This window comes from Somniosus microcephalus, chromosome 2 (assembly GCF_052327205.1).
Source record: "Somniosus microcephalus isolate GS21.2 chromosome 2, FLI_Smic_1.0, whole genome shotgun sequence".
NCBI lineage: Eukaryota > Metazoa > Chordata > Chondrichthyes > Squaliformes > Somniosidae > Somniosus > Somniosus microcephalus.
This window is the reverse complement of record NC_140988.1, coordinates 337,513,091-337,579,858: the sequence shown is the minus strand read 5'-3', so window position 1 is coordinate 337,579,858 and position 66,768 is coordinate 337,513,091. Positions and strand designations below refer to the sequence as shown.

General features: G+C 43.9%; 1 protein-coding gene across 1 annotated transcript; it reads right to left on the bottom strand.

Annotated features, from left to right (window-relative positions):
- Positions 1-6,190: 6,190 nt before the first annotated feature.
- On the bottom strand, positions 6,191-58,334 carry LOC147123629 (uncharacterized). Its single transcript, XM_085975412.1, has 9 exons — positions 57,592-58,334; positions 35,908-36,147; positions 34,032-34,167; positions 24,777-24,865; positions 22,686-22,746; positions 21,614-21,702; positions 17,455-17,567; positions 16,551-16,707; positions 6,191-8,493 (listed from the first exon to the last, which is right to left on the bottom strand). Exons 1-9 carry the CDS (start codon positions 57,644-57,646, stop codon positions 8,327-8,329), a joined length of 1,107 nt encoding a protein of 368 aa, XP_085831538.1. The 5' UTR covers positions 57,647-58,334; the 3' UTR covers positions 6,191-8,326.
- Positions 58,335-66,768: the final 8,434 nt, after the last annotated feature.

Sequence of the window (66,768 nt, the reverse complement as noted above, 5' to 3'; positions counted from 1 at the left end):
GGATGTCACTGAGCGGCTGCAGGACAGAGGAGGAAGGGGGGGGGGGGGGGGTGGAGAGAACAGCCAGAGGTCATGGTCCATATCGGTATCAACGACATAGGCAGAAAGAGGGATGAGGTCCTGCAGGCAGACTACAGGGAGCTAGGAGAGATATTAAAAAGCAGGACCTCAAAAAGGTAGTAATCTCCAGATTACTCCCAGTGCCACATGCTAGAGAGTGCAGGTATTGGAGGATAGAATGGATGAATGCATGGCTAGAGAGATGGTGCAGGAGGGAGGGCTTTAGATTCCTGAGGAATTGGGACCATTTCTGGGGAAGATGGGACCTGTACAAGCCAGACGGGTTACACCTCAGCAGAGCCGGGACCAATATTCTCGCGGGGAGGTTTGCTAGTGCTGTTGGGGAGTGTTTAAACTAGCTTGGCAGGGGGATGGGCACCAGCATATAGGAGTAGAAAAAGAGTGAGTGTGTTGGATAGTACTAGAAGTAGTACTGGAGGCAGAAGTAGTACCATATTAGATAGCAGACTAAAAGACTACAAAAAAAACTCAAAAGTGGGTTTAGAATGCATGTACATAAACGCACAAAGTGTGGTGAATAAGGTTGGTGAGCTACAAGCACAATTAGCAGTGGGGTAATAAGATGTGGCAATAATGGAAATGTGACTTAAAATGGTGAGGACTGGGCACTTAATATTCAAGGGTACAAGGGGTTCAGAAAAGATAGGGAAGGAAAAAAGGGAGGTGGGGTGGCAGTGCTGATTAAGGAAGACATTGTAGTGTTGGAAAGGGAGGATTTGCTGAGGGGACAAGGACAGAATCCATTTGGTTAGAGTTCAGGAGCAAAAAGGGTATGATCACGCTATTGGGGGTATTCTACAGGCCTCCAAATAGCGAGAGGGAGGTAGAGGAGCAAATCGGCAGGGAAATTGCAGATATGCAAGAGCTATAGAGTGGTGATATTGGGGGACTTTAATTACTCAAATATCGATTGGGATAATGCTAGGGTAGAGGGAAAGGAGGAGGAATTTCTGAAATATGTTCAGTAGAATTTCTTTGAACACTATGTTCTTGGCCCAACCAGGAAAGAGGCATTGCTGGATCTGGTGCATGAGGTGGGCCTGGTCGACCAAGTGTCTGTGGGAGAACACTTGGGTACAAGTGATCATCGTATCATAAGATTTAGATTAGCAATGGAGAGGAGCAAGGAACAATCTAGAGTGGAACTTCTAAACTGGAATAGGGCAGTTCAATGGGATGCAAAAGGATCTAGCCAGAGTAAAATGGAACCAAAGACCGACAGGAAAAACTGTAAACGGAACAATGGGTGATCTTTAAGGAGATGTTCCAAGTACAGGCTAGGTACATTCCAACAAGAGGGAAGGGTAAGGGAACCAAAGCTAGAGCTCCTTGGATGATGAGGGAGAGAGAAGATGATGAAACAAAGGAGGATGTATGATGAATATCAGGTGAATTTTCCAAGGGAGAACGAGAACCAGACCAAATACAATAAGTTGAGGGGAAGTGAAGATGAAAATAAGATTGGCAAAGAAAGAATACGAGAGTAGAATGGCAGTTAACATAAAAGGGAATATTGATGAAATGGATGTTGTCTACATGGATTTTCGGAAGGCATTTGACACATAGAAGGCTGGTTAACAAAATTGAGGCTCATGGAATAGATGGGTCATTGGCAGCTTGGATAAGGAATTGGCTTAAGGACAGAAAACAGCGAGTTGTGGTAAATGGCCGTTTTTCCAGACTAGAGGATGACAATAGTGTTCCAAGGGTCAGTGCTGGTTTTGAGATAGATATAGATTTAACCTGGATATTGGAAGAGTGTAGAATTTCTAAATTTACCGATGACACCAAACTTGGGGGTGTGGCAGTGCGGATGATATCAATCGACTAGCAGAATGGGCAGACGGAATTTAATAGAGAAGTGAGAGGTGATGCATTTTGGCAGAAGGAACAGGGAGAGGCAATATACACTTAATGGCACAGTTTGAAAGAGTGTGCAGGGACAGAGGGACCTGGGAGTTAATGTGCATAGGTCTTTGAAGGTGGTGGAACAGAGTGGTTAGCAAAGCATGTGGGATCTTGGGCTTCATAAGTAGAGGTATTGAGTACAAAAGTAGAGAAGTTATGCTGAACCTTTATAAAGCACTGGTTAAGCCACAACTGGAGTATTGTGTCCAATTCTGGTCACCACACTTTAGGAAGGATGTGAAGGCACGAGAAGGTACAGAGGAGATTTACCAGAATGATTCCGGGGATGGGGATCTTTACTACAAGGGCAGGTTGGAGAAGCTGTATTTGTTTTCATTAGAGCAAAGGAGGTTGCGGGGTGATTTGATAGAGGTGTACAAGATTATGACAGGTTTGGATAGGCTAGACAGGGAAAGGCTGTTCCAGTAGTTGATGGTACAAGGACTAGAGGACACAGATTTAAGGTTTTGGGCAAGAGATACAGGGGGTAAATGAGGAAAAACTTTATGCAGCGAGTGGCGAGAACCTGGAACTCGCTGCCGACAGAAGTGGTGGAAGCGAACACACAATGTTTTCATGGTGAGACTGGATAGGCACTTGAGGGAAATAAACTTGCAGGGCTACGGAGATAGAGCGGGGGAATGGGACTGACTGGATTGCTCTACAGGAGAGCCGGCACGGACGCGATGGGCCGAATAGCCTCCTGTGTTATGACTATGACAACATATGCGGTCACCTCAGGGTAACACTGGGGTTAAAAACACCAATACCACATTCACAGTAGTTATAGGGGAAAAATTATTCCACTCTAATCCAAAGTTCATTTGAGAGTGCATATTACAGTAACAAGTGGGCTTATGGCTATGTCTGGTTGTTATGGTAATGGAGTTTGTTGGGTTGCTGAATTGTTCACAGTTGGACAGAGTCCGGATAATTAACAAATGTGCATTCAGTCACAGACACACTAGTCTTCTTGGCTGTAACTCAATCTTTTTACATCCATTTCTTCCTCCCCATTCTAAAAGTACAGGTGGAATTCCCATCATCAGCAATTTTCTTACTGCATGTCAAACCACAGCTATCAGGGGGACTGTAGGGTCTTTCTGGATTGATGAATTAAGATGGGCCAAATCACCTTCCTTAACTGTAAGTATTAGTAATCTTGTAATTATCCAGTGTTTTTGAATGCTGTATTCAATTTAGCATCAATCACCACTTCTAGCAAAGCATTTCAAATTCCTATAAATATATGGAGAAAAAGTGCACAAAGGATGGGGAGAGACAGATATCACTAGAGTAAGAAATAGTGAGGTATTAGGTGGGGTCAGACTAAGGAGAATATATAAAGGTCTAAGACAGGTTTACAGTGCATGTGTGTAAATGCACAAAGCATGGTAAATAAGGTTGGTGAGCTGCAGGCGCAAATAGCCACATGGGAATATGTTGTGGCAATAATGGAGACCTGGCTCAGAAAGGGCAGGATTGGGTTTTAAACATTCCTGGATATAAGGTGTTAATGAAAGAGTGTGAAGGAAAGAAAGGAGGTGGGGTGGCAGTATTGGTTAAGGAGAATGTTACAGTGCTGGAGCGAGAGGATGTCCTGGAGGGGTCAACGACAGAATAGATTTGGTTAGTTAAAAAACAATATAGGAGGTGCTATTACACTACTAGGTGTATTCTTTAGGCCACCAACTAGTGGGAAAGATCTAGAGGAACAAATTTGCAGGGAAATTACAGAGAGGTGCAAGAACTATAGAGTAGTAATAATGGGGGACTTCAATTATCCTAATAGACTGGGATAGTAATAGTGTAAAGGGCAGAGAGGGAAGAATTTCTGAAGTGTGTTCAGGAGAACTTTCTTGATCAGTATGTTTCTGGCCCAACAAGGAAGGAGGCATTGCTGGATCTGGTTCTGGGGAATGATGTGGGTTAAGTGTCAGTAGGGGAACATTTAGGGAAGAGTGATCACAGTATCATATGGTTTAGACTAGCTCTGGAAAAAGGACAGGGAGCAATCTAGAGTAAAAATACTTAATTGGAGGGCGGCAAATTTCAGTGGGCTGAGAACGGATCTGGCCCGGGTAAATTGGAACTAAAGATTGGCAGGCACAACTGTAATCGAACAGTGGGCTGCCTGTAAAGAGATGGTTTGAGTACAGTCGAGGTACATTCCCACGAGGGGGGAAGATAGGGCAACTAAAGCCAAAGCTCCCTGGATGATATGAGAGATAGAGATAGAGATAGAGATGAAGCAGAAAAAGAGCGTGCATGACAGATGTCAGGTAGAGAATACAAGTGAGAATCAGGTGGACTAGAAAGTTGAGGGGAAGTGAAAAAGAGGCAGAGAGAATGAGAATAGATTGGCAGCTAACATAATTCAAAAGTCTTCTATAGTAATAATAATAATTTTTAAAAGGTAGTAAGGAGGGATGGGGCCAAAAAGGAGACCTAAGCATGGAGGGCATGGCTGAGGTACTAAATGAGTACTTTGCATCGGTCTTCAAGGAAGATGATGCTGGCAACGTCAGTGAAAGAGGAGGTAGTGGAGACACTGGATGAGATAAAAATTGATAGAGATGGTACTAGAAAGACTGTCTGTACTTAAAGTTGATAAGTCACCAGGACTGGATGGGATGCTGAGGGAGGTTAAGGAGGAAATCGCAGCAGTACTGGCCATAATATTCCAATCCTCCTTAGATACTGAGGTGGTGCCAGAGGACTGGAGAATTGCAAATGTTACACCTTTGTTCAAAAAAAGTGTAAAAAGATAAACCCAGCAACTATAGGCCAGTCAGTTTAACCTCAGTAGTGGAGAAGCTTTTAGAAATGATAATCTGGGACAAAGTTAACAGTCACTTGGACAAGTGTGGATTAAGGAAAGCCAGCACGGATTTGATAAAGGCACAGTGTTTAACTAACTTGGATCGAGTTTCTTGATGAGGTAACAGAGGGTTGATAAAGGGCAATGTGGTTGACATGTATATGGACTTCCAAAAGGCATTTGATAAAGTGCCACATCAGCTTGCTAGCAAAGTTGAAGCTGGAATAAAAGGGTCAGTGGCAGCATGGATACAAAATTGGCTAAGTGACAAGAAATAAGTGGTGAATGGTTGTTTTTTTGGACTAGAGGAAGATATAGTGGTGTTCCCCAGGGGTCAGTACTAGGACCACTGCTTTTCTTGATATATATTAATGACTTGGACTTGAGAGTATGGAGTACATTTTAAAATTTGCAGAGGACACAAAACTTGAAAGTACAGTGAGGACGATAGGCGATAGACTTCGAGACAGACAGGCTGGTGAAATGTTCAGACAAAATTTAATGCAGAAGAGTGAAACATTTTGGTAAGAACGATGAGGGGAGGCAATATAACCTAAAGGGTACAATCCTAAAGGGGTGCATGAACAGAGACACCTGGGGGTATATGCACACAAATCGTTGAAGGTGGCAGGGCAGGTTGAGAAAGTGGTTAAAAGAAAGCACACAGGATCCTGGGCTTCATAAATAGAGGCATAGAGGGTTTTTTCTTGAGGTGGGGGGGACAATATATTGTCTGCTAGCAGGAAGGAAAGTTGTGTTAGCAGTTTAATGGGAACGGGGTGAAGGGAGCAGGAGGTGGGTCTCATGGGCATGAGGTTGGAGAAGGAAAATTAGGTAGACTAGTTGTGTGCCAGATACACTCAAGTTTGCTCCTTTTTAAGTGCAATGGGTGCAAAGATGGAGTTCATACCAGGAGGAATTACCAGGATGCGAGACAGTTTTGCTGGAGACAATGGTAGAGGTGAGGAGTGGTTGAGCCAATTGATGGCTGCAGAACTACTGTGGGAAATGGAGGGCCAAAGGCTGGACAGTTGTAAGTGACTTGGGGGGTGTATTTTTCCAGCAGTGGATGCAGAAGGAAGTGGGATTGGAAGAGGGTAGGGTGATATGGATGCCAAGGGATACAAGGACATGATCACAGAAAAGGCCACCTTTGACCAAGACCATGGGAGTAGAGGCCACGTGAGATGGCATGATTATCAATATATGAGAGAGAGAGAGATTGAGATTTAGGGAAAAGAGGATTGCAGTTAAATCAAGAGGGAAGGGGGCAAGTGGAGCCAAGATGGAGGTTGAAATCAGTGTGCATAGCCATGAGGGGGCCTGGTTACTTCTCAAACGGCATCACACAGACACAAACCATACACTGAAACATCTCCGAATTGTTCTGTAAATATAAGTCTGGTTCTTTTAATAGTCATTTTATTTACACGGCATTTATTTTTAAAAATTCATTACGGTTCAAAACATTAAGCACTTTATCGCAGGATTCAAGGCACACCTTAGTGGAAAGAGTCAGCATCAGAGTCTGTACCATGTTTAAATATCAGAGTTAGAGAACCATCACTTCATTTTAATCTCAATTTTTAAAAAAATGTTTAAACTGAACACTTGATGTCACTGGAGGTATTGAGGATTTGATTGTGCAAGAGAGTTCAGTTTTTAAACACACCAATTCCCAACCTTTACTGCTATTAATATAGTATCGATTTCAGTTTCCTCATGCGGTTATAGTTAAATAATCTCAGTCACTTCTTCCCCAAAATGAGTGGATTCCAGATTACAAAATTATATTTTTATATAGTGCCTCATCAGGTCAACAGTAGTGAATTACTTGAGTATGCAGTGACTTACATGGACAATAAACAGGCACAGAAATTGTTTAACTATGTGAGTTTTGAAGAGTCCGATGTGGATGTTTGGGGACCAGGGGGGGTTTGGTGGTGTGTGTTGGGGGGGGGGGGGGGGGAAAAAGAGAGAGAAGATACTTTCCTTTTTAAAAAAAAAATTAAGCTCAATTAATTTTAGCCAGTGAAATACACACAATGCCCTCAAGTTATAAAAAAAATACAAACTTTGATTGAAAATAAAAATCACACACATACACGAGAGTTTATCTGTAACTAACTTCAAGTTTGAGCGCAACACTGTACCTGACCCCCCACTGTCCATCTCACTCCAGTACATCTCCACTTGGTGCTATTTTCTATTAGGCCCTGGCCAGTCTGCCTACAGCCCCAAAGATCCACAAAATAACTGGGAATCCACTAAAGCTGGAACAAGGTAAACTGGGCACTTCGCATTTCTAACTGCAGCCGACAGTGGCAAGCACGTTTGTTGTTGACTAGGCTAATTTCACATTTGAAAAACTGCAAATTAACTTTTCAGAAGGAAAATGGACATGGGGGTGAGGATGACAATACCTTGTCCACTCATCTATACAGTCTATTATTACATTAAATTTACAAAACTTCCTTTTCGTATACATCAGCCACAGTCTTAATACAAACTGGTTTACATTTAAACAATCCAACATAAAAAAGGTTCACGAAAAAATTTAAAATCCAGCTTACCAGAAAAGAGAATTATAGTTTGGACAGTGATGGTTCAAAAAAAAAGAAACCCATTGTAACATGGGAGCAAGTTTCTATACTTCATTCAGTTACTTAACTGCCCTGGAAGACATACCACAAGGCACTGTGCCAAACAAAGTTAAATAAGCAGCTCCCCATCCCACCTTCCAAAAGAAAAACAAAGTACCTTTCAACAGGTGCTGCTAGGAAAAATGCGGTTAAGGTGCATGCAATAGTTTGTCAGTAAATTGTTTCTAATCAAACAGAAAAATTCTATTACCAAAAATGACAATGCTTTTCTGTAAATATAAAAAGATTAGTGCAAAATACAAATCATTAACACTGTCCATCTTGATCTGTGTGTCTCATAACTCGATAGGCTCACAAACAAGTGAATTTTGTAGAGTTTTGGGTGCAATTTCTTCAGCAAATAAAAAAGGTGACGGTGACATTATGAGACAACCTGGTGGCACAAGGGATGAGCCACTTCCAACCAGAAATTCTATTTCGAGGACAACTGGTAACAGCTACGCAACTCCATGGAAGACCAGTGTGTTTCATCTAGTCCTCTAGATGGCATTGTCACAGAAGGATGCAACAACACAGACCACCTGGCTGATCACATTGACAGTGCCTCATCACCAGTGAACATTCTGGACCATGACAGACGACCAACTCAATTGTCCCTCTCTTCTGGAGGAAACGAGGCAGATGACAATGGGCAACAAAAGACACCATATAAAAAGTTGCTTGTGATCCAGAATGCATCGATGACTTGCAACGGATCAGAGGAGAGTGTGGTCCCACCAAGACCGACTCCCAAGTCAGAAGATACAGGACACATTTGGATGAGCATCATTTCTTTTTTTTTGTTGAAATTGTGCATCATGTACCAGTTGTCATGAGCCAATCCCTGGTGCCGAAAGGAATCATGGGGCCACAGTTACCATCCTGCATACACTGGTTCTCTGTCCCAGGAGATTCCGTAAGACAGCTGAGGCTCTTGGCCAGGGGATTGCTCTTTGCTCAGTAACGGGGATCGCACAGGGTCCGTTGGTCTGACTTCCTTTTTGCGACGTACAATTAGTACAGTGATCAGCAGCAAAATAACTGAAAAAGAATGTGAAATTGATCAGAGATGGGAATATACAAAAGAGCATAACTAGTAATAGACAAAAGCACAACTGTTTCACCTGGTCCTTTAATATATGAAAGAGATTACAAAGAAAAACATTATACTGGAAAGTTAAGAAAAACTTTGCTTGTCACTCAAATACCAGCTAACCGATTTGCTTCTTGCAAGAACATAAGAAATAGGAGCAGGAGTAGGCCATTCGGCCCCTCGAGCCTGCTCCACCATTCAATAAGATCATGGCTGATCTGCTACCTCATCTCCACTTTCCTGAACTATCCCCATTTCACTTGATTCCATACATATTCAAAAATCTATCGATCTCGGTCTTGAATATACTCAACAACTGAGCCTCCACAGCCCTCTGGGGTAGAGAATTCCAAAGATTCACCACCCTCTGAGTGAAGAAATTTCTCATCAGTCCTAAATGGCCAACCCCTTATTCTGAGACTGTGACCCCTGGTTCTAGATTCCCCAGCCAGGGAAAACATCCTCCCTGCATCTACCCGGTCAAGCCCTGTAAGAATTTTGTATGTTTCAATGAGATCACCTCTCATTCTTCTAAACTTGAGAATATGGGCCTGTAGCTACTGTAAAATACAATGGGCCAGAACTGCGGGTCCACACAGGAGAGTACGCGCTGGGTACTCACGCGTAGGCCCAACGAAAGTGCCAGTTTCGTGCATGCACGGGAAACTGGAACTTCCGTTCCCTTAAAAGGAAGGGGTTCACAGAGCGAATGTGTGTGCCCGGAACTTGTGTTTTTTTTTTGCAGGTTTTTCCGGGAGGGCAAGTCTCCAGCAGCTACGCTTTTTAAAAAGCATTTGCAAGGCCTGCTTTTAACGAGGCAAGTGGTGAATTAAGTAAAATAAACACTTTTTTCCCCCACAGGTTTATTATTTTTAAATACTTTAAAGAAAGGTAAGTTTATTTTTAGCCCTATTAGAAACGAATTAATTTTCAAAAATTTAAAAATTGTTAATGTAATTTAGTTATTTAAAATGTGATTAAAAATTGTTTTTTTTTGTTGTTGAAGTTTATGATGTTTTGGGGCAGAATTGTATTCATAGATTTGTCAAATCTATCAATACAGATTCACTGCTACCATTGGCTCTTCATGGCCCACGTGATCCCAGGGGACGCTTCGAACTAACTGCGCCCCTGGGATATGCAAACACTGCGCGCTGGCAGTTGGAGCAGACCCAGGATCAGAATCCCACGCGGGCCCACAGCACAACAGCCGGCGCGCTTGGCAAGTGCAGGTCGGAGGCTTGCACCCGCGGGAAGCCCCGACCCGAATTTCTGGGCCAATGTATCCATTCAATTTATTTTTTAACGATGGGGATTTTTTCTCTCCAAAAGAGTCACTGGACAATCCTCTCAAGGTGTTTAGGAAAGATTGAGTCAAGCAAAACTGGTACAAAGAGAGATCTTGGCACAAAAATTGACTGGAGACATGGAGAGAGGAATTTTAAAACTAAGCTTCTCCCTTTCCAATTCTATCTGCTCCTGATGTTGCTCACTTCAGCTAATGTATGCTTTCACCACTTTAAAAAAATTCATTCACAGGATGTAGGCACCGCTGGCAAGGCCAGGATTTATTTTCCATCCTGAATTGCCTTCAACTGAGTGGCTTGCTGTGGGTCTGGAGTCACATATAGGCCAGACCAGGTAAGGAGTAGGACAATAGTTCAATATTGCCAAATCTACAGTGCATTGACTGAGTCACAAACAGAGCTCTCAACAGCAATTCCAAGTCTAGCAACAAGAGACTTGAGGAACAATTTGCAGGATTGCTAATTGGTTGGGAGGCAGGAGACAGTAGGGATAAAGGGAATGTACTCCGATTGGCAGGATAATGTAAAGTGGTGTTCCCCAGGGATCCGTACTGGGGCCTCAGCTTTTCACCATATATATCAATGACTTGGATGAAGGAATAGAGCGTTATATATCCAAGTTTGCAGATGACACCAAGTTATGAAGTACAGCAAGTTGTCTATGTCCCTTTGTAACTTCTTGCTCCCATCTGCACAAACTAAGTGAGTGGGCAAAACTGTGACAGATGGAATTCAATATGGGGAAGTGGGAGGTCATCCACTTTGGATTGGAGAAAGACACATTGTAATATTTTCTTAATGGCGAGGGATTAGGAACTGTGGAGGAACAAAGGGATTTGGGTGGTCCAGATACACAAATCACTAAAAACTAGTGCACATGTACAAAAAAAGCTAATGGAATGCTGGCCTCTCTCTCAAGGGGGCTGGAATACAAAGGGGAGGAAGTGATGCTTCAGTTGTAGAGCCTTGCAGATTTTGGGCACCACAGGAAGGATATATTTGACCTTGGAGGGTACAATGCAGAATACCAGGGTTAAATGGAGGACAGGTTGCATAAACTTGGCTTGTATTCCCTGGAGTTTAAATGGTTGAGGGGTGATCTAATGGAGGTCTCAAACAAATAGCAATAGATACAGAGAAGCCATTTCCTCTGGTGGGGGAATCCAGAACAAGGGTCACAATCTTAAAATTAGAGCAGGGATTAGGGACATCAGTTATGTGGAAAGACTAGGGATTGTTCTCCTTAGGCCAGAGGAGATCAAGGGAAGATTTAATAGAAGTGTACAAAGTATGAAGGGGTTTGATAGAGTGAATAAGAGAATTGGATATATACACTAGTAAAAGGAAACATTTGCAGGGCTATGGGGAAAGAAAGACTGGGGGTGTGGGACCAATTGGATAGCTATTTCAAAGAGCCAACACAGGCACGATGGGTCAAATTTTTTATTCATTCTCCTCAAGGACAGTCAGCATGGATTTGTTAAGGGAAGGTAGTGTCTGACCAACTTGATTGAATTTTAAGGTGGTAACAAGGAGGGTTGATGAGGGTAGTGCGTTTGATGTAGTCTACATGGATTTTAGCAAGGCCTTTGACAAGGTCCCACATGGCAGACTGGTCAGAAAAGTAAAAGCCCATGGGATCCAAGGGAAAGTGGCAAGTTTGATCCAAAATTGGCTCAGTGGCAGGAAGCAAAATGTAATGGTCGACAGATGTTTGTGACTGAAGACGGTTTCCAGTGGGGTTCTGCAAGGATTTAGACTTCAATGAAGGGGGCATGATTAAGAAGTTTGCAGATGATACTTTCAATCACACAACCAATTTTTGTGAGGAAGAAAGCTGTAGACTGCAGGAAGGGATCAATAGACTGGTCAGGTGGGCAGGAAAGTGGCAAATGGAATTCAATCCAGAGAAGTGCGAGGTAATGCATTTGGGGAGGGCCAACAAGGCAAGGGAATACACAATAAATGTTAGGATACAGAGAAGTGTAGAGGGACCTTGGAGTGCATGTCTACAGATCCCTGAAGGTAGCAGGACAGGTAGCCAAGGCAGCATACTTCCCTTTATTAGCAGAGGCACAGAATACAAGAGCAGGGAGGTTATGCTAGAACTGTATAAAACACTAGTTAGGCCACAGCTAGAGTACTGCATATAGTTCTGGTCACCACATTACAGGAAGAGGTGATTGCACTAGAGATAATTTACAAGGAGGTTGCCAGGAAGAATTTTAGCTATGAGGAAAGATTGGATAGGCTGCGGTTGTTTTCTTTGGAACAGAAAAGGCTGCGGGTAGATTTAATTGAAGTGTACAAAATTGAGGGGCCTAGATAGATGTGATAGGAAGGACCCATTCCCTTTAGCAGAGAGGTCAATAACCTAGGGTGCATGGATTTAAAGTAATTGGTAGAAGGATTAGAGGGGAGTTGAGAACATTTTTCACCCAGAGGGTGGTGGGGGGTCTGGAACTCACTGCCTGAAAAGGTGGTAGAGGCAGGAACCCTAACCACATTTAAAAAGTATTTGGATATGCACTTGGAAGTGTTGTAACCTACAAGGCTATGGACCAAGATCTGGAAAGTGGGATCAGCCTGGATAGCCTTTTTCGGCCAGCACAGACACGATGGGCCGAATGGCTTCCTTCTGTGCCGTAAATTTCTATGATTCACGCAATGTGGGCGTCGCTGGCAAGGCCAGCATTTGCTGCCCATCCCCAATTGCCCTTGCGAAGGTGGTGGTGAGCCGCCTTCTTGAGCCGCTGCAGTCCATGTGAAGTTACTCCCACAGTGCTGTTAGGTAGAGAATTCCAGGATTTTGACCCAGTGACGAAGGAACGGCGATATATTTCCATAGACAGGATGGTGTGTTGACTTGGACAGGAATTGGAGGTGCTGGCGATACTGCGTGCCTGCTGCCCTACTCCTAGGTGGTAGAGGTGCTGTCAAAGAAGCCTTGGTGAGTTGCTGCAGTGCATCTTGTAGATGGCCTCCTTCTGTGCTGTAAGATTCTACTGAAATCTGAAACTTGCTTCCCCAAAAGGCTGTGGATGTTGGGTTAACTGAAATTTTCAACATCCAACAGATTTTTATTAGGCAAGGATATTAAGGGATATGGATCAAAAAGCAGATCAATGGAATTGAGGTACAGATCAACCATGATCCAATTGAATGGCAGAGCAGGCTAGAGGTGCTGAATGGTCTACTCCTGTTCTTATGTTGGTCAAACGTGGTCATCTTCCTACAGGATCACACTTGAAGCTTCTGGTGTAACTATCCCATCCAAGGAACAAGAATGCTGAGCCTATGTTAAACACCCAAGTCAGCACTTCATCAGCTCAACAACATTAAGCTTGAACCAGATAACCTAAACTTTGTCACTCTAGTTCACCAAGTCACATGCTGTGAAGCCCATGGAACACAATTAGAAACACTAACCACCTCTGCCAAACTAAATTGTGCAGTTAAGTCTCTTAACACACTGCCTCCCGCTGCCCCAAACTAAGTTACCAACAAAGTTATAGACCTATTCATCGAACATCTGTTGTGGGGTAAGTTACTAGAGTGTTAAGAACAGAGTGACTAAACACTTGGAAAAATATGAACTGATCAGAGAACCAGCATAGATTCACAACGGGCAAGTCAGAATCTTACAGCACAGGAAGTCATTCGGCCCACCACGCCGGCACTTTGAAAGAGCCTTCCAATCAGTCCCACTCCCCTGCTCTTTCCCTATAGCTCTGCAATTTTCTCCTTTTCATGTATTTAGTAACTTTCAAAAGGAAATTAGATATTGAATCCACTTCCACCACTCTTCCAGGCAGTGCATTCCAGATCATAACTTGCCATGTCTCACCTCTGACTCTTGCCAATTACCTTAAATCTGTCCCCTCTGGTTACTGACCCTTCTGCCAGTGAAACAGTTTCTACTTATTTACTCTATCCTTTAAGGATATATCCATGCTTCCCATCTACTCAATCAAAACCCTGCATACTTTGAATAGCTATGAAATATCCCCTTACTCTGCTCTAAGGCGAACAATTCCAGCGTCTAGTCATCTCAATCTAGTTGAATTTTGAGGTCATTGATGTGTCAGTCCGTCAGGTCAGTCAGTCAGTCAGTCAAATAAGGTTTCACACAAGAGACTTAAGAAAAATGGAAATGCAGCAGTGCAATGAGAAAGCCCACCACCTTAGGATGGGCAATAAATGCAGCCTCGTCAGGGTCACCAAATAATTAAAAAAAGGGAGGGGGCAGTTAGGGAAGCCTGGTGTTCTTGTAAACTAATTATCCCAGAAGCAAGAGCACAGGTCAAGGATATGCTTTCTGTAACATAGAAAAATAGGAGGAGTCGGCCCTTCGAGCCTGCTCCGCCATTCAATATCATGGCTGATCCTCTTAGCTCAATATACCATATTCCTGCTTTCTCCCCATACCCCTCGATGCCTTTTGTGTCTAGAAATCTGTCTCCTTCTTAAATATATTCAGTGACTTGGCCTCCACAGCCTTCTGTGGTAGAGAATTCCACAGGTTCACCACCCTCAGTGAAGAAATTTCACCTCATCAGTCCTAAATGTCCTACCACTTATCCGGAGACTGTGACCCCTCGTTCTAGACCCCCCCCCCCCAATCCTCCCTGCACCCTAGCCCGGTCAGAATTTTAGACATTTCAATGAGATCCCCTCTCATTCTCCTAAACTCTAGTCGACCCAATCTCTCCTCATACGGCAGTCCTGCCATCCTAGGAATCAGTCTGGTGAACCTTCGCTGCACTCCCTCTATGGCAAGTATATCCACTTAGGTACTCCAGGTGTGGTCTCACCAAGGCCCTGTATGACTGTAGTAAGACATCCTTGCTCCTGTACTCAAATCCTCTTGCAATGAAGGCCAACATACCATTTGCCTTCCTAACTGCTTGCTGCACCTGCATGTTTGCTTTCAGTGACTGGTGTACAAGAACACCCAGGTCCCTTTGTACATCAGCATTTCCCAATCTATCACCATTTAAATAAATACTCTACCTTTGTTTTTCCTACGGAAGTGGATAACTTCACATTTAGCCACGTTATACTGCATCTGCCAAGCATTTGCCCACTCACTCAACTTGTCTAAATCACCTTGAAGCCTTTTTGCATCCTCCTCACAACTCACAATCCCACCTAGATTTGTGTTGTCAACAAACTTGGAAATATTACATTTGGTTCCCTCATCCAAATCGATATATACAGGTAATTGTGAATAGCTGGGGCCCAAGCACGGATCCCTGCGGTACCCCACTAGTCACCGTCTGCCACCCCAAAAAAAGACCCATTTATTCCTACTGTTTCCGGTCGGTTAACCAATTTTCAATCCATGCCAGTATATTACCCCCAATCCCATGTGCTTTAAATTTTGAACACTAACCTCTTATGTGAGACTTTATCAAAAGGCCTTCTGAAAAGCCAAATACACCACATCCACTGGTTCTCTCATCTATTCTACCAGTTACATCCTCAATAAACTCATGTAGGCTTGTCAAACACAATTTCCCTTTCAGAAATCCATGTTGACTTTGTCTAATCCCACTGATATTTTCTAAATATCCTGTTATCACATCCTTTATAATAGACTCCAGAATTTTCCCTACTACTGATGTTAGGCTAACTGGTCTGTAGTTCCTGGTTTTCTCTCCCTCCTTTTTAAAATAGTGGGGTTACATTTGCCACCCTCCAATCTGCAGGAACTGTCCATAATCTATAGAATTTGGGAAGATGACAACCAATGCATCAACTATTTCTATGGCTACCTCTTAGTACTCTGGGATGCAGATTATCAGGCCCTGGGGATTTATCAGCTTTCAGTCCCATTAATTTCTCCAGCACTTTTTTTTTACTAATACTAATTTCCTTTAATTCTTCCTTCTCCATAGACCCTTGGTTTCCTAGTATTTCTGGAAAGTTATTTGTGTCCTCTTCAGTGAAGACAGAACCAAGTATTTGTTTAATTGCTCTGCCATTTCCTTGTTCCCCATTATAAATTCTCCAGTTTCTGACTGTAAGGGACCTACTTTGGTCTTCACTAATCTTTTTCTTTTTACATACTTGTAGAAGCTTTGACAATCCACTTTTATGTTCCTTGAAAGTTTACTCTCATACTCTTTTTCCCCCCTCTTAATCAGTTAACCCAGTTAAAAACAATGAATCCCCTTCCTATAGATATCTCATCCACATATTACTCAGCATCACAGAGTGCAAAACTGGCCAGGTTAAAGAGGACCTTCCAGCACAGCTTTTGTTCCATTTGGGAGAATTCATAGCTCCAAATCGAGCTCCACATGAACACTGCTCTCCTGGGTTGCAGAGGGTTAGCCAAGTGGCAGTATTTAATCAAACACCAGATACAGCTCTCCATTTACCAAATTCCAATTATTTAAAAATGGAAGGCTACCCAACGATCTTATTTGTGGTCGAGTGATAGGATCAGGCTTCATTCCCATTACTCTCCCATGTACAATACCGATTGCACATCAGAGCATTCCAAATATGCCAATGAGTAGACTGGGATTTTCCCTTCAACTGTTTCAAGGACAGAATATTGGGCAGCATATTTTGAGATCTAGAGTAGTTGGAGCTGGACACCATTTTCTCTTCATTTCTTATTGCAATAAATTGCTGTGGCTGAAACTCTTGAGGGAGATCATGAGAAGAAATACGTGCTGTCTACTCACCGAGTGCAGTGACCACAAGCAGGAATATGGTCAGTGGCGTGAGCACACAATGATCTCTCGATTTGAGGAAGAACGTTTCCATGCAGTACTGAGGCGCGGTACTTCCAGCCGGACAAAATGCATCATTTGGACATTTGATCGGAGCTACGTCTGGACTCTGGGAAAAGGTGGTTGGTGCTTCTTATTGACCATATTTCAGATTGGGTTAAACTTCAACCGCCAGGCACCAAAGACTCAGATCACAAAAATATAGTTACAAACAATTGATACTGAAAATGAAAACAAAAACACTGGAAATCCTGGAAGATACTTTACCCAAACATTAGCCTGACGCTTTTCACAAATGCTGACGAACTTGCTGTGTATTTCCATTTATTAGATTTGAAGACTGCTCTTTATAAATGGGACTAGTCATTCATTAAAATACCAAGTGCTTTTAAGCTTCTTCAGCAGTTTTTCCGAAGCTCCAACAAATTATATTGCAATTATTGCTCCTGTTCACTCCTGGCATCCACACTTAAGTGGGATTGAGGCAAGTCACCCAGTAACCACTATGGTTATGAACTGATTGCCGAGGAGGACACTGAAGAGCAACTTGCAATGATCCCTTAAACCCAGAAGAGGACACCCCAGCCTTGATTATTCCAAAGTAGCAGATATCATTTATATTAGAGCCTGAGATTTTGTGGGGCAGTTTCTCCCCCCCACCCCACCCTCCCCCATCAACATCATGGACGACACACAGCTCACATTCCACAGCGCTGAAAAGAACAGAGTAATATTGGAAAGGTTATTTTGGGGGGGGGGGGGGGGGTGAGAACACATGCACACACACACACCTCCCAATCAGGATAGTGTCTGAATACTCCAAGTAGTGCAACTCCTTCAAACTAGGACTACTCACAGGGCAATAATGCCATTCAGGACATAGGTCACAGCTCTCCTGTCCCACCATTATCTGGTAATATCCAGTTTTGCACATTCCACAGAGCAGCTCCTTTGGTTGCTTGTACATCCCTGCAAAATAAAGAAACTGGTGAATGTGCAGGAAAACATCCATCTGGGACCTGGTCATCGCTCACACGCACCATTAATGATTTCAAATCCCTATATTAGCCTAAAGTAAAAACAGAAGATACTGGAAATACTCAGCATCTGTAGAGAGAAAGAGTGTTAATGTTTCAGGTCAATGACCCTTGGTCAGGAGTTCTGACAAAGGGTCATCGATCTGAAACGTTAACTCTGTTTTTCTCTACAGATGCTGCCTGACCTGCTGAGTATTTCCAGCATTTTCTGTTTTTATTTCAGATTTCCAGCATCCGCAGTATTTTGCTTTTGCCCCTATACAAGCCTGCCTGCTTGCTAGATATCCTGTTCAATGGGTAAATGCACCACATGGCATGGAACAGAACTACGCAGGCCAGCACAATCATTAGTTTGATTCCTGGTCTGTGGAGAGTCAGCTGATCCCACCCAGAATAACGAGTCAGATTTTTGAGGGGGGGGGGGGGGGCACGGTGCACAAGAGAAAAAGGGGCACACCACAACTAAACTCCATGCTCCCAAGCTTGGGGGGGGGGGGGGGGGGGGGGGGGGCGGCGAAGAGAGAGAGAAAAAAGATAAATGGTGCTTACTTCCTGCTTCAGTGGCCTCCCCCCATCCCCTCCCTATAGAGGAGGATTAGGTGAAGCTCTGATGAGCTAGTCACGTACCCGATCAACACTCACTTGGGCATGTTGCAGTATCAGAAAATGCTGCCCCATTTGGATCAAGTGAGTCAGCTGCCTCAGTCGAGACAATTAGAGCAACAAGTCAGTTTAACATGAATAATGGCCCCAAATTCACGGTCTCAGAGTATGCAGTCATACCGCCTTTGAAATTGACCACAAGTTTGGGATTTCCACATCCGCTAAATCCCGAACTTGTGATCCGTCAAGTTCTGAATGCACATCGGCTTCACTGCGTCTTTCACCTCCTCACACAAGTGAATGTGCTGGTGAAAAGTTGGGCCAATTGCCCACCTGTGAGGTAATTACGTTGAAAAAATTTTAAAGCCTGTTGCACAGCACAAGGGGACCAGATGAGAAAATTGTATTACAAAAAGATCTGTAACAAGACAATGCTAGAATGGGAGATTTGTTTTAAGAGGTTATCAGAATGAAGTGTCTGTAAGCGCACTGAATAAAGCATTAAATGAGTGGTTTGTAACTTTTTTTTTAATAAATGAGAAGTTAGTAATCAGACACTTGTATTGCCAGTATGTTTTAAGAGGTTTGTAACAACTGAGGTTTGTGAATTTTGATTAGAACAATGTATGTTTAATGAGAGATTTACAATGAAAGATTGCAGTTACAGAATTTATTATAATGGCAGCCTTTGTGTGTTTGATTCCACTTCGGAGTCCCGTATACCTGTAAAATGGAGAGACAAAGAAAGGTCCCCAGTATTAGAATGCAAGAAATAGGAGCAGGAGTAGGCCATTCAGCCCTTCAAGCCTGCTCCGCCATTCAATGAGATCATGGCTGATCTTCTGCCGCAACTTCATTCACCAGCCCTATCGCCATATCCCTTGATGCCCTTACTAGTCAGAAATCTATCAACTTCTGTTTTGAATATACCCAATGACTGAGCCTCCACAGCCCTCTGGGGTAGAGAATTCCAAAGATTCACCACCCTCTGAAGAAATTTCTTCTCATCTCAGTCCTGAATGGCCTACCCTTTATCTTCTTCTTAGGCAGTTCCTCAGAACAGAGGATGACTTGCTTCCACATTAAAAATGAGCTCGCATGTGGACTGATTGTCACAGGTGGGGGCAGACGGTGGTTGAAGGGGCGGGTGGGGGGTGCTTGGATTGACGTGCACTCCTTGCACTTAGCTTCCACTTGCTCCCGGCGAAGAGACTCGAGGTGTTCGGACGCCTTCCCGGATGCTTCTCCACTTTGTGCAGTCTTGGGCCAGGGATTACCAGGTGTCGGTGGGGATGTTACACTTTTTCAAGGAGGCTTTGAGGGTGTCCTTGAAGCATTTCCTCTGCCCACCTGGGGCTCCTTTGCCGTGCCGGAGCTCAGAGTAGAGCGCTTGTTTTGAGAGTCTCGTATCGGGCATGCGGACAATGTGACCCGTCCATCGGAGCTGATCGAAGCTCTGACCACACTCAATGGCTGGGTGGATGTTGGCCTGAGCAAGAACATGGACGTTGATGCGCCTATCCTACCAATGGATTTGCAGGATCTTGCAGAGGCAGCGTTGGTGGTACCTCCAGTGCTGTGAGGTGCCTGCTATACATGGTCCATGTCTCGGAGGCATACAGCAGGGGCAGGTATCAATGCTGCCCTGTAGACCATGGAGCTTAGTGCCGGGTTTGAGGTCCTGGTCTTCAAACACTCTTCCTCAGGTGACCGAAGGCTGCACTGGCACACTGAGGCAGTGTTGGACTTAGTCATCGACGTCTGCCCTTGTTGACAGTAGGCTTCTGAGGTATGGAAAGTGGTCCACGTTGTCCAAGGCCTTGTCGTGGATTTTGATAATTTGGGGGGGGGGGGGGCAGCACTGGCGGGGGCAGGTTGGGTAGAGGACCTTTGTCTTACAGATGTTTAGTGTAAGGTCCATTAGCATAAGGATACCCTTTATCCTGAAGCTGTGGCCCCTGGTTCTAGACTTCCCAGCAAGGGAAACATTCTCCCAGCAGCCAACCCTATCAAGCCCTGTAATAATTTTGTATACTTCAATGAGATCCCCTCTCATTCTTCTGAATTCAAGAGAATACAAGCCTAGTTTACTCAATCTCTCCTCATACGACAGTCCCGCCATCTCAGGAATCAATCTCGTGAACTTTCGTTGCACTCCCTCTATGGCAAGGTAAATCCTTCCTTAGGCAAGGAGACCAAAACTGTACACAGTACTCCAGGTGTGGTCTCACCAAGGCCCTATTTTCCTAGAGTTTACTCAGAATTTCACTGTGGGATTATTAAGTAAATCAACTGTCAGGTTCCCAGCACAAAGATAAATGCTTTGATTGACACAACTTTAAAGATTGTCAGAATGTTAAAAATAAATATTGCCCCATTTTGTTTTGAAAATTTCAGTTGCTGCCAAACTTTTGCAGTTTACTACAGCTGATACTGTAAATATGATGTACTCCTGTCAGCTTGTAGTTTGTACCTCCATGAAGCTTAGGTGTGTGTTTTTTTAATGAATGCTTGATACCGTCCGTGTCTTCTATAAATCATACAAAATCGGCAATCTTCTGTGTTTCCTGACTGGTAAGAGTCAGGAAGTGAAAGCAGCATCACCCCACGTGATCCCAGGTTCACATACACATAACGGTGCGCTCCATGGGCCACTACACAGCGCACAACCCTGCAGCATTTGAAAGCAAATCTCAAAGCGGGGTTCGCACAAGGCAAGTGCGGATTTCCTTAGCTGCGCCGCCGACCGCAAATTCAGGGCCAATGTTTAGCTTTAGACAGCATGCTGAACTCTGAAGACAGGGATTCTTTTCTCTCCCACCTCACTTGCCACTATATTTAAAATTCAACTGCTCAGTGTCAGCACTACTAAACTGCACTGCAGTAGATTTTTTTTTTCGTGGTGCGATGGAAGATCAAAGAAATTGTATATGTTCACAACCCAGATTTAAGTACCACAAGGATTGCAGTAGTTCAAGTGGAAGGCTCACCACCAGCTTCTCAGGGCAACTAAGCATGGGCAATAAATACAGCCTTGGCTGAGTCATCCACATTCAGAAGAAATTAAACAAAAAATGAAACTGGACCAAAAGTTAGAGCTCATCAGTTACATTAGAAGCTGGTGACAGGAGACACTGCGCACCATCTGAAAAACTGCAGTGCTTAATTAATACTAAAGCGCTAGCTCAAAATTTCAGAAAATCTATTGTGTTCCTTTCTGTGGCATTTTGTGCAATTACTTGGTTTTCTTTCCTCTTTGCCCCCCAAATATTGAATTACCCCCCCCCCCCCCCAACCGAGGATCCTCAATTCCCATACATGTCCCCTCTCTTTCCCCCCCCCCCCCCCCAAAACCCCAGTATACTTAGACAGTACCTGGTCGACACAGTGTGCATTCTGTTGCTGCTGTAGACAAAGTTTCCTCCCCACCAGGGCACATTGTACACTCGCCACAGTTAGTTGTGCTGAAAAGCAACAAAACGTTTTACACACACATTAACCTGAAAATAGGCTCCAGTCAGTAAAAGGACAGAATCCAAAGAGTTGAATGATGGCAGGTATATGTGATGGGACAACACAGCCCACTTTAGTGGCAAGGGTGGAATGTCAAGTCTATGTTGGTGTGCATCAACTTGCATTTCTTCTATAGCATCCCCCATGGATGATATCCCAAATGGCTTAGCATAAAAAAGGACAAAAAAGGTTAGAATGCGCAAGCCAAAGGCATGATCAAAAAAAGAGAATGGTTTTCAGGAAATATTTGATTCAGAGAAGTAGAAAGCAAGGCAGAAGGAAGATGATAGGGAGTCAAAGGAGGGCTGGAAAATAGTGGCTGAATCAAGTGTCCACCAGGTGGAGGAAGGAAGGCCAAGAAGCAACAGATTTTAGAGGAGTGTAGGGTGGATGCAGGGACAGGAGGCTGGAAAAGATCACAGTAGGATGGAGCAAGGTCATGGAGAGATCAGAAAACGAGGATGAGAATTTTGAAAATGAGAATTTAAGACAGGGCAGAGTTGGAAGAAAGTGGTCTTAGTAATGGAGCAAAATGTGCACTAGAACGGAACTGCTCTTCCCACAGCCTGCTTAGTCCTTTTGCTTCTCCAAAGTTCAGTTTGATTCTGATGTGTTCAAGTTTACTCAGCTCTTTGATTAACAAAAAATAAATAAAAGCACAGCAATTTCCATCAGGGCACAGATATGGGCCATTGCCTAAAAAAGACACTGCCATTATTTCAGTGAACCATCTCTGTCCCAGTTTTATATGAACCTTGGACTCAAGGTTCCGCTAAATGCTACCATGTTATGTGAAAGGAGGACATTTAATATTGTACAGCTCCCCCAATTGCCAAACGATCAGAGATCAGCTGACACTGCTGCAAGCCAGGAATTCACAAAACAAATACTTTAGCGGCTCTTTGCTATAGATGTGCACACTGTCAATACTTACTTGCAAAATAATCCTTGGGAACAGGACTTGCAGAGAGCAGAATTCTTCTCAGAAAAGGAACCTGGAAACAAGGTGGAATTTTAGTGCATATTGCTTCGAACTGAACATCTTCAGAACAAACTGGTTTTCGTGCAAGTATATTCAAACCAGATCTACATCAAAGAAGAGTGAAGTCCATGCAACCCAGGGATGACACTAGCCTGTATAACACCAAAGTCCAGTGAGACATTGCCTTTTATTTTAAAGTGAATGGCTTCTCAGAATTCTCTTATCCAGTTCATCAATTTAAAGAAATTGTGTAGTACTGTTAGAGGATAGTAGCAGACTTCAGGAAGTAGTGAAATGGGCAGACTCACGGCAGGTGAAATTTAATGAAGTGTTAAGTTAATTTAATGAATTTTGGAAAGTAAAAAGTGAAGAGGCAATATAAATGGTATAATTTTAAAGGGGTTGCAGGAACAGATGGACCCGAGGCATCATATACACAAATCTTTGAAGGTGGCAGGACAAGTTGAGAAGGCTGCTAAAAATGCCTATGGGATCCAGTGCTTTATAAATAGAGGCATACAGTACAAAAGTTAGGAAGTTATGGTAAACCTTTACAAATCACTGCTTAGCCCTAGGCTGAAGGATATACTTGCCTTAGCAGGAGTGCAACAAACATTCACTAGACCGATTCCTGGGATGAGGGCGCTGTCCATTGAGGAGATTGAGTAGAATCAGCCTATACTCTCTGGAGTTTAGAAGAAGGAGGTTCTCTCATTCCTACAGGGCTCGACAGGGTAGAAGCTGAGAGAATGTTTTCCCCTGGCTGGAGAGTCTAGAACTAGGGGTCATAGTCTCAGGGTAAGGGGTAGGCCATTTAGGACTGAAATGAGAAGTTTCTTCACTCAGAGGGTGATGAATCTTTGGAATTCTCTACCCCAGAGGGCTGTGGATGCTCAGTCGATGAGTATATTCAAGACTGAGAGCGAGAGATTTTTTGGCACTAAGGGAATCAAAGGATATGGGAGTTGATGTAGAAGATCAGCCATGATCTTACTGAATGGCAGAGCAAGCTCGACGGGCCGTCTATCCTACTCCTGCTTCGATTTCCAATGTTCTTAAGTATGGTCTCCATTTTTGGGCACCACATTTTAGGAAGGATATCAAGGTCTTGGACAACATTTACCAGGATGGTACCAGAGATGCGGAACTTATGTGGAGAGACTAGAGAAGCTCGGCTTGTTCTTGGAGCAGGGAAGGTTCAGTGGAGATTTAAGAGAGGTAATCAAAATTAGGAGAGGTTTTGAAAGGGAGAAACTGGTTCCACTGGCAGGGGGGTCAGTAACCTGAGGACACAGATTTAAGATAATTGGCTAAAAATCCAGGGGGAAAAAATGCGGAAAGTTGTTACGATCGGGAATGCACTGTGGTGGAAGCAGATTCAATAGTAACTTTCAAAAAGGGAATTGGATAAATACTTGAAGAAATTTTCATGGCTATGGGGAAAGTGGGACTAATTGGATAACTCTTTCAAAGAACCGACACAGGCACAATGGGCTGAATGGCCTCCTGTGCTGTACAATTCTACAAATATAGAAAATCTAATTCTACATCTACACCAAACATGCTGAATGAAAGATGAACATGTGCTATGAAACCAGAGTAGCAGCCTACAAAATGACAACTATGCAACAAAGGCTCAAAATTAAATATATTTTAACCCAATGAGATAGATCAAATTCTAACAGGAAAAAAAAGTATTTGGTTCTACTACTGTTTTCTTCAGTCAGTGCTGTTCCGCAATCAGGCAGCACAAAATAGCCAGGAGGAGCTGTGATCATAAACTCTGCTCCCTTTTAGCTTCAGGAAGATGCAAGATGCCCACATGGAAGAGGAGTGAACATGAAGTTCCATTTTAAAACTTCACTTTGCAACACAGGTTAACAAGTTGGATTCAAACTTATATTTGCACCACTTACTTTACATGAGTTGTAAGTGGAGGGAGGGGGAAAAGAACAAAAGACACAGCAATATTACTGCCCCCCCCACCACCACCAACACACATTCTCACTGGACTCTTGCATAACAGTAGGAATGCAGCTCTACCTGGAAGGCAGTCTCTGCAGGCTGTTGAACCAGTTTCATTGGCATAAAACCCAGATTCACAGGCTTGGCATTTTGTGCTTCCTGTAAAACTGCAAAAAATTAGATATCAAGTTACTACATTGGAACTTAAAATGACTTGCAAAAAGTATTAAAACATACAATAAAAGATTGGACAATTGTCAAGATCTACCCCATACCCTACTGATGGAATTGGAGTTTATTACACAACAATCTAAAACCATTCCGCTTTAAAACCACTTGTACTATATCAAGGATGTTTTCCTCCCCTATCTGTGGAAATAATGGATTTAGAATGTTACAACAGGTTTATTGTTGGCTGAACCAAAGCAACAAAACCATCAGTCTGATCTGAATTTGAACTCATACCCAGGAAACGAGAGGGCAGTGTCATATCCAATGTTCCCACTAATTTTTTTTTTGGGTGTGCGGCCCCTTTAAGGGACTGCAGGGCTCATTCACAGTTTTGCGTATGCGCGAAATTTATCACTAGAAAAGCCGGTCCCAAGCTGGCCGGGACCAGCAGCGAGCTGTGTGGCCACGCCATAACTTGTTGCACTACTCAAAACATCAACAGTGCAATAATACATGAAGGCTGCCTAATGAGAAAACACACCCCACACAATGAAATATACTTACTACTTTGCAATGAATAACACATTTCTCTACTGCCATCTAGAAGCAAAAGACGCCATTTCAGCTTGTGACAGAGTGTAATATATTTGATTATCGGGCATGGGCAACACTGGTAAAACTGCATTTATTATCCAAGTAGCTAAAGGGGGTGATGGCCTTCTGTCTGCAGCATTTATGGTGATGGTGTTTGATTGACTCATCATAGCATTTGTTCAAAAATCAGATCCCTATAATGAAAGCACTTTCTACATACCGTCTTAAAAAGGCCCAAGTGACAGACATGGCGGAACTCACTGCAGAGAGCATTAACTTTAGTGGAAGACAGCACTTTTCCCTTCCATCCATATTACCCCAACATTAATTAATGCATCTTTTAAATGTTTGTGTTCAATAGTTTTGCACTTGGAGGGTTAGCAGTCCATCACCCCTCTATATAGTTACAGAACATTCGCTCCCAGGCAGCACTGGCAAAAGAACTTGGTATATTGGACTAAAATTATTTTGGGGGGAAAAGTGGAAGGGACTGAATAGCTTGTGAGGAGAGAAGTGCACAAAAGATTTTGCTGCCTTTAAAATGGGAAGAGTTTTATTTAGTTCCTCAGTCACACATTTGCCCCAACTGAGGTGATTTTTCTCAAGCTAGTGGGCAGCAACAACTTGCATATTTATAGAAACAAAAAAAATAGGAGCAGGAGTAGGCCATTTAGCCCTTCAAGCCTGCTCCGCCATTCAATGTGATCATGGCTGATCTTCTATCAATACCATATTCCCGCTTTCTCCCCAGAATGCCTTGTGTCTAGAAATCTCTCCCTCCTTCTTAAATATATTCAGTGACTTGACCTCCACAGCCTGCTGTGGTGGAGAATTCTACAAGTTCACCACCCTCAGTGAAGATATTTCTCCTCATCTCAGTCCTAAATGTCCTACCCCGTATCCTGAGACTGTGACCCCTCGTTCTAGACTCTCCAGCTAGGGGAAACAGCCTCCCTGCATCCAGTCTGTCTAGCCCGGTCAGAACTTTATATGTTTCAATGAGATCCCTCTCATTCTTTTAAACTCTAGTGAATACAGGCCTAGTCGACCCAATCTCTCCTCATATGACAGTCCTGCCATCCCAGGAATCAGTCTGGTGAACCTTCATTGCACTCCCTCTATGGCAAGTATAGCCTTTCTTAGGCAAGGCCACCAAAACTGCGCAGTACTCCAGGTGTGGTCTCACCAAGGCCCTGTATAATTGGAGTAAGACATCCTTGCTCCTGTACTCAAATCCTCTTGCAATGAAGGCCAACATACCATTTGCCTTCCTAACTGCTTGCTGCACCTGCATGTTTGCTTTCAGTGACTGGTATACAAGGACACCCAGGTCCCTTTGTACATCAACATTTCCCAATCTGTTGTGTCTGTGTGTTGATAGAGACACTGAAGACAGGAGTTGGTTTCATAGGTGTTTACTAAACAAAGTCTGGAGGGGAACTAACGGATACAACACAATATACAGGCTTATATAGCCCGAGTGGCCATTACCGGCATTACAGTACACATGGGGCTTTAAAGGCACATACACTACAATTCCTCCCCTTTTAGCCAGCACATAATATTTTAAGTAATTATTAATTACATGTTATAAGAAAAATAATATACACATTGCTGCAGTTAATTATAAGTCAGTCTCTCTGGAGGCTTCCTGACTCGGTCCGGATAATGCCTCGGTGGCGTTGTAGTTTCTGGCGGTGTAGTAGGTTCTTTTGGCAAGGCTGATTCGGCTTCAATGCCAGTGTCGGGTTCATCGGGTTCCAGTATCACCGGATCGGAGGTAGATATGGGTATCTCTACTTCATCGTTAGATGTATAGAGTTGTGGTGTAGGTTGTCCCTTTTCAGATGACTATGATTTGGTCAGCATGGCGCCTTATTATGCTTTCTCCGATGTCCACGGTATACATCAGCGGTCCTAGTCGTGTGCAGATAGTTCCAGGCTGCCATTTCTCGGTACAGTAGTCCCGGGCCAAAACTTGTTGACCTGTCTGGAAGGTTCTAGTTGGCCTTTCATTCATGCCTTGAAATTGCCGGTTCTCCACGTCCCTTCTGATGTTGGGCTTGATCAAATCCAGCCGGCATCTTAGGCTTCTATTGAAGAACATCATGGCGGGAGTTTGGTTTGTAACCATATGTGTTGCATTCCTGTATGCGAACAAGAAGTTATCCACCTTGTGCTGAAGTTTTATGTCTTCATTACCCATGGCCTTTATGGCCTTCTTGAAGGTCTGGACAAACTTTTCAGCCAATCCATTGGTGGCGGGATGGTATGGGGCGGACGTGTAGTGCTTTACCCCATTGTTTTTTTTAAGAACTTCCTGAATTCTTCGGACACAAATTGCAGTCCATTATCAGAATAGATCTGTTCCGGCAGCCCATTCCTGGCAAATATGGTCCTTAATACTGTGATGGTTTTTTCCGTAGTGGTGGAGGACATCTTTATTACCTCCGGCCACTTGGAGTGTGCATCAACCGAGTCCATAAATGGACCAGCAAAGTCGATGTGTACCATTTGCCAGGGAGAGGAGGGCCACTCCCATGGATGTAGAGGGGCTTGGGGTGGAGCGTTTTGGACCTTCTAGCATCCTAGGCAGCTCTTGGTCATTTCTTCGATGTCTCCATCGATACCTGGCCACCATACAAACGCCCTGGCTAGGTTCTTCATTTCACTCCACCCAGATGCCCCTCGTGAAGCTCCTTTAGAACTTTATCCTGGAGTTTGGGTGGAATCACCACTCTGGATCCACACATCAAGGTTCCTCGGCACACTGACAGCTGTTCTGTTCTCTGAGAGAATGCTGGCAGTGGTTCGCCATGTGCTGGCCATCCTGTCACTGTTAAATCGTAGACTCGCGAGAGAGTCGGGTCATTTCTAGTTTCCCTTTCAATGGCAGAATTTGTTACTGGTAGACATTCGACTATAGTAGAGTGGAAAATCTCCACTGGGTCTATGGTAGGCACAATAACCCGTCAGCATTCCCATGCTGTTTTGATCCTTTGTATTCTATGTTGTATTGGTGTGCCCCTAGAAAAAGGGACCACCTCTGTAGCCTTTGCGCTGTCATAATGGGAACACCCTTTTCAGGGTTGAATATGGAGATGAGGGGTTGATGGTCAGTCAAGGTAAATTTTTGTCCGTGTAGGTAATGGTTGAATTTCTTCACTCCCCATACCAGGCTGAGTGCTTCCCTGTCAATTTGGGCATAGTTACGCTCAGCTGAGTTCAATGAGCGTGACGCAAAAGCTATCGGCCGTTCCGAGCCATCAGGGAATTTATGCGATAATACTGCTCCTATGCCGTAAGGGGATGCATCGCACGCCAGTCTGATTGGCAGTGATGGGTTGTAATGAGCCAAAACTTCTTTGGATGTGATAAAGTCTTTGCATTTATGGAAGGCACGTTTACAGTCTTCGCTCCATTTCCAAATTACTCCTGTTTGTAGCAGTTCATTAAGAGGGTGTAGGAGAGTTGATAATTTCGGTAAAAATTTATGATAGTAATTTATTAATCCCAGGAACGACCTTAATTGTGAAACATTTTCAGGTGCTGGGGCTTATGACCGCTTCAATTTTCTCAGGTGACTTATGCAACCCTTCCTTATTAATTATGTGGCCACAATATGATTTGATTTTGGAAAAATTCGCACTTGGGGCGATTTGCTCGTAGGCCCCGTTCTCTCAGCCTAGTGAGCACCTGCTCCAAATTGGCAAGGTGCTCGTTGTCGTTTTCTCCTGTTACAAGGATGTCGTCTAGGTAGCATTGAGTCCCCGGAATCCCTTGGAGGACTTGCTCCATAGCTCTTTGCCAGATAGCTGGAGCGGATGCTACTCCGAAAACCAGTCGATTGTACTGGTGCAGACCTTTGTGTGTATTTATCGAGAGATATTTGTTTTTTTTTTTTGTTTTTTTTTTTTTTAAAAAGAGGCCTCCTCAACCTCCATCTGTAGATATGCCGGTGCCAAGTCAATTTTGGTGAAACGTTTCCCTCCGGATAGTGAGGCGAAAATATCTTCGATCCTCGGAAGAGGATACTGTACCGTGTGAAGGACCGGGTTTACAGTCACGAAGTCTCCACAGACGCGAATTTTTCTCTGTTCTTCAGATTTATCATTATTCAATGCTTTCTTCATGACTGGAACGATGGGTGTTGCCCACTTGCTCCAATCTATTTTGGATAATACGCCTGCCTTTTCCAAATTCTTCAGCTCTGCCTCGACTGCTGGACGAATTGCGTATGGCACCGGTCTTGCCTTAAAAAAACTTGGGAATTGCTGCATCTTCCACTTTTATTGAGGCGGTGATGCCTTTCAAGGTTCCTAGTTTCTCTTGAAACACTTCTTTGGCGTTGGCCAAGATGCCTTTTAATCGTTCAGGTATGACGTCATCGTTTTTTTTTTCTTACTGGTCACCGTCAGTGCCTGAATGGAGTGCCAGTCTAAACGTATTTTCCTGATCTATTCACGTCCCAACAGCGGTGGATCACCATCTTGTAGAATGTATAAATACAACTTTCGTATTTCCTTGCCGTTGTATACAACAGGCACCCTTATTTTTCCTTTGGGGTATACTTTCTGCCCCGTATATGTTTTCAAGATAATGGATGTGTCTTTTAAAGGTATATGCGGAAATAGCCGCTCGTAATCCCGTCGATTTATGACGGTCAGAGCTGATCCTGTATCTAGCTCCATTTTAACTGGGGACCCTGCTATCGTGAGGGTAACCCAAATGGTCTGGTAATCTTCTTTGGCAATTACATTATGTAATTTGAGACAGCTTAGTCTCTTGTTTTCGGAGTCGCTAGCGCTCTTCTGGTCTTCGGAGCTACTGTCCGTCATCATTTGTACCTTTCTGTACTTTTCATAGAGTCATAGAGTAATACAGCACGGATAGAGGCCCTTCGGCCCATCGTGTCCACGCCGGCCATCAAGCCCTGTCTAATCTAATCCCATATTCCAGCATTTGGCCCGTAGCCTTGTATGCTATGGCATTTCAAGTGCACATCCAAATGCTTCTTAAATGTTGTGAGGGTTTCTGCCTCCACAACCCTTTCAGGCAGTGAGTTCCAGACTCCAACCACCCTCTGGGTGAAAAAGTTCTTTCTCAAATCCCCTCTAAACCTCCCGCCCTTTACCTTGAATCTATGCCCCCTAGTTATCGACCCCTCTACTAAGGGAAAAAGCTCCTCAGCATCCATCCTATCTATGCCCCTCATAATTTTGTACACCTCAATCATGTCCCCCCTCAGCCTCCTCAGCTCCAAGGAAAACAAACCCAACCTGCCCAGTCTCTCTTCATAGCTGAAGCGCTCCAGCCCTGGTAACATCCTGGTGAACCTCCTCTGCACCCTCTCTAACGCGATCACATCCTTTATTGATTTTTCCTCCCCCCCCCCCCCCCCGCCGGTGTGTGGATTTTTTTTTGTCCAGATCGGCATACCCGTGCATGTGTCCAATCTTTCCGCATTGCCTGCATGCTTTGTCCTTGAACCAGCAGTCAAGGGTGGAGCTGCCGCAGCGATAACATCTCTCGAAACCCTGTGTCATTTCATGGGTGCCGAAGTCCTGTGTCTTTTGTTGTATCTCTGCAGCTCCTCTTGCGGCTGCTTCGTATGATACAGCCATACTGAAAGCCTTGTCCAGTGTTAAATCCTTTTCAGAAAGCAGCCTTTTCTGTGTTCCTTCACTTAAGAGACCGCAGACGAATTTGTCTCGAGGATAATCTGCTAGTCCTGCCCCGAATTGGCAGTGTTTTGATAGCTTTCTTAATTCGGTGAGGTAATCAGCGTTACTTTCATTCGTGTGTTGATTTCTCTTGAAGAATTTGAATTGTTCCACCATCAGCAGCGGTGTTGGGTTTAAGTGCTCCTGTAGGGTATCAACAATTTCTTTAAAATTCTTGTCCTTTGGTTTGGCTGGCGTGATTAAATTTTGTAACAGCCCGTATGTCTTTTTGCCCATTAGATTTAGCAGTACTGAAGCTTTTTTTTTTCCCATCTTCTATTCCATTTGCGGTGCAATATACCTCCACTCTTTCCACATGTGGTCCAATCCTCTATCTCGTTATCAAAAGCATCAATATTGCCAGACTTAGGCATCTTAGAAAAGATATGGCGCTTCCCGTGCTTTTCTTTCTTTTCTGCAGAAAAGATATGGCGCTTCCCCGCCGATGACAACGCTGTTTCCCGCGGTTTCCGTTCTTTTTATTTATTTATTTACATTTGGAGACTCGTTCACGCCAGACTCTCTCTCTAGGTCTGAACGCCGACCTGCTTGCAGCGCCGGCCGTCTCCAGAGTGCTCCCTCCCCGTCTGTTACTGCTTGCCTCCGCTTTCGCCAGCCGCTGGAGCCCCAGCCCGATGCCCAGGAAGGATTATTGCAGTACCTGCCACCAGCTTGGCTAGCTGGTGAAACCACAGCTTTTTCTTTTTCTTGATTTTTCTTCAACTTTGGACGCCAGAGGAATCGATGTCCTTGAGGTGCTGCCGAATTGCAGGTAAGTCCGTTTCCAATTCGTCGCCATTGTTGTGTCTGTGTGTTGATAGAGACACTGAAGACAGGAGTTGGTTTCATAGGTGTTTACTAAACAAAGTCTGGAGGGGAACTAACTGATACAACACAATATACAGGCTTATATAGCCCGAGTGGCCATTACCGGCATTACAGTACACCTGGGGCTCTTAAGGCACATGCACTACACAATCTATCACCATTATATAGCACATTTAACGTAGTCAAATATCCCAAAGCATTAACAAAATTTGACACGGAGCTACATAAGGAGATATTAGGACAGGTGACCAAAAGCTTGGTCTAAGAGGTAGGTTTTAAAAGGAGTGTCTTAAGGAGGAGAGGGAGGTAGCGAGGCGGAGAGGTTTAGGGAGGGAATTCCAGAGCATAGGGCCTTGGCAGGTGAAGGCACAGCTGCCACTGGTGGAGCGATGAAAATCAGGGATGTGCAAGAGGCCAGAACTGGAGGAGCAGAGAGATCTCTGGGGGTTGTAGGGCTGGAGCAGGTTATATAGAGATAGGGAGGAGCGAGGTCATGGAGGGTTTTGAAAACAAGGATGAGAATTTTTTTTTTTTTTTTTTTTTTTTTAAATAAATCGAGGCATTGCCAGACCGGGAGCCAATGTAGGTCAGTGAGCACAGGGCTGATGGGTGAACGGGATTTATGGCAAGTTTTGGATGAGCTTAAGTTTAGAGACTGACCAGGAGAGGATTCGAATAGTCAAGTCTGGAGGCAACAAAGGCCTAGATGAGGGTTTCAGCAGCAGATGAGCTGAGGGAGGGGCAGATCAAAAACACTCAATAAAACCTTAGCTGTTTCCCCAATTTCAGGGTTCAGTACTCATTTTTTGATCAGCTCATGAAGGGCCCCAGCAATGTCTGCCATGGTGGCACAAAGTTTCATTATGAACACTCTAATCCCTCTCAGAATACAGTACACTAAAAGTTGCTTGAATCTATATTTAAAGAAAAGTAGCCAGGACAGGAAACAAACATGTACTTTTGGGATGAAGTTCAAGTTTTGAAAACGGTCATGAGCCCAATTAGACTTTTAAATAGATTTACATTACTACAGCAAGTTTGTCTTAATTGGCATTCAGTGATCCAGATTATTCATTCACTTCCTATCCCCAGCTCCAGCCTCCCAAACGCCCATTAAAACACTTCAAGTGGAAGGCAGCATATCCCAGTACTACTGTGGAGTTGAAATAGATGGAAGAAAAAAAACAATGTTTCTAGTCACAAACAAGAGTCACATTTGTAGTAAACTAAAGGCCTCCCATCAAAAGAAAAGTTTAGTCCAGCTCATCCACTGGTTCAGCTGGTAAAGCTAGCGTTCAATTGAGCCAGATAGACCAGTTAGTGTCTGGTCCAGCTCCTGGTCTGTGCAGAGTAAGCTGATCTCAGTGGGCTAACAGTATGGACTGATGCATCTATACAATGTTTTATTCATGTTGCTAACCCCTATGTGGACCATCACCATCAGCCCTCCTCCTGTCCCCTTCAGTAATCCCCATTCCTTAATGTGCACAGCTCTGGTCATCAACTATCAACTTAGTTGCTCTGGGACAAAGGTTCAGCAAACATTTTCTCTGCCTCCCACTACATGGCAAATAAAACAACCTTTTATTCATTGTTCCTTTTTCACTTTCCCGGCTGCTCACAGTCTATGTTCTGTATGATAACTGGTTATTTATCTGTAATTGTAAACCTCAATCGCTTCATTAACTGGAAGTTCAGCAAACTTTTTTCCCCATAACTTGTGAGCAACCTATTATGTGAGTAATCACTAACAAAAGATCATCTCATATATAGACACCCTCGCTCGACCACTCATCTGGTTGAAGCAGTGAGTAGTTGAGCCTCAAGCACCACTGGGTAAGGAAGATTGAACATCAGAGGAGGATCGGATTGGGCTCAAGCTACATTGCCCCCATGGTCAAAGAGCCTGACACTCAGTGCCTAGGCTCACATGTGAAGGAGGGCCATTTCGACAAGGTACCAGAGGGAGCCCATCAATGTCCAGTTGTTGGTATTTGGCACTACCCCGCGTACTTACTTTGTATAGGCACCTTTTGAGCAAGGCAGACACGTCCCCTGACCAGCCCGAGACTGGTAGGAACCCTGTGGGCACATCAGACAATCTTCTGGACCAATGCAGAACCCATCAGAACAGCAGGAGCAGTTCAGGGACCCTTGAAGTGAAAAGGAATTTTAAAAAAAAGTTATAGCCACTTGAATATCTACCACATTTTACTTGAAATATAAACATTTGCTTAATTAAATTCAATAATAACTAGTACATTACTTTAGTTAACAGTAGGAGTTTATCAAATTCCAAATAGTTTGGCAAGTTAAGGCTCCCACTATCTCATAAGCCTCCTCAAATTCATGTTGAAATAGATGATCTAATTGAATGGCAGAACAGGCTCTAGGGATTGAATGACCTAATCTTGTGCCTAGATCCAAGGACTCATTTAGCTCATATGGGGATTTCATAGGATTGGGTTTCCATAGTGCTGCTATTTTGCATTTGGATGGCCCTAGGGAATTATGGCCGGTGTCTCTTGGGACACCTAAAGACCTGGACGACTTTCAGGCTTGGGCTGATAAGTGGCAGGTAACATTCGTGCCACAGTAGCACCAACAAGTGAGAGTCTAACCACCGCCCCTTGACATTCAATGGCATTACCATTGCCGAATCCCCCACCATCAACATCCTGGGGCTCACCATTGACCAGAAACTTAACTGGGCCAACCACATAACTATTGTGGCAACAAGAGCAGGTCAGAGGCTAGATATTCTGCAGCAAGTGTCTCACCTCCTGACTCCCCAAAGCCTTTCCACCATCTACAAGGCACAAGGAGTGTGATGGAACACTCCACTTGCCTGGATGAGTGCAGCTCCAACAACACTCCAGGTGCTTGACACCATCCAGGACAAAGCAGCCCGCTTGATTGGCACCCCATCCACCACCAGAAACATTCACTCCCTCCACCACCGGCATACCGTGGCTGCAGTGTGTACCATCTACAAGATGCACTGCAGCAATTCGTCAAGGCTTCTTCGGCAGCACCTCCCAAACCCACGACCTCTTCCACCTAGAAGGACAAGGGTAGCAGGCGCATGGGAACATCACCACCTCCAAGGTCCCCTCCAAAGTCACACACCATCCTGACTTAGAAGTAGATCGCCAATCCTTTATCGTCACTGGGTCAAAAATCGTGGAACTCCCTACCAAACAGCACTGTGGGAGTACCTTCACCGCACGGACTGCAGCGGCTCACCACCACCCTCAAGGTCAATTAAGGGATGGGCAATAAATGCTGCCCAGCAAAGCAGATTCCCATAAGCGAATAAAAAAGTGCACCAATAGATGCATTATTGCATGCGACTTATTCATTGTATGTGGGCGTTGCTGGTAAAGCTAGTATTTATTGCCAAGAAGGTGGTGAGCAACCTTATACAACTGAGTGGCTTGCTAGGTAATTTCAGAGTCAACCACATTAGTGGGTCTGGAGTCATATATAGGCCAGGCTAGGAAAGGACGGCAGATTTCCTTCCCTAAAAGGACATCAGTGAACCAGATGGGTTTTTACGACATTCCAGTAGCATCATGATAACCATTATGGATACTAGCTTTTTATTCCAGATTTATTTAACTGAATTTAAATTCCCCAGCTGCCGTGGTGGGATTTGAACTCACGTCCCTGGAACATTAGTCCAGGCCTCTGGATTACTAGTCCAGTAACATAACCACTATGCTACGGTACCCCCTGATTATGACAGCACAAGATGGAGGAACTGGCTGGAATGGCGCAGAGAATAAGATTTATTCCCAAAAATTTTTTTTTTTTTTTTTTTTTTTAAATCCACAGCAGTTTGAAAAATTAGGAAAAACTTCTAATTATAGAAATATACCAAAGCCACTTACCATTATTAGGGAAATGCCCTGGAGAACACATAGCACAATTAGAAGTGTTCAACACTGTACAGTTTGGAGATATGGAAGGGACGATCACTGGAACGTGAGTTGATGTGGTGACATTTCCCTGTGAAGTGCTGGTGGTGATGTTAAGGATATTATTTGTATTAGTCGAGGTGGTCACTAGTGTAGAATGAAGTGGAACTGTAGGAACAACCGTCACGGTGCTGACTTGACTAAGCACCAAACCTAGAAATAAAATGCCAGCATGACTAGGACAGTCAGTTTAAAAACAAAAAAAGCCATATGCATTCATATAACTAATATAAAATCACAAATCTACTCTATTCACATTCTGGTTACTAGGTTAACATACTGGATGCAGAAGATAGAGCCCCAATAAAGAAAGATTCCATTATCCAAGAAATTTTACAGGGATTTAGTCTCATCATTGAGAAGGCCTTCCCAAACAGGAGACATCCGTCAAAAGTGAACTCCAGGCTAATGCAGGGCAACAGTGCAATGGTGGAAAGAGCAAGCAGTTAGCTCACTTTTTGTTGAGGTCTAGACCCAGCTGGAAAGACATTTAGGAGTACTTTACTTCTCAAACATTGAATATGTCCCACTACTCATTTGCTGCACAATCCTGAAGGAAACAAAAGACAGATTGGCTTTTGTGACTGATGCAAGCCACAGAATGGAGCAATAAATAGGGGCTCACATCCATGATGCTCCGTACAGATTCTCAATCACTGGAGGCATTGCAGAGAAAATGGGGGGGGGGGGGGGGGGGAAGCAAATGGAAGCAGTATATGGAGCTATACTCAGCCAATGAGAGCACAGGCATCGACCGCAACACCACAATATTTAAATCCCACCACACTTAGAGGTTGCAAACTCCTTGCTGGAAAGTTGCACAGTAGCATGCTCCACTTCCTCACCCCAAAATGGTCACTTGTACATTTACTTTGCACTGCACCATTATAGGAATCCTTGCATTTGGCTCACATGCAGATTTCAGAAGGCAGAGCCCTGCGTTGACTTCTTCGGCAGCACCTCCCAAACCCGCAACCTCTTCCACCTAGAAGGACAAGGGCAGCAGGCACCACCTCGGAGTTCCCCTCCAAGTCACACACCATCCTGACTTAGAAGTATATCGTCGATCCTTCATCATTGCTGGGTCAAAATCTTGGAACTCCCTAACAGCACTGTGGGAGTACCTTCACCACACTGACTGCAGCAGTTCAAGAAGGTGGCTCACCACCACCTTCTCAAGGGCAATTAGGGATGGGCAATAAATGCCAGCCTTACCAGCAACACCCACATCCCATAAAACAAATTTTTAATAAAGAGAGTTCGGAGGTGGGGAGGCAAATGCATACAGATCACTAATCAGCCCAAGATATGCAGTCGCTAATCAGCATGTGATTACCGGAGGGAAAGAGTTGCGACTTTCCTCAGATGCACTAAGAAAATGCTCAAGATGCCCAGGTAATTGCCCAATGCTTCCCACTTTATCACAGCACCAGACCAGAAAGCATGGATATGATTTAGACAGTAAAATGGCAGACAAGCATAAAAGATAACTGTATCCTTACACTGGGGGTTTTCTCTAACAAGCTGCTGAACCACAGCAAGAACAACATCATGAGTCTCATCAACAGACAATTAAAAAATTGAACATAAAGAATTGATACTTTGTTTTTAAATTGCCATGAAAATTAATAAAAAAGGAAGCAGCCTTTAACAGGATGTTCTACTTGGTGGTAAACAAGCCACTGTTACAGTAATCTGAACAGTACAGAGGACAAAATGAAAAACATACCACTAATTGGCATTAAATGTGGTCAACCTCATGAAGAGCAGGGCACGAGGATGGCTGGTGCAAGAGGTGGAAAGGTTGGACCTGCTGCTGTAAGAGTTCCTCTTGGGGCCAAGGTTAAAGGGGCATAACCCTTCACAAGTATTTAAAAAATATCAAACACACGATGCAATACAAGTACTTCAAAAAGCATCATCGTTTTGTCTGTACATGATTTTTTTTTTTTTTTAAATTAACATGGCTATCTTGTGTTAATTTTCTCTCAAGATTACAGTTTGCCTTTACTTCACATCCTTGAGCCAGAGTGCAGATCTTCACCCTGCATCCATCCCAGCCTGTACCCGGGTACACTAGACTCTGGGAAAATGGTCACAAACTGAAGAATGTCAATGCTGAAGAACAAACCAATTAGAGTTGAGTGCAGATACAGACCTCAAGTCTTGGCAAACCAGGTACTGTACCTGGTTCCTCTTGTAATTTAGCAATACAAATTTAAAAACCAGTTTATTGAAGAGCAGAGCAAGGACAGTCTGTTGACCATAATGATGTATTTCACTTCCATTAAAGCAGATTCAGGAACTGCTTTCATAGAATATGGCACATATGGAGGCCATTTGGCCCATCATGTCTGTGCTGGCTCTTTGAAAGAGATATCCAATTAGTCCCGCTCCCCCCCCCCATAGCCCTGCACATTTTTCCAATTCCCTTTTGAAAGTTATTACTGAATCTACTTCCACCACTCTCAGGTAGTGCATTCCACATCATAACCTGCTGCGTAATAAAATCTCACCTCTGGTTCGTTTGCCAATTACCTTAAATCAGTGTCCTCTGGTTACCAACCCTTCTGCCACTGGAAACAGCTTCTCCTTATTTACTCTATCAAAACCGGTCATGATTTTGAACACCTCTAGTAAATCCCCTTAACCTTCTCTGTTCCAAGGAAAACAACCAGTTTCTCTACTCCCCACGTAGCTGAAGTCTTTCATCCCCGGTACCATTCCAATAAATCGCCTCTGCACCCTCTCCAAGGCCTTGACATCCTTTCTAAAGTGCGGTGCCCAGAATTGGACGCAATACTCCAGCTGGTACCTAACTAATGTTTTACAAAGTTTAGCATAACTTCCTTGCTTTTGTACTGTTTATAGAGCCAAGGATCCCATATTTTAATATAAAAACAGCCTTCTCAACTTGTCCTGCCACCTTCAAAGATTTGTGTACATACACCTCTAGGTCTCTGTTCTTGCACCCCCTTTAAAATTGTACCATTTTGTTCATATTGCCTCTCCACATTCTTCCTACCAAAATGTATCACTTCACAGCATTAAATTACATCTGCCATGCGTCTGCCCATTTCACCAGTCTATGTCCTCCCGAGTCTGTTATCTTCCTCACGGTTTACCACTCTGCGTTTCGTGTGATCTGCAAACTTCGAAATTATGCCCTGTATACTCAAGTCCAGCTCATCAATATATCAGAGCAGTGGTCCAAAAACTAACCCCTGGGGGACACCATTGTAAACTTCTCTCCAGTCTGAAAAAAACCCAATTCACAAATACTCTTTTAGCCAATTTCTTATCCACACTGTCATTTTGCCAACATGTTTATTATGTGGTACTTTTAACTAATTTAGTGATATCACCAACTGTATTACATCATAGACCTTGCCCTTTCTCCCCTTCCCAAGAAGTCCAGACAGATCATTATCCAACATTGATGCAAACTGGCATTAAACAATTCCTTGGCCCCTTCCATGTCCAGTGATAGAACATATGATATGGCTAATGCAATCGGTTGTGTGGCTAACAGAGTGCTGAGCAGTCATTGGGCAGGTCGATTGATTAATATGGTAGCACTCAGCCAGGTCAGAAGATAAGTCACAAGTAGGAGGAGGAACTGGAGAAGTCACAAACTTAATCTCCAACCAGCCACATTCAATGCCATTGCTTCAGTTCCTCGGAGTCCACATCACAGAAGACCTCTCCTGGTCCCTCAATACCTCCTCTCTGGTGAAGGCGGCCCAGCAGCGCCTATATTTCCTAAGGAGGCTGAAGGGATGTAACCTGTCACCCCTGATCCTCTCTAACTTTTACCGCTGCACAATAGAGAGCATCCTGACGAACTGGATCACAGTATGGTATGGCAGCTGTAGCTACTATGACCGGAAAGCCCTGCAGCGGGTAGTCAAAACTGCCCAACGCATTACCGGCACCCGGCTACCGACCATAGAGCACATATACCAGAAACGCTGTTTACGGAGGTCACGGTCCATCATCAAAGACCCTACCCACCCCAGCCACAGTCTGTTCACCCTCCTGCCATCTGGGAGACGCTACAGATGCATTCGCATCCGTACGACCAGATTTACGAACAGCTTCTTTCCCAGGGCTGTCATCCTACTGAACTCCACAAATAAACTCTAAAGCCTGCACATCTGCCAATGCACTTTATTATGGTTATGTTTATGTATTACAAGCCAAGTGTATGTTGAATGTTTAAATGTCTTGATCTAAATATACACTCAGGAGCCGCAAGCCTACATTTCGTTGTACTGCACTTGTGCACTAACAATGACAATAAAAGTTGACTTGATTTGATTTGATTTACTTTGCTTTAACCTTCAGAAGCCTAAACTGTGCAAGCATCAGTTTTGGGCTAAGAGCGCTTTCCTCTTCATTTATGGGACCGTGCACATGACCAACTTCTTAAGCTCTGGTCAGGATTGAAGAAATCAAACTGGAATTAGTCAATACAATAAAAAAAAGACAGAAAAAGGTGACCAAGTAGTTACACAATGTGTAGCACTAGTGAATCAACAAGCACACAGCTGATTCAGCAGGTTTATCCAATAAAAGGTTGAGTCACACGGTCCAAGAAGATTCCAGATTTAATTTGTGCTGTGCTGAATTAGCTGACCTCAGCCAGAGCAATGGGAAGGGGGGGGGGGGGGGGGGGTGCTACCATTAGGTTCAGCAGCACCCATATTTATATAGAGAGGAGGAAAGAAAAACAACAGTTCACACTTGTGACACTGTCCAGCCACCCTGCTGGAAATGCCTTTCTATAGACAGACATGGACAGGACGAGGCTCAGTGATGTGGAGTAGGACACTGCCACTCCAGTCAACAAGCATTTGGGCGAGAGAGCGAGAGCCCCTAGTGCCAATGAATGCATGCTGCAGCAAGGAAGGAGGGGAGAAATTGGCGTAGAATTTGTTGAAGGAAAAAACAAAAGCAGCATACATATTCTCCAAAAGAATTGTTTACTTTTGTGGGGTGCATGCAAAATTGATTGTAAAATTTGCAGCAATGGAATGGAGTCTCCTCCAGGACCGAGCACATATTCTAGGCAGACATTCTTGTGCAGTACCTCATTCTTATAGGGGTCATTCTTCAGATGATTAAAGTCTGGTCTGCCTGTTCCAGTGGTTCACTTCAAGGTAATTGTATGCAAATTCCTTGGAGATGTTGAAACTTGCCACAGTACTAAATAAATTAAAATTCTGTTCCATTGTGATATTTGTTGAAGATAGTGTGTTGCAACTAGATTAATATTCAGAGAGTTAATATTCATCAGAGTACAGCCACCAAGCCAAGTAATGGTCATCTCATGTTTAAGAAGCTTCCTACAAAAGAAAGTTGTTGTGTTTGTACCGCTATACACAACTACATAAAATAATAAAGCAGCAGAGACTGAGTGTAACTTCAAGGTGATCTTTACTGGGTAACTGGAACTTCGGCACTGACTGTACAAATCAATACGCGTCCGTTATATACGCTCGCAACTAAGGATATACATCCGCAAGACAAAGTAGTCCCTTCAATGTTGTATACATTACACTTCCTCCCCCTTTAGTTTAATAGTATATTAACGCAAAATTTCTATAATTAACATAGAGCCCGTCTTTACAGTAGCCTTTGTTTTCTTAAAAGTAACAAAATTCAAATTCCAACATAACATTTTATTTTGTCAACAGCCCTTTTACAAGTCAAGTCTCTGGGGAGGCCTCCTCTGCCTCTCTGGGTAACGTCTCTCCAGACTCTTCTCTCCACCTTCAATGTTCTGTTGGTAATTACGCGGTGGCCCTCGGCGGCGAGGGTTGTAGCGGCAGTAACGATTTCTGTCCGCGGCATATCGGCTTCCTTGAACTGGAACTCCACCTGGACCAGTGACGTTTGCCACCTCTGCACCCTTTTCACCTTCCACTACGTCAAACTCCACAGTTTCACCGTCTCCAACACTGTAGATATTTCCGTGGGTTATTCTTCTTTATGGCAGTCTGATGTACAAATACATCTTCCTTTGTATCATTCCTGTTGATGAATCCATAGCCATTTTGTACGTTGAACCACTTTACTGTTCCAAGAACCTTTGTTGCGATGACTTTCTCCTCCCCGGGGGATTTGGGCTCGTCGGGCTGTGGCTGCTGCTGTTCGGGTTGCTCAACTATTGTGAAATACCTCAGCTGAGTCAACTGTTGTAATTCTGAGGTCGGCAGTGACAAACCATCAGCGTTGCCATGTTGATTGGTCCCCTTGTATTCAATGTCATACAGGTGAGCCCCTAGGAAGAGTGACCATCGCTGCAACCGTTCTGCCGTCACTGGAACGCCCTTCCTTGGGTTGAAGATTGAAACGAGAGGCTGGTGGTCAGTTAACAGTGTAAACTGTTGACCATACAAGTAGTGATTGAATTTCTTGACTCCCCACTTCTCGGTCAATCTGTGCATAATTGCATTCAGCTGTCAATGATCTTGAAGCAAAGGCTATTGGTCTGAGCAGTCTGGGAACTTGTGACAACACGGCACCAATGCCATAGGGTGAAGCATCACATGCCAGTCGAATAGGTAAGGATGGGTCAAAGTGAGCTAGCACCTCTTCTGAAGTAATGAGTCTTTTACTCTCTTGAAAAGCTTGTTCACAGCTATCACTCCACTTCCATTGTGACCCTGTCTGTAGCAGTGCATTTAGTGGATGTAACACTGAATAGGTTGGGCAAAAACTTGATAGTTCACCAGTCCAAGATATGATCTCAACTGAGACACATTTTCAGGTGTTGGTGCATTAATCACAGCCTCAATCGTGTCTGGAGACTTGTGATTGACAATGACGGTTTACACGTCCACAGTATGAGATTTCCTTTTTGAAAAACTCACTTGTCTCAGTTCGCTCGGAGCCCATACTCCCGTAACCTGATAAGCACCTGTTAGAGGTGGAAAGGTGGTCGTGGTCATTCTTGCCAGTAATGATGATGTCATCAAGATAACACCGAGTACCTGGAATCCCCTGCAGGACTTGGTCCATTGCCCTTTGCCAGATTGCAGGAGCTGATGCTATTCAGAATACCAGCCGATTGTACTGGTAAAGGCCTTTGTGCGTATTTATTGTCAGGTACTTTGATGCATCATCAATTTCCATTTGGAGATAGGCCTGGGCCAAGTCAATCTTTGTGAAGCATTCCCCTCTTGACAGGGAAGCAAAGATGTCCTCCATGCAAGGCAATGGGTACTGTATGGAGGACTGGGTTAACAGTCACCTTAAAGTCTCCACAGATGCACACTTTTCTTGGCTTTCCTGGTTTTGTGCTGGAGGTTTTCTTCATCACTGGAACTATAGGTGTGGCCCATTCACTCCAATCCACCTTGGACAGGACCCCTAACTGGTCAAAGCTCTCCAGCTCTGCTTCTACTGAAGGGCAAATTGCATAAGGCACTGGTCTGGCCTTATGGAACTTTGGATCTGCGTTCTCCTCAATCTTAATTTTTGCTTTCACGCCCTTAAGTGTTCCTATTCCCTTCTTGAACACTTCCCGAGAGTCAGAGGGTATTTGTGACAGTCTCAGGAGTGGCGTTGCTGTCCTCCTTTGCTGACAGACAGTGCTTGGATGGTGTGCCAATCCAACTGTATTTTCCTGAGCCATTCGCGTCCCAGCAATGGTGGTCATCCATTTTCCACTACATGGAGGTTCAATTGCGGTATTTTTTTTTTTTTTTTTTTCTTTGTATGTAACGGTCACTTTTATTTTACCTTTGGGGCACACTTTGTCCTGTGTATGTCTTGAACAGTACTTTAGTGTGAAAACAGTTGTTTGTAGTCATGTACAGAGATCACTGTTAAAGCTGAGCCTGTGTCCAACTCCATTTTCAGCCTAACTCCTGCCACTTCTGGAGTAACCCATATTATTCTGTGATCCTTTGTCTCTTTCACACGGTGTAGTTTTAGACAAGCCAGATCCTCTTCCTGAGTCTGTCACTTTTTCCTTTATCTGAACTGTCTCCAGTCACGTAGTGTACCTTCTTGTATCTATCTTTGAAAGGTTTCTTGTTTTCAGTCACTTGGTGTGCCTTTTTGCTCGGTATTGTATCAGTTTTCTGCTTCTTTGCTTTGCAAACTCTTTCAATGTGCCCTCGTTTGCAATCTTTGTCTTTAAACCAACAATGTGGCAGTCAGTCATTGTGGTCATGTGACATTTTACCACAGCGATAGCACTTCTTGTTTCAGTGACATTTTGTTAGTGGAATATTCCAGGGATTTTTGTTGAATTTCTGAAGCGCCACGTGCTGCTGCTTCCATTGAAATTGCAATACTTAGAGCCTTCTCCAAGGGGGAGGTCTTTTTCAGACAGGAGCTTCTTTTGTGTGCTTTCACTTTGCATACCACACACAAATCTGTCTCAATGCGTCTGATAAGCCTACTCCAAATTGGCAATGTTCTGATAATTTGCACAACTTTGCCAAATATTCAGAAATGCTTTCATTTTTGCTCTGGTTCCGTTTATGGAATTTAACTCTTTTGGCTATGAGCAGTGGTCTGGGGCTTAAGTGGTCTTGGAGTGTGTCCACTATTTGTTTGAATGTTTTGTTTGCTGGCTTTTCAGGGGTTAATAAACTACGTAGCAGCCCGTATGTCTTTGTGCCCATAACACACATCAAACAGTGGCTTTCTTTTCTACCGCCACTCCGTTAGCCTCACAGTACAACTCCACTCTTTCAATGCAAGTTGCCCAGTCTTCAATGCTGCTATCAAATGCTGCAATAGTGCCAATCATCGCCATTTTTTTTTTCCCCAAACCCGTTTTTTCTTTCTTTACTAGTTAGCTAGCGTCATGCCAGTCCTGTGCACTTTTCACTTGACTTACGTATCCCCTGCCTAGCTTAGCAAGCGTACAGTTTTCTCTACCTTCTCGCTCCTTCCTTCCAAATTTCAGTGTCCTCTGGATGCGATGCCAGAATAGGAAGACGTAGGTTCATAATTCTCATCGCCAATTTGTTGTGTTTGTACCGCTATACACAACTACATAAAAAAATAAAGCAGCAGAGACTGAGTGTAACTTCAAGGTGATCTTTACTGGGTAACTGGAACTTCGGCACTGACTGTACAAATCAATACGCGTCCGTTATATACGCTCGCAACTAAGGATATACATCCGCAAGACAAAGTAGTCCCTTCAATGTTGTATACACTACACAAGTTGTAAATAGTAATAGCAGAAACTTTTACAACAGTGGCTAGCCCTTAGTCAATAAACAGACTAAGACACTTTTACACAAGACATTTCTGTAGTTCAGTTCACAGGAGATCTACATCAGTGTGTTGGCTGACCACATTCATGGTTCAACAAACTGGTGCCTTTCCCCCCCCACCAAAGCAAAATTATAGATCCGCAAAAATCATCCTGCAAGTCCCACCCTCGAAAAATGCATCCAAAAATTTAGTTTTGGGCTGAGCAAAAGATGGCAACCCAAGAGGTCATCAATAGAAAGCAACAGTGGAAGACAGCACTGAACACTGAGGAATTCCAAGTCAAAGAGGGTGAGCTTGTGGCAAAACAGAGGTTTGGGTGTTTAAAAATCATACCATTTCAGGTTAAGTATGGAACAAAAGAAAGGCCATTCGACACATCAAGTCTGCTCCATCTGGAGCCCATTTATGATTAGATCAGGGCCTCCCCTTTCCCACTTAATCAGAGACTTTGGAAACACCAAGTGCCTCCCATTATCTCATCTGAAATAAACCAAGCAGTGATGTTAGTTAGTATCTCTAATCGTCAATCCCTTTAATGTTGATGCAACTTCTTGTTAAAAAGTGAACCATTAGGATTTAATTCCACGTGTCCACTATCTTTATTTTCCAATCTTGCTCGATCCTTGTTGGGGTTGGGGGCGGCGGGGGGGGGCGAGAAAGGGGACCACAAGCACACCTCCCTAACTTGAAGATCAGAGCCAGATCATTCAAAAAGGAGAAGTTTGGAAACACTTTTTCCACATAAAGGGTGGTAGAAGTGTTAAACACTCCTGCAAAAAGCAGTTGATGCTAGCTCAATTAATAATTTTTAATCCGAGATCAATAGAGTTTTGCTAGCCAAGAATATGGAGGGATATGGAGACAAGGTGGGTAGATTGAGTTAGGATACAGATCAGCCATGATCTTACTGAATGGCAGAACAGGCTCGAGGGGCTGAATGGCCTACTCCTGCGCTCATTGATCCAGATTAAATTATAACCATTCTGCTGTTGCCATTTACACTTCCTCTGGACCCATCTCGTTTCTATACGCGTCCCAATATAACCTCCTTTTGCCTTGCACCATCATCCCTTGTCATATAATGACTCCTGCCCTCGACCCCATCACAGACCCCCCCCCCCCGACCCCCCCCACTAATCTTTTCCTGGCTCTGCATTTGCTTAAAAACTGTTAATCTCCAACATCTTCAAGTTCTGATGAAAGATCATCGACCTGAAACATTAACTGTTTCTCTTGCCACAGATGGTGCCTGCCCGGCTGAGTGTTTCCAGCAATTACTTCATTTTCAGCCGCCACTGCATTCCACTTACTTTTTAAAAAATATATAAACACTATAGCGCAAGCTTTACTTTTTTCTGTTTTTATTTCAGATTAAAATTGGTCACTTACTACGACCAGATCAACACCATTTCATTGTTTCCCACCCCTCAGCTACATTAGGCGAGTTCAATCAATCGAGCCGTTCACGAGTTGTCTCTTACAATCTTACCTACAAATAATCGTATAAAAGCAGTTTTTCAACCAGCTGTATTTTTTAAGGGTAATTCATTGTTCCTGTAGCATGTTGATCAATACACAAACTGGTCAAAGCTATCAGCAGGAGGGATGGCTGACTGAACAGTTCTTTGCATCAATGCTTTTGTTCAGAAATGAAAAAAAAAAGTGATTGTGTGCAAACTGACTAGACGGTCAGGGGGAATTTTAACCTCCCACGACAGGCGGGGGAGGGGGGGGGGGGTCGGTGGAGTTAAATTTGGCAATTATGCGTAACCCAACCCGACTGGAACATGCCCACTTCCATTCTATCTGAAGCGGGTTGGGGGATATCCGCATAACCCGCTCTGCAGAGGCGGGCTCGATTATAATATATTAATGAGGTTCTGTTCCTCAGATTTTGGTAGCCATTTGAATTTACCACCGGCATGTAAAGATCCAGTAGGTGAAGTGCTTTTTACTGCACAGCTTGTGGGCCAGGAGGAAGAGTGCATCCCCCCCCCCCAATCCCAGCCCCTCAAATAAATCCCAACTGACCCCAGCAAAGCCAATAATGATGAACACACACACATAGAGCAGGGAGAGGGAGGCCTCCTGCTGTGTATTCTATGATAAATTGATTTTTGTTATTCGTTCATGGGATGTGGGCGTCACTGGCAGGGCCAGCATTTATTGCCCATCTCCCACGTGCCCTTGAGAAGGCTGTGGGTCTGGAATCATATAGGCCAGACCAGGTAAGGACGACAGATTTCCTTCCCTGAAAAGGACATTAGTGAACCAGATGGGTTTTTACGACAATCCGTAATGGTGACCATGAAACTACCAGATACTAGTTTTTAATTCCAGATTTATTTAATTGAATTTAAATTCCCCATCTCTGGATCATTAGTCCAGGCTTCTGGGTTACTAGCCCAGTGACATTAACACTATGCTCCTGTACACACTATACTCTTGGGTATACAATGCTAGATTACATTTCATTTTAAATTCATAGGGAGTGCGGCTTTGGCTTTTGTGTTGGGCAGAGGGACTGGGTGGGGAAGCCAGACTTGTAACACCCGTACATTGGATGTTAGGCAATTCCTCTTTTCCCAGGGAATTGAAAGCCTGTGGAATACATTGCCAGCATGCCTATAAGAGGGAGCTGGACCAGTTCCTGACCGGGGCAGAGATCACATCATATAGAAGGTAAGTGTCTTTATAGACAACACTTGGTCCATGTGATCTCCTGGACTGGTTTTGATCACCTGAGGGAGTCGGAGAGGAATTTCCCCCCCCCTTATTGGCCCAGGATTATTATTTTTTGCCTCTCCAGATTACATAGCTGTGGAAACAGGGGGGGTTGGGAGGGTTGGGGGGGGGGGGGGGGGGGGTGAAAGAGAGAGGGGTGTTTAGTCATGATGGTCCAGCCAGCTTGATGGACCAACTGGTCTTTTCCTGCATGTCAAAAATCCTATGTTCCTATTTCTAATCAGCTTGAATTATGAGGCTGCTACTTTAGAGAAGCTAGCTTTAGGAAGTTGGCAATTGGACAATGGCTTCATTTCATTGTAGACTAAACTAGCCAATGTACCATTTCTACATTACTGACTGAGCAGCTCATATGACCAACTGAAAAACTAATGACTTTCACACCCTCCCCCCCCAAAAAAATCCCAATGGGGAATGTCAGATACTGGTCACGTTTTAAAAAGTACAATAATGAATTTATGGTTCTATTAATAAAACAGAATTTATCTTCCTTTCCCATCTCAGACAATTCAAAAACAGCAGGATGTGGAGCAGTGTTGACAAATTAATCAGGCAAGCAGTTGAAGTTTCAGTGCCAGGCCTCAACATTGCAGTGGATGAGCAGAGGGCAGATGGATAAAGAAGGGGATGACAGATACACACTATATTTCACCAGTTACAGTATATAGAAAAAACTCTGATATGATTGTGAGGAGCTTTAATTTTTAGCATCAGTATTTAGGATGGGGCAGGGGAGGGCAAAATTCCCCAAGAACATACAATGCAATACTGCAATTGAAATGGTTCCGAATTTTAAACTCAAATTTAGTAAGGTTATTCCACATCATCCATTTACCCGGGAGTATTGCATGCAGTTCTGGGTACTGCACCTCAGGAAGTATATACTAGCCTTGGAGGAGCAAGATCGAAAATTTTCCAAAATGATACTGGGGATTTTTTTTTTTTTTTTTTGGGGGGGGGGGGGGTGGGGGGGGGCGCGGAGGCGGAGGTGTGAAAGTCATTAGTTTTTCAGTTGGTCATATGAGCTGCTCAGTCAGTGATGTAGAAATGGTACATTGGCTTCATTTCATTGTAGACTAAACTAGCCATTGTCCAATTGCCAACTTCCTAAAGCTAGCTTCTCTAATCTTAAGATTAGAGCTAGGCCATTTTAGAAATGAAATCGAAGCACTTTCTCCCCCCCCCCCCCCCCCCCACACACAAAGGAAAGTGGAACTCTCTTCCAAAAGGATGTGGATGTGGGGTTAATTGAAATTCAAGACGGAGAATGACCGATTATTTATTAAGCAAGGGTATCAAGGGATATGGATCAAAGGCAGGTACATGGAGTCGAGCTACAGATCAGCCACGATCTAACTGAATGGTGCTAGAACGGGCTTGAGGGGCTGAATGGCCTACTCCTCATCCTATGTTCAGATGTTGCACTTTAAAAAAAAGTTACATCTTTAGTGCTTCAACTTCCTTTCTGGTGCACCAGTTAATACAAGCAGAGCTAGTTCAAAACAGGTGCTTTGTCAAATGCAAATTTCCTTTCTTAACCCCAATGCTGATGGTAAGAAGCTACTAAGGCACAGGATTTAAATTACAAAAGTACCCATCTTCAGTCAGCTGAGGAGCAGTTAGGGAAGGGGGGGGGGGGGGAAAAAGAGAAATTCAGGAGAGAGAGTTATTCAAAAATTGGATCTAGACTTTCCACTCCTCCAATGCGCAAACTTCACAATCTGTATTCTCATTTACATCCAGTTCAAATTTGCAGTGCTTTGCTGGAGGTGAAAATGGAAACTGTAAACTCAGTGGAAGGAAGGAAGACTTGCATTTCAATAGCGCCTTTCACGACCACCGGACGTCTCAAAAGCACTTTACAGCCAATGAAGTACTTTTTGAAGTGTAGTCACTGTTGTAAAATGGATCTATTGCTAGTCAAAGCCATGCAAGGAGGACAAGAGGGAAAAACATGGACTTGACATCAGTTTGCATTAACTGAAACTAGGTCACAAAGGTTTTGTTTGGAGTGTAGAACAGATAGTCATTTACTATACAAAAGGACACGCCACTACTTTATATTAGAGAGCAGACATACCCATTAAACTGAATGTTCACTGAAATAAGGAAACCAGGTTAAAATTAACCTTAGTAAAGCTTGAGGTACTGCTGCCTCAATGAGGAAGTAAAACACAACACCGTTTAGCAGATAAGCCAAATCCTGTACTTGTAGTTGAGAGAGAAAGAAAAACCACAACATTTTTATTTTGGGCCCGGCCACATGAACAAGCAAATCAAAATTCAGTTCGTTTTCATAATGCTGTTCATCAGACTGCGAGTGCATTCCGATTCTCATCTGCTTTCTGGAAGTGTAAGAGAGAACATAATCTCAGGAGAATATTACTGATTATTAGGAATTGGTCATGGGAAATGTACCGAGAATCATGGGACAGCTGCGGGTAAGATCAAGGAGGTTTGCTTCTGCAGCACACCACTCAAAAAAAAGTTACCAGAAAACTAGGACGATGACCGTCAGGAATTTATTTAATAAAAATTGGTTATTCGTACCTCTTATAATACTGCCCGGGTTTTGGGAGCACAGGTGAAAAGCACCTTTCTCCTGACATTACTGTCAAGAGTACCACTGGTTTCTATGAATGGCACGTCAGCAGTCACTAGCTTTAAGGACAAGAAATATGGCCAAGGAAATATAGCAAAAAGAAAAAAAAACATAAGGAAGTGAAAGTGCTTACATTTACATAACGGTTTTCATGAAGTCCCACAGTGCTTTACAGCAAATAGAGCACTTTAAGTGTAGTCATTGTTGTAATGCAAGAACAACCAAGTCCCACAAACACCAATGAGATAAATGACCAGATATTTTGTTTTAGTGATGTTGATCAAGGGATAAATGTTGGTCAAGGCACTGGGAGAACGTCTTCCAATAAGAAAGACTTGCATTTATATAGCACCTTTCACAACCACCGGTCGTCTCAAAGCGCCTTACAGCCAGTTAAGTACTTTTTGAAGTGTAGTCACTTGGAATGTGGGAAACGCAGCAGCCAATTTGCACACAGCAAGCTCCCACAAACAGCAATGCAATGACGACCAGATTTTTTTTTTTTTTTTTAAATGTTGGTTGAGGGATAAATATTGGCCAGGACACTGGGGATAACTCCCCTGCTCTTCTTTGAAATAGTGCTATGGGATCTTTTACGTCCACCTGAGAATGTAGACGGGACCTCGGTTTAACGTCTCATCCGAAAGATGGCACCTCCGACAGTGCGGCACTCCCCTGGAGTGTCAGCCTAGCTTTAGCCATGAGATTTTTACGTTCACCTGAAGAGGAAGACAAGGCCAAAAATGGTATTCTGTCCATGTTTAACAGGAAAAGTAAACCAGTCTCTTGGTGTAATGGCCTCATCTCAGTGCTCATCATAAAATTATATAGATTTTACAGCACAGAAACAGGCTATTCGGCCAGTGTTTATGCTCCACACGAGCCTCCTCCCACTCTATTTACTTCCTCTCGCCAGATCCTATTGCCTTCTCTCTCATGTACTTATCTAGCTTCCCCTTAATGGAATCATCAATTAATCTGCCAGAAGATAGGGAAAATGTGCATGGAGCACATGCAAGATCAGTATCCAGTACACAAATGGTGTCTAATTGTTATGGGCCCCAGGTCACATGATATGACTAGCTATCGGGCTGCAAAGGTAAACTTCTGATTATAGGGGATACAGGGTCCACTGATCTACATTCATTTAATCTTTATAATCATTTCAAAAAATAATATTTAACAAATCTGTAGCACGTTCTTAGATTATCCTATGCATTTCTAAACGCTTATGAATTTGATCTCAAATTACAGATTTTAAGTTTGCCCAGAACTAACATTAAACTAATTGGTCTACAGCTGTCTGGTTTATCTGCCTCTACCTCCACCAGCTCAATTTGTATATCTAGGGAGGATTAAAACAAACATTGTGGTCAGAGCCTCTGATATTTCCTCTTTTGACTTCCTTCAGCATCCAAGGGGCATGCCAGCCAAAGCATGGTCACTTCTCCCTCTTCAGCCTCAGTGACACTGTTGTTCAGTCACTGCCAAGTAGTTGTGGCTCAGCTTGTAGAAGAGCTGGGTAGCATAACAGCTATGTCAGATAGTAGGCTCAAGTACCACCTGAAAGCCCTTCACTGCTGCTCCTCCCCCATGTAGCCTGATCCTGCTCCTATTTCGTGTGTCTAATTCTGTTAGATTCAGGAGATGGTTCTGTGATAGTAGATTGGCGGTTAGGATCAGATCAGCCATGATCTTATTGAATGGCGGAGCAGGCTCGAGGGGCCGATTGGCCTACTCCTATTTCTTATGTTCTTAAGTGCCAAGGAGCACCAAAAGCAACCATGATAATTTCCTGTCTATAGAAACTCTGCAATATTGCAGTTTCTCACAATCTCATCAGATGAGACCCAGTTCAGCTTCAAAGTCTCTTTCATAGGAGGGGCAGCACGGTGGCATAGTGGTTAGCACTGTTGTCTCACAGTGCCAGGGACCCGGGTTCGAATCCGGCCTCGGGTGACTGTGCAAACTCCACACAGACATTCTCCCCGTGTTTGCGTGGGTTTCCTCCGGGTGCTCCGGTTTCCTCCCACAGTCCAAAAATGTGCGGGTTAGGTTGATTGGCTATGATAAATTGACACTTAGTGTTAGGGGGATTAAATACGTGGGGTTACGGGAATCGGGTGAGATGTGTGTCGGTGCAGGCTCGATGGGCCGAAATGGCCTCTATCTGCACTGTGGGGTTTCTGTGATATGAAGACTGGAATTTGGTGGATTTGTACACTATTCGGACTAGATTCTAGCAATTGCCACTAATGGATTGCTTTTAGCATTCTGAAAAGACCGTTACCTCCGCGACACCCTAATCCACTCCATCACCCACTCCCCTTCCCATGCAAGCACAAGAGATGCAACACCTGCCCTTTTACCTCCTCCCTTCCCACCGTCCAGGGCCCCAAACACTCCTTCCAGGCGAAACAGCGATTTACTTGTACTTTCAATTTAGTATACTGTATTCACTGCTCACGATGTGGTCTCCTCTACACTGGGGAGACCAAACGCAGATTGGGTGACCACTTTGCAGAACACCTCCATTCAGTCCGCAAGCGTGACCCTGAGCTTCCGGTCGCCTGTCACTTTAATTCTCCTGACCACTCCCACCTCGGCCTCCTACACTGTTCTAATGAAGCACAATGCAAGCTCGAGGAACAGCACCTCATCTTTCGATTAGGCACTTTACAGCCTTCTGGACTCATTGAGCTCAACAAGTTCAGATCATAACCGGCACAGAAACGATGGGTCAAATGGCATCCTTCTGTGCCGTAAATTTCTATGAACCACTGCCCCCATTCCCCCCCAGACAGCAGCTGCTGGTAATGATTCTGTTATTGCCATTTACACCTCCTCTGGACCCATCTTTTGTTTCTTTACTTCTCCCATTACCATCTCCTTTCGCCATGCACCATCATCCCTTTTGTCTCTTAATCTCTCCTGCCTTCCACCCCATCACAAATCTTCTCTTTTGTTCTTCCTCCCCTCTGCACTTGCTTAAAATCTGTTACATCCCTAACATTTTTATTTATTTATTTATTTAAAAAATATTCACTTGGCATTTGACCTAGAGCACAATGAGAAGGGCTGCCAGATGGTGCACTGGTCTGGAATGGTCATCATGCCACCCACCTAATCTACAAGCCTACGCACAGCTACCCAACACAGACTGAAGATCAATACTTCCAGAGGTTGAGATTTAACTGGAAGACAGTGATGGAGCTATGCCATCTCCTTCAAGGAGGACCTCAGAAGCCAATTAGTCATTTTTCAGTATTTCCTTCCCATCTCCCTCTGTGTGAAGTGCCTGGCCTCCACTCAGCATCCCCACAGCCGAGTTACATGCCTGAAATATTCTGTAATATAAAAGGAGGGCATTAATGGTTCAGTTAACAATAGTCAGTGCGATCATTCAGAAATTAAGCCTCAGTGCTCAAACTTTCCCCAAATAGAAAACTGAATTAACCAATTTAGCTTGACTGCACAACTCCACATCGAATCAGCCTTTTCATCTGAGCATCACATCACAAATAGTTTCTTAAGCAGGAAGTCTAGAAAACAGGTTGTGCTTTAAGCAAGTTTAGTAGAATCAATGTTCATATGTTGACCGGCTTTAATGAACACTCTTCTAAATAACAGTCTGTTCAGCAGCAGCAGCACATCTTGGTGATGAATAGCTCACTTCAGCTCAAATGTCCAGCTGAACATCAACCCTATTGCTGCTTATTTTGATGTAATTACTGCATTTACCATAAAGTTAACAATGTGTGGAAACTTTCTTTAAAGTCAGTTCTGCAGTAAAAGGCAGAGGAGAGGGGAGAGGGGAGGAAGAAAACTGTGAGCGAGAGAGAGTCATTGGGACCTGGCTGCAATTTCAACTGGGGACCTGAACAGGGAAGCTGCAGCTTTCCCATCAGGTGAAAACAGCAGGCACAGGAAGAGAAGCCAGGCCAGACCAATACTTTGTTTAAACTTTCATTGGAATGCTCCTCTGGGCCCCACAAAGAAAGCTTAGGTTCCTCCCCCCTCCACCCCTGCCACTGTGGATTCCCTTCCCGAACACGAGACCCCAGCTAGACGGCCCCCAAAGCCAATCCCACCACCTACCTGGCATTAGTGGTTGGCTTCCCAGCCGTGCAATTTTCCGCAGGTGTTCTGGGGAGTTTAAATAGCTTCATTTCTGGAGCAACAGGCGAGTTTCCAACTCCCCTCACTACCCAGTATTAACTCCAGGCTAGTTTTTGTGCTGGTGGATAGGGAGAGGAATTGGAATGGGGCAGGGGAGAAAGAAAAAAAGGTCGGGATGCAGTGGAAAAATTGCACAGGAATGTTGAGTTTTCCTTGCGGAGGCCCCAGAAGAGCACTCCTGCCCCTCCTGGTCCCACAGTAAGAAGTTTAAAAAAAAAACCTTACCCGTTAGGGGCTCTTCTGGCCTCGGCTACTCTTCCCACTGTCTTCACCTGACAGGAAGCTTACAGCAGCTTCCCCGCTCAGGCCACTCGTTAAAATTGTAGTCAGGTCACTGGGACCGGACATGCATATGTAACAAAAGGCCCCTCCGGCTTTGGGCAGGTGCCGTTGCTGCCTGCTCAGTGGAGTAGGTTCCTGGGAGCTTTCCGGCAAGTGGGTAAGCGAGGCAATTTGAACTGCCTAACCTCTGGGTTTCAGCCAGGCGGTTATAGTTAAAATTGCCCCCATTGTTTATGGTTTGGATACACAGCACAGAAGCTCCATCCAGCTATTTCTCATCATTGGGCAGGTTTTAAACAACATTGCACCTTTCACAGCCTCAGTGCATACCTTTGGAGGTGTAGTCACTGTTGTAATGTTGGAAATCACAGCAGCCAGTTTGCACACAGCAAGATCCCACAAACAGTAATGAAATAAATCTATTTTGGTGATGTTGGTTGAGGGATGTTTGGTTAGGACACCAGGAAAACACCCCAGCTCTTTTTCCAAATTGTACCATGGAATCTTTTACATCCACCCGAGTGGGCAGACAAGGCTCAACTCATCATTTCTGACACTTCCTAGATTAGGTGCTGAAGTCTTTGGAGTGAATGTTGAACCCACCATCGTCTGACTCAGGGGAGAGTCCTACACTGAGCCACAGCTAACACTTCATAGGTAACCATTTTGATTTCTTTATAGTGAAGTGATTTAAGATTTTTTTTATTTGGTTTTTTTAAAAAAAAAAAAAAGAATCTTTTAGGAAGATCGAGGCTACAATGGACTGCCATTAACAGCTGTGTTTCAGTTAATGGCTCAAGTAAAGGCACCTTTTATTAGTTTTGCAAATGAGGAAGTAATCGTCTTCTGCAGTCTTTGGTCTGTGCTGAGGGATTTGTTGTAATCAGGAACCACCAAGAACCATTATGCACCCAGATTTTACTCAAAATGTGAATTGCAGTCGAGTCTTTGGGTTCAGAAGGTGACAATAAACTCTTGTGTGAACTCCGTCAGATGCATTTTGTCTCGCAGCACAAGACAAGACGACTAAGGGTAGACCAGATAGAAGTCTTCCACTCTGTCAAACTCCTTTTGTAATTTTGATGTGGAGAAACCTGTTTCCACTTGTGGGCGAGTCCAGAAGAAGATAGCCACCAACAGTTCAAATAAAGAATTGAAGAAGAGGATTATCTCTACAGGAGTGGTGAGAATGTGGAAATCACTGCCACATATATAGAGAGCAGACAGCATTGATGCATTTAAGGGGAGGCTAGTTGCATACATAAGGGAGAAGGGAATAGAGGGATATGGGCAGGAAGAGGCTCATGTGGAGTACAAAACACCAGAGAGTATATAAAGTGTTAACATGAAAGGTCTGTTTCTGTGCCACAGATTCTATACAACTCCCACCTGATTAAAGCAGCCCACAACACTTATTAATCCTCACTCCAGACCTGGTCAATGCCACACAGTATTCAAGAAAGTTTTAAAAATGAATTTATACTTTACAAAGAAAACTGACCACCAGTCTCAGAAGTAGCAGTATAAAATTTGCTCTTCAAATACTCAATTTAACTTCCTGGTATTAAAACCAATGTTAATACCCTAGAAATCCCAGCATCACATTTATTGTAACTAACTGAAGTATAGCAAATCACTTATTGAAAAAGATTGTTAATTTGCCATTACTCCACATTGTGAGTTGGTTTGACCGAGTTAGCAAAAAAACTTTTGTATTCAGTAGGAATCGAAAATCCAACTATGCAGTTTTGATCTGAACTGCAGGAAAAAAAAACACATTTAAACAGTGGAGGGACCTGGATGCAAGTGTGAAACCCCTAGCTACTGGGCCTTCAGTCCCACTGATCTGGGTAAATCCTGGTTTAAAACACCCACTTTGGCATGGCTTTGTGTATAAATGAACTCTTCAAATGTTGTTTAAACTATATTCAAATCTTAAATGTACAGTTTTATTTCCTGTTTTTAAAAAGATTCCATAACTAACACATCAGTAGTGCCCAGTATCAGCTCTACCCTTTATATTGCCAACTGCACCCAGTATTTGCTGTACTCTTCATTTCATCACTCTCCCCACACAAAAAACTTAAGCAAAAGCACAAAAAGGACATTTTGGTCTCTTCTTCCACTTTAGATTCAATTTACTGAACACCTACCCAATTTACAGGCTTTTATAGTTTGTTCTAAAACAGAAAAATACTAGAAACACACAGCCAAGTCCCTTCACATTTGGAATAAAAGGATAGGTTAACAATTCAGGAACCACTGTATATTTCCAACTTTTATGTTAGATTTCCAGCATTTGTAGTTACTTTTTCTTATTCCCAGTTTGTTTGGAGAGAGAGAGAGAGAGAGAGAGAGGAACGCTATACATTTTAGGGTTTTTTAAAAATGATAATGTCATTGTTTTATTAAATATTTCAGTGTTTTTAATTTCTGGGGTATCTGCAAGATTTCAAAATACACACACGCACAACTATAAGAAATTTTCAACTCGGATTTCTGGCCAGAAAAGAAATCCCGACCAGACAATAAATATTCCTCACCTACTGAAGAGACCACGACCAGAAGCCAGTAGTATCTTCGCCCGAGTGGTTTCATGGTGCTCTGTTGTTCAAAGCTCTTCTCTCGCTTGGCCGGTGCCAATTTCCTTGGTGGATTACACTCTCTTCCTATTTCAGTCTGCAGTCGCCGGTATTGCTGATCTCTGTGTTTGAACTGCCTGCAATACAAGTGACAAACAAACCAGCCCGCCGCTGCACCAAGTCTTCGATCATATGATTCTCATCATGTGACGAGTCCCACTGTTCTCACTCACTCGCTGGAGGTGGGGTCTATTTATTGCGGATATTTTATAACAAAACTTTTGTTCGATTTAAAAATGAAGTAGTACCACGTCAATTGGCAAAGCAATTCTTTAATGAATCTGGATATAAAGTTTCGAAAAAAAGTTTCATTTCAATTGTTTTCCATTTTTAACACCGATTGCGACTGAAGTCATAGTTCCCAGGCCTCTGACCTGCTGCTCAAAGGGGAGGGAGTGCTTTATATAGAAATAGGATCAGAACGAGTTCGGCCGCTTGCAAACTTTTTTTTAAATGAAGCCGTGTTTACAAGCCGAGATACGCCAATAAGCTAACCTTACCGCAAACGAGTGAGACTTGATAATTGGAGTCCCTGTTCCATGTATCTGTCGAATTTGAGAGGTTGCAGCCCCTCTTCCATTATTTGAAGGGGCTGCTCCTCGATTTCTGGCTGCACTTCAGTCCCACGCTCCTGATCTTTGGTCACCCGGTGCGGAGGGGAGCGGGCAGATCGGGGGACCTCCTCGTGGGACTGCCCCTGGGCCTGGCCAGAGTGGCCATCAACTGGTCCAGGCAGCGGGCGGTCGAGGGGGCCATTCGGCTCGACTGCCTGCCTCTCTGCCATGGCCACATTCGCGCCCGGGTGGCCCTGGAGATGGAGCACGCGGTGTCCGCCGGCACGCTCGAGGCCATCCGCAACCGATGGGCACCGCGGGGACTGGAGTGCATCGTCACCCCGGCCAACCAAATTTTAATTTGTTAAGTTTCATTTAATGTATTTTTGTTAAGTTACAGTCTATTTGTTTATGGGTTGCTCAAAAGAATACACTCATCTGACATAACAACAGAAAATGCTGGAAAAACTCAGCAGGCCAGGCAACAACCGTGGAGAGAGAAATAGAGTCAACGTTTTGGGTCGAAACCCTTCTACAGAACTGAGAGAAAAGGCAGGAAATGAAACAAAAGGCAGTTTGGGGGCTGGGAAATGGGGGTGGGGTGAAAGAAGAGACATTAAGAGATATTCAAGGTGAGACGAGATAGTAATAGGACAGGTAAAGAAACAGGCAATGGCTCTAGATGAAGTGTGAAATGCGCTGGCGGAGTGAAAGACAGCTGCCATGTGGGAGAGAGCGAGAAAAAAGGAAAAGTCACAAACCAAAAGTGTGGATAAAAAATATAAAAATATAATAGTGGCCGAGGTTATGATCTGAAGTTGTTGAACTCGATATTGCGTCCGGAAGGCTGTAAAGTGCCTAATCGGAAGATGAGGTGCTGTTCCTCGAGTTTACGGTGAGCTTCCGTGGAACAATGCAAGAGGCCGCAGACGGTGAGGTCTGAGTGGGAATGGAACGGTGAATTGAAATGACAGGCGACCGGAAGCTCGGGGTCACCCTTATGGACTGAACAGAGGTGTTCCACAAAGCGGTCACCCAATCTGCGTTTGGTCTCCTCAATGTAGAGGAGACCACATCGTGAGCAGCGAATACAATATACTAGATTGCAAGAAGTACAAGTAAATTGCTGTTTCACCTGGAAGGGGTGTTTGGGGCCCTGGACAGTGGGAAGGGGGGAGGTATAAGGGCATGTGTTGCATCTCCTGCACTTGCACGGGAAGGTGCCGGGCGAAGGGGAAGGGGTGCTGGTGCTGATAGAGGAGTGGACTAGGGTGTCTCGGAGGGAGTGGTTCCTGCGGAATGCTGAAAGGGGAGGGGAGGGGAAGATGCGTTTGGTGGTGGGATCACGTTGGAGGTGGCGGAAATGGTGGAGGATGATCCGTTGAATGTGGAGGCTGGTGGGATGAAAGGTGAGGACAAGGGGAACCCTATCATGGTTCCGGGAGGGAGGGGCAGGGGTAATGGGCCAAAGTGCGGGAGATAGAATGGACCCGGTCGAGGGCTGTGTCAACCACGGTAGAGGGGAATCCTCGGTTGAGGAAAAAGGAAGACATGTCGGAAGCACTGGTGTGGAAGGTGGCATCGTCGGAGCAGATGCGGCGGAGACAGAGAAACTGGGAGAATGGAATAGAGTCCTCACAGGAGGCGGGGTGGGAGGAAGTGTAGTCCAGGTAGCTGTGGGAGTCAGTGGGCTTGTAGTGAATGTTGGTCAATAACCTATCCCCAGAGATGGAGACGGAGAAGTCGAGGAAGGGAAGGGAAGAGTCGGAGATGGATCATGTGAAGGTGAGGGAAGGGTGGAAATTGGAGGCAAAGTGAATGAAATTGTCTAGTTCAGGGTGAGAGCAGGAAACGGCACTGATACAGTATTTTGCTTTTGTTTTGATTGTATTTAGCAATATGACGAGTTTTACCTTCTCAGTAAGTATTTGGATATTAGGGAGAGTTTGAGAACAAGTGGTGGGTCACGTGACATCCCCATTGTAATGATCAGTAACATGTCATTCTAGAATGGTACACTAGGTGGAGCTGTATGTATATAAGAGTGGGGCTACCCATGATGCACTAGGCTACCCACAAGGCAGTAGTCAAGATGGATGCTGTATACTAGTCCACATGGCTGAATAAATGACTAGCTCCAAGCTAGCTGTTCATAATGAAAACGCCTATTTATTTATGAACATAACATGGTACTAGGAGTGGTAAAATCTGCTGAATATTGTGAAATGCAACATGGAGAATTTGAAGCCACCAGAGGGTTTGAAACTCACGGGGAATGTCGACTGCAATTGGCGGACTTTCAAACAACAATTCGAACTCTACATTGCTGCCATCGGGTTCGGTACGAAGCCAGGCGCAAGGAAAATAGCGTTACTGCTCACGGTTGCAGGCCCGCAGGCGATAGAGGTATTTAATACGTTTGTATTTGATCAAGAGGAGGACAGAGAAAAACTGGACGATGTGCTAAAGAAATTTGATACACATTGTTCTCCCAAAAAGAATGAGACCTATGAGAGATACGTGTTCTGTTCACGGACACAGCAGCAAAATGAGATTTTTGATAGCTTTGTGACCGATCTGAAACTGAAAGCAAAGACATGTAATTTCTCTGAACTGAAATCATCCATGATTCGTGACCAGATTGTGTTTGGTATTCATGATAAAAAGGTCAGGGAACGTTTGTTGAGGGAAACCGAACTAACATTGGAGAATGCTGTGAAAATATGCCATGCCAGTGAGCTAGATCAGAAGCACGCGAAGACTTTCAGTGAAATTAATAATAATGCGACTGTAATGAGTGACTGTGCTGCTGTCGGTGCTGTGTCCTACAAGGAGAAGAAACGTGGGCAGAACAGAAATGAAAAGCAATCGGAGGAAGGAATTTTTAATTGTAAACGCTGTGGTTATAAACACCAGTCAAGACAATGCCCCGTGTTTGGGAAAATGTGCACAAAATGTAATGGAAAGAATCACTTTGCCAAACAATGCTTTTCAAAAGTAAAAACAAAGAAAGGGCAACAAGTCAATGTGATTGAGGACACTGATTTAAGTGAGACATTTTTTGTAGGAATGGTGTCATGTGACAATATAGAAAAGGATACAGAAAATGTGCAGCCCTCAGGAATGGACAATGCTGAACATAAAGTTAATGCAGTAAAAGAGGACAAATGGATGATGTCACTGCAGGTAAATGGAGCATTAGTTACATTGAAACTAGGCACTGGGGCAAAAGCAAACTTAATCAGTATGAGTGACATAAAAATTATGAAAGAAAAGCCCAAAATACAGAAAAAGTCAGTACTACTGAAGAACTATAATGGACAGAAAATAGATAGCTTAGGTGTATGCAGACTTAAAGTGACAGTCAAAGACAAAGTGCATCATCTCATGTTTTCTGTTGTGGCTGAAGGACTTGATTCACTACTAGGTGACAAAGCTTGTGAGGACATGGAACTGGTCAAGAGAGTCTACCATATAAACTGTGCCATAAGCAGACCAGATGACTCAGTGGATTCTGTAGTGAGTAATTTCCAGGATGTGTTCAAAGGATTTGGAGTTCTACCATTCACTTACAAGATCCAGCTAAAGGAGGATGCTCAGCCAGTGGTACATGCTCCATGGAGAGTTCCAGCACCCCTGCGTGACCGGCTCAAGAAAGAACTGGACAGAAAGACCACACTAGGAGTCATCAGGAAAATCGAAGAGCCAACAGACTGGGTTAACTCCGTGGTATGTGTAAAGAAAAAGAACAATGATCTAAGAGTATGCATGGATCCAAAGGACTTAAATGCAAACAAAACGTGAACACTACCAGATTCCCAAGCGAGAAGAAATCACCAGTGAAGTGTCAGGTGCCAGATACTTCACAAAGCTCGATGCCTCACAAGGATTTTGGCAACTAAAACTGGATGAAGAGAGCACTAAATACTGTACCTTCAACACACCATTTGGCAGGTATTGTTTCCTCAGAATGCGTTTCGGGATAATATCTGCATCTGAAATCTTTCATAGAGCGATGGAACACATAATTGAAGGTCTGGAAGGAATTCGGGTCTATGTTGATGACATCATCATCTGGGGCTCCACACTGAAAGAACACAATGAGAGGCTGACTAAAGTGCGACAGAGCATACGCCGGAATGGACTGAAGCTCAACAAAGCCAAGTGTCAGTTTGGCGTCCAGGAAGTCACTTTCCTAGGAGATAATCTATCTGGTAAAGGAATAGAGCCAGATATGGAAAAAGTAAACGCCATACTCAACATGCCCCGACCCACTGACAAAAAAGGAGTGCTACGCATCATGGGGATGATAAACTTCATTGGAAAGTTCATTCCTAACTTGTCAGCCAAGACAGCCTGTCTGCGAGACCTGCTACATAAAACAAATGAGTTTGCATGGACAGAAAGCCATGAACAAGAGTGGATGAACCTTAAAACAGTGCTGACAACCACACCTATACTCACCTTCTTTGACCCAACAAAGAGAATCAAAGTGTCAACGGATGCATCAAAAGATGGCCTAGGTGCGGTCTTGCTACAAGCAGAGGGTGAAGATTGGAAGCCTGTTGCCTATGCCTCCAGGTCTATGACTGATTCTGAGTGTCGATACGCCCAGATTGAAAAGGAATGTCTAGGCTTGGTAGTTGGACTAGAAAAGTTCCATGGCTACATATATGGACTTCCCACCTTCACAGTTGAGACAGACCACTGCCCACTGGTTGCCATCATAAAAAAGAACCTGAATGAGATGTCTCCAAGGATTCAATGACTCATGATGAAGCTGCAAAGATATGACTTTGAACTGATCTACACACCAGGCAAACACATAGTGTTAGCAGATGCACTATCCCGAGCACCCACAATGAGTCATGTGAGCTCTACTGAGGAAGACGTGGATGTTCATGTGAGTATGGTCACTGCTGCGCTGCCCGTGTCAGACACAAAATCAAAGCAAATAGCAGAAGAAACAGTAAAAGATAGTGTTACAAACAGTAATAGAGGACATTCATCATGGTTGGCCAAAAGGTTCCTGTCCAAAGTACTATCACATAAGGTCAGAATTGAGTGTCGCAAGTGGACTATTACTAAAACAGAACAGAATAGTCATTCCACAGGCTCTACATCAAGACATGCTCAAAAGGATTCATGAGGGACACCTCGGAATTGAAAAATGCAAAAGGAGAGCAAGAGACACTGTTTATTGGCCTGGCATAAATAAGGACATTGAGAACATGATAGGCAAATGTGAGACATGTCAGAAACACCAAAACAAACAAGCAAAGGAACCAATGATAGTAGCTGACATACCAACAGCACCATGGCAAAAGGTTGGTATGGACCTTTTTCATTTGAATGGTAAAGACTATCTATTAGTGATTGACTACTATTCTAACTATCCTGAGATGGCGCTGCTCTCAAGCACATCAGCAAGCAGTGTCATAATGCATGTTAAATCCATCTTCGCCAGACATGGAATTCCCAGGATTGCCGTTAGCGACAATGGTCCGTGCTTCAACTGTAAGGAGTGGCAACAGTTTGCAGCACATTATGACTTTCAGCACATTACATCCAGTCCTCTGTATGCTCAGTCGAATGGTAAAGCAGAGAAAGGTGTTCAAATTCTCAAACAGCTACTGAAGAAAGCAACAGAAAGCAAGTCTGATCCTTATCTCGCCCTGCTGAGCTACCGAGCCTCCCCTTTAGACTGTGGTTCTTCACCTGCTGAACTCCTAATGGGTCGCAAATTGCGCACCACGCTACCCTGCTGTGCAAAAGAAAAGCAGAGTAAGGAACTGAGACAGAGGCTTCAACTGTTAAAGCGGAAACAGAAATCATACTATGACAAGTCATCCAAAACTCTGAAACCATTGACAAGGGATGATGTTGTCAGGATTGAGGATCCAGATGCATGGAACAGGAAAGCTACAGTTCTTGAGGAAGTAGGACCAAGGTCATACACTGTTAGAACTGAGGAAGGACAGATTCTCAGGAGGAACCGCCGTTCCCTCCTGAAAACACAAGAAACTATCCAAGAGCAAATCGATGACAATGCCGCAACTGAATCTTGTCACTCACCACCAGAACAATCTAACACAAACACACATACAGGCTCTCATGAAAACACATCAGACTTACCTGTGCTGAGAAGATCCACACGTGAAGTAAAAAAAGCCTGATAGACTTAATCTTTGAGTACAAAGAAAACCATATTGAAAATGTGTTGACTGTTGTGAAGATGTTTATGTCGTTATGATTGATTGATATTGATTTTGTTTAACCTCAAAGAAAGGGGGATGTAATGATCAGTAACATGTCATTCTAGAATGGTACACTAGGTGGAGCTGTATGTATATAAGAGTGGGGCTACCCACGATGCACTAGGCTACCCACAAGGCAGTAGTCAAGATGGATGCTGTATACTAGTCCACATGGCTGAATAAATGACTAGCTCCAAGCTAGCTATTCATAATGAAAACGTCTATTTATTTATGAACATAACACCCATGAGTCACCTTGTCATGTGCTGTTGTACAAAGCCAGCCCACTCTTGGTCAGGGCGTTCTCAGTAAATTACTTTTTTGCCTTGCAATTTCCAAAATGTTTAAATTACATTTCTTTACTATTATGAAAGTGAAAATTGTACCAAGATTGGAAATAATGAGATTGTTTTGATATTTTGCTGAATAGTAATAAATAATCAGGTCATACTCTGTTAAGTCTCATTACCGGAGAACTGTGAGGTAATGCATTTGGGGAGGGATAACAAAGCAAGGGAACACACAATAAATGGTAGGACACTGAGAAGTGCAGAGGATCAGAGGGACCTTGGAGTGCATGTCCACAGATCCCTGAAGGTAGCAGGACAGGTAGATAAGGTGGTTAAGGAGGCATACGGGATACTTGCCTTTATTAGCCGAGGCATAGAAGGTAAGAGCAGGGGGCTTATGCTTGAACTGTATAAAACACTAGTTAGGCTGCAGCTAGAATACTGCGTGCAGTTCTGGTCACCACATTACAGGAAGGATGTGATTGCACTAGAGGGGGTGCAGAGGAGATTTACGACGATGCTACCTGGGCTGGGGAATTTTAACTATGAGGTAAGATTGGATAGGCTAGGGTTGTTTTCTTTGGAAAAGAGGAGCCTGAGGGGAGACCTAATTGAGGTGTATAAAATTATGAGGGGCCTAGATAGAGTGGATAGGAAGGGCCTATTTCCCTTAGCAGAAGGGTCAATAACCAGGGGGCACAGATTTAAAGTAATTGGTAGGAGGTTCAGAGGGGATTTGAGGAGAAATATTTTCACCCAGTGAGTAATGGGGGTCTGGAACTCACTGCCTGAAAGGGTGGTAGAGGCAGAAACCTTCATCACATTTAAGAAGTACTTGGATATGCACTTGAAGTGCCGTAACCTACAAGGCTACGGACCAAATGCTGGGAAGTGGGATTAGGGTGGATAGCTTTTTGTCGGCCGGCACAGGCAAGATGGGCCGAATGGCCTCTTGAGCTGTAAATTTCTATGATGACCCACAAGTATCCCCGGCTAAGATTGCCATCTACAGGACCGGAATGTGTCGGATTCATAGGGTGGGTCACTCTGACTGCCTGCCTCTCTTCTGGGAATGTGTGCATGCCGGGGTGACCTTGGCGAGGTGTTACATAGAATCATAGAAATTTACGGCACAGGAGGAGGTCATTCAGCCCATCGTGTCTACACTGGTCGAAAAAGAGCTATCCTGTCTAATCCCACTTTCCAGCTCTTGGTCTGTAGCCTTGCAGATTACAGCACTTAGAGTGCATATCCAAGTACTTTTTAAATGTGGTGCGGGTGCCTCTGCCACCCTTTTAGTCAGTGAGGTCCAGACCCCCACCACCCTCTGGGTAAAAAAAGTTCTCCTCAACTCCCCTCTAATCCTTCTACCTTAAATCTATGCCCCCTGGTTATAGACCCCTCTGCTAAGGGAAATAGGTGTTTCTTATCGACTCGATTTCCTAGGGGGAGTGTTTGCTAGTGCTCTGGGGGAGGGGTTAAACTAAAATGGCAGGGGGTTGGGAACCTGAGCAGGGGGACAGAGGAAAGGGAAACAAGTATAAAAGAAAAAGATAGGAAGGAGAAAAACAAAAGTGGCAGTCAGAGAAATCAATGGTTTAAATCAAACATGGCCGCAGTAAATAATAATTCTAATAGGTCTAAGAGCGTTTAAAAAACAAGCCTGAAGGCTTTGTGTCTTAATGCGAGGAGCATTCGTAATAAGGTGGATGAATTAGCTGCGCAAATAGAGGTAAACGATTATGATTTGATTGGGATTACGGAAACATGGCTCCAGGGTTGCGAAGGCTGGGAACTCAACATCCAGGGGTATTCAATATTCAGGAAAGATAGGCAAAAAGGAAAGGGAGGTGGGGTAGGATTGCTGGTTAAAGAAGGGATTAACACAATTGTAAGGAAGGATATTAGCTCTGATGATGTGGAATCTGTATGGGTAGAACTGAGAAATACCAAGGGGCAGAAAACATTAGTGGGAGT

Coding starts and splice junctions, on each gene's coding strand:
- LOC147123629 (XM_085975412.1), bottom strand. CDS start 57,646: ATGAAACCACTCGGGCGAAGATACTACTGGCTTCTGGTCGTGGTCTCT. Junction 36,148..57,591: donor GGTCGTGGTCTCTTCAGTAG/GTGAGGAATATT, acceptor TTTTATTTCTAG/GTTTGGTGCTTAGTCAAGTC. Junction 17,568..21,613: donor ATGCACACTGTGTCGACCAG/GTACTGTCTAAG, acceptor TTTATTTTGCAG/GGATGTACAAGCAACCAAAG.